The following is a 72,089-nucleotide window of genomic DNA, read 5'->3' on the forward strand; positions in this document are numbered from 1 at the left end:
CCTGTGACATACAGTAGGTCCGTGTTGTTTATTTTATATGTAGTAGAGTCTATATGTTAATCCCAAACTCAACTTATCCCTCTCCAACCCCCCTAACTCCCTCCCACTTCCCGATTTCCCCTTCGATAACCGCAAGTTTTCTTTCTTATGTCTGTGAGTCTATTTCTGTTTTGTAAATAAGTTCTTTTGCATTATTTTTTTTAGATTCCCTGTGTAAGTACATCATATGATATTTGTCTTTCTCTAACTTATCTCACTTAATATGATAATGTCTGGGTCCACCCCTGTTGCTGCAAATGGCATTATTTTGTTCTTTTTTATGACCGAGTAGTAGTCCATGTATAAATATACCACATCTTCTTTGTCCAATCATCTATCCATGGACATTTAGGCTGTTTCCATGTCTCGGCTATTGTAAATAGTGCTGCTATGAACACTGGGATGCGTGTATCTTTTCAAATTAGCTTTCATCTTTTCTGGATATAAGCTCGGGAGTGGGATTGCAGGATCATATGGTAGGTCTACTTCTAGTTTTTTAAGGAACCTCCATACTGTTTTCCAAAATGACTGCACCAATTTACACTCCCACCAACAGTGTAGGAGGGCTCCCTTTTCTCCACACCCTCCACAGCATTTATCGTTTGTGGGCTTTCTGATGATGGCTATTCTGACATGTGTGAGGTGATACCTCATTATAGTTTTGATTTGCATTTCTCTAATAACTAGCGACATTAAACATCTTTTTATTTGCCTGTTGGCCATCTATATGTCTTTGGAGAATTGTCTATTTAGGTCTTCTGCCCATTTTTTTGATAAAATTTTTGTTTTTTTTGTTATTAAGCTGTATGAGCTGTTTGTATATTCTTGAAATTAATCCTTTGCCAGTTTCATCATTTGGAAATACTTTCTCTCATTCCATAGGTTGTCTTTTTGTTTTGTTTATGGTGTCTTTTGCTCTGCAAAAGCTTTTAAGTTTGATTAGGTCCCATTTGTTTATTTTTGTTTTTATTTCCTTTTCTCTAGGAGACAGATCCAAAAAAGTATTGCTGCCCAATTTATGTCAAGGAGTGTTCTGCCTAGGGGTTTTATTGTATCTGGCCTTACATTTAGGTCTTCAATTCATGTACTCAAATTCAAATGCCAGCACCAGTGTTAGCTATGTGATCTCAGGCAAATCATTCTCTAAGCTTCAATCTCCATATCTGTAAAATGAGGGGTAGTAAGGCCTATCTTAAGTCTGTTTTATGAATAGCAACAGAATGTCAAGAGCCCAATAAATATTGGGTAGATATTAATGTTAATTTAAACTACCACATCAAGCATTACACTAAGTGCTTTATAAGCAGTATTTTCATCCTCATAGCAAACCTATAAGGTAGATAGTTTTACACCCAGTAATAGAGGAGCAAATGGAGACTCAGATTAATTCCCCAGTGCCCTAGAGTGTGAGAGAGACAGTGGATTCAAACGCAGGCTGGCTGACTCGTCTGGCTGGGCTCTCACCCACGTGGTGACGCTTCTCTCTGACAGCCTTCAGAGCCTCCTCTTCACAGCCTTGTTCCTCTCTACTGCTCCCACGACTCCCTGTGTCTCTCTGTTGACCTCACCAGGACAGGACAGTCACCGTCACTGTGCCCACCAGGTTCACGGGACAGTCTGCCTTCTGGGTATACGTGCAACAAAGCACCTCCTTAGGGACCTCTATTGAGGTGACTCAGTTTGAAACAGAATTTTATGTTCGACCCACGCAACACAATACTCCTCAATCATCAGCAACTAAGCCATGAACTAAAGTGTATTGGAGAAAAGCGCTGGCTTTGGAGGGTCTGGAAACTTGTATTTAAGTCTCAGACCAGGGATTATGACTTGTGTAAATTTAATCAGGCATTAATCTCTCTGAGCCTCTTCTATTCTGAGTTAATGTATGTGGCTGGTTATTCTCTGGATGTCCCCCCAGACACGTTGGCCCCCCTTCTCTGCCTTCTTTGTGCCCTAAGGATTTGCCGTCTCCTACTAACTGCACTGCCAGGACTCCGTTGCCATCTGGCTTCTGGTTCAGTAGATCAGAAGGTGGAAAGAAAGAAGCAGCAAGATGATTCTGCCTTCCCACCTTTGGCAGTGGCTGGGCGACCCTCTTCTTCAGCTCTGACTTGTCACGGGGCTCCTTAGTTTTAAGGAAGGTAATGGCTCTCTGCTCTTGCCAGTTAGCCTCTGGTTGCCTCAGCATGACTCGTGTGCTCTTTAACCTGTCCACAACCTCTGCAAGTGTTCCTGTCATTAAACTTTCCATTGAATCTTCTGAGTAAATCCTATTTTTTTTTCGCTCAGAACCTAATGGGTACATTATTCAAAAAGGTTTGAGAACTATAAAGCATCATCTATAAAAAGATGTCATCAAGTTCGTGTTGTTTATTATTATTTGGCCACATTTTCACCATCAGCACTATATTCTGAAGTTTGCAAAACTCTCCTGATTTAGCAAAACATTGTGCCGGCCCAGAAATTTAAAAAAATCAGAAGCCAGTCGTCAAGGCTATGTGGATTAAGGCATCCCTGGATCTGGTTTGCTTCCTCTTTATAAATTAGGAAATAGTGGCAGAGATAAATAGTTACCAAAGGAACAATTTCTATCATAATTAAACACTCCAACCTCAAGGAATGAGTAACTAAAAATAGAATAAGTAGCTACTGTTTTTGTACAAATGTAAACATGTGTGTGTCCATCTATACACACACACACACTGTGTGTGTGTATATGTATATATACATATGGCATTTTTTAGTGAAGGGACTACAGCAGTTTCTCCCACATTCAGCTATTACAGTGATTGATTTCATTTCTGCTGTAAGTATTTCATTTTGGAAATGGGAGTTTATACACATTACAGAATTTATTTGAACATTAACAGTTTTACATAAAAAGGCCAGTCTATTTGTAATTCCTTTTTTAAAATAATGCTTTTTAACATAAGACTATAATTTTTCTCAATACATTCAGAATAGTTATACTTATTGCATATATATATTCAAACTGTGTTTTTCTGCCCTGAGGAGTAAACTATTAGATGACTCAAGGAAAAACAAAATGAATTCTCATTTTTGTCAATTTCAACAAATATATTTTTAAAGGTCTAACAATTGTTTATGACATTCTCCAATTTATTTATAAGGGTAAGTACATTAAGATTCTTTGGTCAGAAGCAAAAAGAGTCAATTCTGGCATATTTAAGTATAAGGGAATTTTACTGGAAGGATATATGGGCTAGTTCAGTTCAGCTTGGGGATCTAAATGGCAGGAAAGGATGGATGATTTCTTCAGAGCTCCACCATCAGAAAGTCTGGCTACAAATATCTTCTGACCTTGAGTCACCCTGCTCAAGATTCAGATCCCAGGAGAATCCGCTTGGCCTGGCTCGGGTCCCAGGGACACTGCTTGGCCAAGGGAGTTGGGTCAGTTGATTGGCAGTCCTGGCAAGTGGAATGAAACGGAGTGGTTTGCAAAAGAAAAAGTGGGGTGCTAGGACGAGGAGAAGGGGGAAGAAACAGTAAGCCAGCAAAAAGAACAGAATCTACCACAAAAATCTTCAAAGTATTTTATGATATATTAAGAGACTGGATATGGTACATTTTCTTCCTTAAAATAACTCCCCCAACTTGCACAGTGGGACGTTAAGGATATGACATGAACCTAAGGTTGAAAAGGAGGCCACAGAGGTGGTTCTTTAAATTCTTGTAGAAACTACAGTTTCTTCACCAGAATGTGCAGTCAGGAACAGCTCTCCCTGCCACCCTCCTCCATGACTCAGTTAACACAGCTTCCATAGGGGCAGCAAAGTCTTCCTTGTCACAGTGAAGATGAAACCATATTGGCAGCAGCAAAGACTGTTACCTTTCTCCATCCCTCCAGTTAGAAACAATGTTTTAGATTTCAGAAGCTTTTTGATTGACAGGAAAACAAACAGGAAAGAAGTCTTTAAACAAATAGTTATCAGGTGGGTGGGTATAGCTCGATGGTAGAGCACATACTTAGCATGCACGAAGTCCTGGGTTCAATCCTTGGTACCTCCATTAGAAGAAAAAAGTCATTATTAATTTTAGGGTAAATGTGCTATGCAGACACATGCTTTTTCAGATCTGTGTCTTCTCCATGGAATTCTGGGATGAGTAGAAAATGTTTGCCCATGAGGGCAGGGATTGTGTCTATAACGTCTGCTGCCATCTTCTGCGCCAGATAAGCACCTGATACATATTTTCAAAATAAATGGATCAATGACTGACTGAATATACCTATTACTAATAAACAAGATCTCATGATGACTCATTTTTTACAGAGATTTTCTTTTAAAAGTGAACAGTTTTTGCTTTCAGAGTATGCAGAAACTTTGAAACTTTTGGAAGGAAAGAAAATCTACTTCAACTATTTCTTCTGTTTTGGATTTAGATTTATTAGTTTTAACTGTTTCTAACTTATTATGTAATTTAGCTATTTATTATGTTTGCTGTCCATCTACCCTTGTTAGAAAGTGGAATGCACAGGGATAGATTTCTTTGTCTTTTTTGTTTACTGCAGGGCTTCTAAGTAGCCAATAAATATTTTGAATGGATTAATAATACATAAGTTACCTAATATTATATGAAGGGTTAATGGAATATAATCTTCACAAGGGCAGGAATCTTTCTCTGCTTTATTTATGATGTATATCCCAAGTACCTTGAGCTGGACATGGTGCATTTTGGCTTTAAGCAGATACTTGATGAATGGAAGAATGAATGAATACAATATTTAATAAAAGTCATTCCATCTCTAATCACCCCCTAATTATAGAAACATATTTAGCAGTTATTTAGAATGCTGCTAAATTAAAGCTTTAACATACTATTTCCTTACTGAAGATAGGTTTGAAAAAAAAATTAAGATATAGTTGACATAGAACATTTATAAGTTTCAGGTGTACAGTGTATTGGTTTGGTACCTTTGTATATTGCAACCTGATTACCACAGTAGTTTTAGCTAGCACCTCTGTCACATCACATAATTATCATTTCTTTTTTGTGGTGAGAACATTTAAGATTAGTCTCTTAGCAACTCTGAAGTTTATAATACGTGTTGTTAACTATAATCACTAGGCTGTGTGTTAGATCTCCAGGACTTACTCACTTTCAGATTGCAAGTCTGCATCCTTTAACAACATCTCCCCAGCTCCCCAGCCCCCTAGGTCCTGGTAACCACCATTCTCCTCTCCATGTCGCCGAGTTCAGCTAAACATAGCCTTTAAAAGGAATATACACTATTGGACCCTAATCTCTGCTATTTGCAGAGTTCACACAAGATTTGAGCCCTGTTGGAACCTATCTCCACCCCCTACTCCAAGAACAATTCCAAGAGGCTGGCTGAGCCTCTGCCTTCTCAAGCTCATGAATCAAAAAGTTATTTTATAATAGTTAATAAAACTTTAAAGGTTTTCTCTAAAACTACATTTTAATATAACACCTCCTCAAGTTTAATCCTTATTTTTAATCTTATTTTTAATAAGAGTCAGTGGTGCCCACATTCCAAAGATCAGTTAACTTGTTGAGGATTATACATTCATATGTCTGAGGAAAACACAGAAGGTATTATAAATTAAATCTAGAACAAAGAAAATCATTCTCCACCAACTAGTTTCTTTTTCTGTTTCCACAGGCAAAAGTATCACCTAAGTAGCAGCTGGGGTCCTGCTTCTTATATAAGTAACAGAAGGCTGGTGGGGGCTCTACATGAATTATTTCCTAGGAGGCCAGAGAGGTCTAATGACAGCACTATAACTGGGAATAATTTTCTACTTTGCAAAATATCTATTTCAGAGAAAAAAGAAAGGAATGTTATCTGACTTTTATTATAGTTGTAGTCATTTTAAAAGCAAGAAAGCGAGAAAAAAGTGTTTTTTATGTTACCTAATTACTAGCCAAATGTACAAAAATGACTCAATATGAATTCTATTCTTGTGAATGAATTCTAGTGTTGAAAAGATTGACAGGTCTCATTTGAAACATACTTGTATTGTTCCAATAGATATGCGATTATGTAGCCATGGGCTGGAGGTTTCAGTAACTCACTTGCTCAGCTATCACTTATTGGCCCCTTGCCAGGTGCCAGGCATTGTGCCAAGGGGACCGCAATAAACAGCCCCTGGCCTCAGAGAGATTACAGTCTAGTAGGAATATCCATTGTGCAAAGTAACTACACAAAGATTCAATCAAGTATAATTTAATATGTGCTAAAAAAAAGAACCCAAGTGAAATGTTAAGTGTATAACATGGGGCTGGACCCAGTCAGGAGGGTCAGGGAAGACTTGCCTGAGCACTGATGTTTAAGCTGGGGCCAAAAGGATTAAAAGGAGTTAGCCTGGTGCAGGGCGGGTGGTGGGGGTTGTGGAAGAGTTGGAAAGAATATTTCTTGCAACAAAAACAGCAAGTGTGACAGCCTTGATGTGTACGGAAGTAAGGCACGTTCAGAGAAGCAAACAAAGTCCCCTCTGACTGGAGAATAAAAAGTAAGGAGGGAGAGGAGAAGACGGAAATGGAGAGGTTGGCAGACGGTTTTGGAGGCCTCGTTAAATATCTGGACTTCATTCTAAGGACAAGAAGAAGTGTTTGAAGGATTTGTTTTTAAAACACAAATTATGCTTTAAAAAGAACTCCTTCTGTTGGAGGATGACACTGTCCAACTTTAAGACTTACTGTAAAGCTATAGTAATCAAGACAGTGTGATATTGGCAAAGAAACAGACAAATAGATCAATGGAACAGACTAGGGAACCCAGAAACAGGACCACATAAATACAATCAACTGGTATTTCACGGAGGAGTAAAAGCAGCATAATGGAGCGACAACCGTCCTTTTAACAAATGGTGTTGGAACAACTAGACATTAACATGCAAAATAATGAATCTAGACACAGACCTTACTCCCTTCACAATTAACTCAGAATGAATCATAGACCTACATGTTAAATGTGAAACTATAAATAAAACCCTAGAAAATAACATAAGGAAAATCTATGTGACCTTGGATATAACAATGACTTTTTAGATGCAACACCGAAGTCACGATCTATGAGAGAAGACACTGATAAGCTGGAGTTCATTAAAATTAAAACCTTCTTTACACTGTCAAGGGAGTGAGAAGACAAGCCACAGACTGGGAGGAAATATTTTCAAAAGACACATCTAATAAAGGACTATTATCCAAAACATACAAAGAACTCTTAAAACTCAATAATAAGAAAATGAACAACTCAATTTTAAAAAATGGGCCAAAGATTGAACAGACACTTCACCAAAAAACAAATACAAATGGCAAGTAAGCATGTGAAAAGAGATTTAATATTGTGTATCATTAGGGAATTACAAATTAAAACAGCATTAGATACCACTGGGCATCTATTAGAATGACCAAAATCCAAAACATTGTTAACGTGAAATACTGATGACGATGAGAAACAGTAGGAGCCCGTATTCATTGCTGGTGGGAATGCAAAAACAACAGCTTGGAAAACAATTTGTTAGTTTCTTATATAATTAAACATACTTTTGCCATGTGATCCAGAAATTGTGCTCCTTGGCATTTACCCAAATGAATTGTTATGTCCACATAAAAACCTGTGCACAGATGTCTATAGCAGCTTTATTTATAACAGCCCAAACTTGGAAGCCACTAGGATGTCCTTGAGTTGGTGAATGGATAAACAACTGTGGTATATCTAGACAATGGAATATTATTCATTGCTAAAAATAAATGCACTGTCAAGCTATTAAAAGACATGGAAGAACCTAAAGTTGATATTGCTAAGTGAAAGAAGCCAATCTGAAAAGGCTACATACTGTATGATCCCAACCATATGACATTCTGGAAAAGGGAACGCTATGGAGATAAGTCAAAAGACTAGCAGTTGTCAGGGGTTAATAGAGAGGGAGTGATGAATAGGTGGAGCACAGAGGACTTTCAGGACAGTGAAACTATCTGTAAGATACTATAATAGTGGATCTATCTTTATACATTTGTCAACATCATAGAATGTACAACACCAGGAGTGAGTCAATGGAAACTGTGGACTTTGAGTGATTGTAATGTGTCAATGTTGGGTTCTTGACTGTAACACATGTACCACTCTTGTGGGAGACGCTGATGATACAGGAGATTGTGCGGGTGCAGGGATAAGGGGCGTATGGTAACTCCTTGTACCACCCATTCAATTTTGCTGTGAACTTAAAACTGCTCTAAAAAATAAACTTTATTAATTAAAAAAAATGGAAATACCAAGTTAAAGACAAAAAGAAGAAGCTTCTGGTTCCCGAGAGGAGAACAGACTGGAGATAACAGAAGTGGAAGCTGAAGAAGCCACTGCAGTCCTGATGGGGTGGGAGCATAGCTCAGTGGTAGAGCCTGTGCTTAGCATGCACGGGGTCATGGATTCCATCCCCACTACCTCCATTAAATAAAAAATAATAAATAAATAAAAAAACCTAATTACTACCACCCCCCCCAAAAAAAAACCCCAAAACAAACAAAAAAGAAGCCATTGCAGTCCCCCAGTGAGAGGTGATACCAGCTCGGACACAGGGGTGACAGTGGGAAAGGAGAGAAGAGGAAGGATTCAAGCAAGATGTGTTTTCGGTGACAGAATGCTGGAACTTGCTGAGGGATTGGATCTGCTGGTCAAGCAAAGGAACAATCAGGGATGACCCTGGGTGACAAATGAGAACTGGAAGGTGGGAGGGAGCTGGGAACAGCCATGCATGGAGCACTGGGTTTTTTTGGAAGGAGAAACCAAGAGTTCCACTATAGTCATGCTGAGTCTGAGATGTCTGAGATATTCAACTGGAGGTACCAAGTAGGTTATTTTTGCTTGCTTTTACTTTGTGGCAATAGAAGTTTTGTTTCACTCTCTAATGGCACAGTTTCTCAAAAGTGACCTTTTCTGATTTGGGTTTTTAACTTTTCATTTGCATAACTGAAGGGCCCATTTTGATGGTTTTTCAAGAAAAAAAGAAAAATCTGACTCAAATAACTATCGTGTCAAATTCTCCAGAAAATTGCTTGCAGTTTTGAAATGAGTTATTCCAGCTCTATTTCCATCCTTACAGAAGTGACTCGAGGCCAGGTTTCAGACAGCTCAGGCTCAGGCACAAGGTTTTTTCTAATAGTCTCTGCAAAAAGGAACACTCTCAGCAGCTGGGTGCCTAAGAACGCAAGCTCGGCTGGGGACACAGAACCGCACATGGATGACAAGACTTACTATGCTGGACGGCCATACTTGTTTCCTTCTCGGTCATCCCTGCTGGACGGTCAGCATGCTCAGGCCAGGGAGTTTATATTCTAAGCATTAGCATTGATGCAATATTGGATATTTGTGTATTGGATTAACATATAAACCAATTTTGAGCCACTGGGTTTTTCACTTAGAGATTCAATACTGTCTTACCTGAAGTCACGTCAATGGTAAGAACCATAACCAAGCCACTGGTTGTTCGCTCTGTGTTGTGACAATCAACCAACTTAGACTGATTTCTTTCACTGGGTTGACTAAATTTAGTGGTTTAGTAGTGATTTAGCGGACACTCTCTCTTGTAAGGGTGGTACAGTGTCAGTGTTGGCTGCAGGTTGAGGAGAGTCATAAACCCTGTTCTGAAAGCGCTAGATTTTATTTTAGATGTGTCGAGGTTTTGGTGTTTTCCTTTTGGCCTTTCATGAGAATTTTTTTTTTTCCAGTCAGAGACTATTCACTTTCTAAAAAGCCATTCGGTGTTTAAGAAGAAAGAAATATCACAATTTTTGGTGTGTCTGATTTTTCACTCATTCACTCAACAAATATTTGAGTGACCCTTGTCCCAGGGACTCTTTTGGGCCACCAACAAAACAGCTCAATTCTAAAGTTTACACTCTGGTGGGAGAAGTCAAATAAATTACAGACAAATCATGGGTTGGGTGTTAATTTAAGTGCTATAAAGAAAAGTGAAGTAGGTCTAAGGAGATGGAGTGTGGAGAAAAGTGTGCATTTTTAGATAGGAGTCAGAGCCGACTTCTCTGAGAAGACAGGTGATCTAAGATCTGAGTGAAGTGAGGATGGGGGCTATTTGAGGAGAACAAGAACATTCCAGAAAGAACAGCAAGTGCAAAGGCCTGGAGCTGAGGGACTGGCACACAATTTCTACTGTATTTAAATGACAAGCTTCAACTATTTTCCTTTTCATTACTTAAGGTAGTATATATTTATATCTAATGTAAGTATGTATACACACATACTTACGTATTTATAACATGTACATATATATAGTAACATATAATATAAATACTTATATTACTTAAAGTAATACACTTTCATTTCAAATAAACAGAACACCGGGAGAGTGATTACCATATAACCTTCCAAAATTCCTCAGTTTTCAGCAATTCAAATTTAATGATAGAGAGAAAATTCCAGTGGTTGTAAACCCTTGACCAAATTGTGGGGGCATTTACAAGTCATTTTATCTGTTTATCCTTTTGTCTCTCTGTTCAATGATCAACTTCTCTCCTGCCATAGAAAAAGATATTTTAAAAATTACAAACAATGAAACATATGAGAATTAGGATGGACTGAGGGCAAAATAACCTGTGAAGACAAAGTTTGCTAAGCTGTTTGAGTCTAAATAATACTTAAGGGCTCTGAGTAACACATAAAGATCCCTTAAGCATCTGAGGGGCACTAGTTTACCTCACATATGTGAGAGCTGGTTTTGACCCATTTCTTTCATTCAGTCAAGGCCGTCTCCTGAATAATGCTTGGTGACTCTCATTCTTATAATGCAGGGAATTTTAAAGGAATTAGGCTGAATTTACTTTAAAAAAATACTTTCTAATTTAGACGTCTCACAGCAAATTTGACCTTTTCCCAGGTAACAAGGATGAATGGGATTTTGCAATGCTGATAGTTACAAATTTGCAGGAACTATATTATTTGTAATTTATGTAGATTAAATTTACATCAAACTTGCTGGACAGATTTTTCTCAAAATGGGAGGGTATCATTAAGATAGTCTGACTTAAAATATATAGACAAAAACTTGGAGTGGCCCAGGATACCCCCAGAAAGACTGGATTGGCATCCTTCAGTGAAGTTGAAGCAATGGAACAAGGAGAGACGAAGTCACTGTCTATAGGACCGTGAACCGTGGAAGAGGCAACAAATGGTGCCTCTATAATCCTTCAATTAAAAAAAATTTTTAATAGATTATATTTTAGAGCAAAATTGAGTGGAAGGTTTCCATATACCCTTTACTTTACATGCATAGACGTGCTCATTATCAGCATCCCCCTCTAGAGTTGTGCGTTTGTTACAACTGTTGAACGTACGTTGACACATCGTTATCACCCACAGAGTTTACATTAGGGTTCACTTTTGATGTTGTACATTCCATGGGTTTGGAAAAATGCATGATGAATGACATGTATTCAAAATTGTAGTATCATACAGAGTAACTACACTGCCTTATAAATTCTCTGAGCTCTGCCTATCCATCCCTCCCAACCCCTTAGCCTTTGGCAGCCACTGATCTTTTGATTCTCTATAATTTTCCAGAATGCCATGTAGTTGGAATTATATAGTGTGTAGCCTTTTTAGATTAGCTTCTATCACTTGGTAATGTGCATTTTAGTTTCCTCCATGTCTTTTCATGCATCAATAGCCCCATGTCTCTGTAATTTGAAACTGAAATAAAAAAATCAAAATAACATTTCTGATTTATGATTCAGCTACTTTCAAATGGCCCACTCCATTTGACATAATTCAGAATGAATTTGAGAGACTTTTAATCAATTCATTCACTCATCATCAATATTTACTGAGCATCTCTATACGGAGCACACACAATGAACACAATTTGGAGCTGTCAAAGCTGCTCAGCTGGCTCGGACAGCCAGTGCCCTCTCGGCTTCGGGAAGGACTGCAGCATTCCAGTCTGGCCTGGGGTGCCTGCAAAGGGAAAGGCATGCCTTTCCCACAGCTCTGAGTTCTGATAAAGGGGCTTTCCTAGGCACCCCACAACATGGTACTAGGCACCTTTCGCCCACGGTCTTGGAAGATGGGGAGAATGCGAGGACCCGGGTAGGGTGGAGGGGAGTGTGTTCATCAGTGATTTCCCTCTTTACCCCCAGCTGTGTGTCTATCTATACTGGCTATGGGAGGGACCCCTTGCTGTGGGAGCAGTGGGATCTACCTGCGGCCCTGCCTCCCTCATGTCATTACATTGAAGGGGGACGAGGCCCTTCCGTGGCTCACAGAGCTAAATACGAGTCCTAGCCATGGGCTAGAAATGACCTTAATAAACATCTGTATTTAAAAAAAAAAAAAAAAAAAGGAGGGGGGAGCACTATCTAGGTGTTAATCTATAATATACAGCAACAAAAGAGCCAAAATGTTGGTCTTTATGGAACTTACGTTCCAGTAAGAGGGTGAGACAATGAGCAAGGAAGCAACATAGATTAGTGAGTACTTGGTGAGTATGTCTCTTCCTCCTTCCTTTCATTTCTTTCTTCCTTCCTTCATCCCTTCAAGGTTTTCATTTGAACGATTTTTCGAGCACTGTGAGGAGCCAGGCGTCTACTGTTTCTCATCTGGCTCTGCTGTAGCCTCTCTGTAAGACCTTAGGCAGCTCCCTTCCTTCTTACGAGTTTTCCCCGGCCTATAAAATGAGGATGACAATAGCTGCTGCCTACGTAATTGGGAGGAGCAAATAAATTAAAAGTTGTGAACCTGCTTTAAAAGCACAGTAATACCTTCTATTTGCCAGCCGGAGTTGTGAGAATAAAATGCCTTTGTATTTCTTATCAATTTAAAATTTGTATTTATGCACACACAATTCAGCGCAACCTCCTCGTTTTCCCTCCTCCTGGCCTGGGCTGCTGGGCAAGGCAGAGCAAGATGCCCACTTTGTGATTTTTACCTCAGCGATGCACAGCTGGGAGAGAAAACCACAGCCTAGCGTGCCCCTGATTACCCCTGCGATTCATGTGAATGATTGGATCTTTTTGAGGCTTGTGAAAAGGCCATAATAAAAGAAAATACAAATGTAAAAGACAGCTCATTTCAAACCTATGAGGTGAATTTGGAAACTTTAAAAACAGAGTTACATAGCATAAAATTTGTTGAAGAATCTGTCTTCATTTTGTTTTGAAAATAGCTGGAGGAATGGTTCAAGCGAAAGATCATCTACGGAGTGGACTTCCCAAGCCGACGACTTCTTTGATTTAGTTTATATGAAACAGAATTCCTTCTGAAGTTTTTAATCATTGTGGTTTTATATATATATTTATGTTAAATTCATATTCATGTATATAAATAAGCAAAAAGAGAGTCATTTTAATAGTTTTTCTCCATGCTCTATTTTTTAAAAATTCATCTTGAACACTTACTAACAAGTTACTTTACAGACGTGTAATCCTTCAGTTGGGCAAACTACTTACAAGATTTCCCGGAGAAGGTCTTGTTGAATGTTAGCGCAGCTTCTTTGGGGTTCCAATGCCACTCAAGATGCTCCAGCCTGGAAGAGTTAAAGACCCAGCAGCCAGGTGTTTGGCAAGAGCTGCACCCGGCGTTTCCCACTGTCCCCCGGCTGCCTGGTGCTGTCCCCGCCACTGGCCATGCAAGGCTCTGTGGTGGAAGGGGCAGGGGCCTGGTCAGGCCTTGCGGTTGAAGCCCTAAACTGGAGGAGAAGAGGCTGCTGTGGTAGAAAATTGTTTTGGGGGGACCCAGGACCCAAGAAGGCACGGAATGGAGTCCTGCGGGTGGAAAGGACCTTAGTGGCCCAGACTGGGGTGAAGACTTGTCTTGGGTCACTGACTGAGTCCCTTGGATGGGTCCCGTGGTGCCTAGTTCAGAGCTCCCGCACTAGGCCTGTTGCTCTCGGGGCAGAGTTATTCTCAGGCCTTCCCAGTGCTGTGCCAGGGAGCCCCGAGCCAGCCCCAGCTGTGCTGCACCCACTTTCCAGTGCCAGCTTCTCAGAGTGGCCAACCCTGGCCACCCAGAGCAACAGCTCAAGGTCGCTGCCTTAACGCTCAGCCGTGTACTCATTGCCTTCTGACATCTTCTCATTTATTTCCTTGTTTATTTCTTTACAATTAGTCTTCTGTACAGGAATACAAGCTCCATTGTGTCAGGGACCTTATCTGTCTTTTTTAAGGCTGCAACTCCAGTTCCTAGAAGAATGCCTGTTGGTTCATAGTAGGTGCTCAATTATTAATTGTTGAATAAATAAATAAGTGAATTTTATGGCTACAATTTCAGAGTTGCTTTAGCTTAGTTTCTGGTTGATATTTAATCATTAATGTTTTAGAACATCACAGCTTTTGGTTTCTGCGGGTATGTGTTCATTTTTTTTTTAAGTTTTAAAATTTTTATTTTATGTTCAAGGAGTTAGCATTGTTTCTGCATAAAGTAGATGTGCTGCATGATCCATTCAAGGACGTTCACTTAGTCCAACTTAAAGAAGCCGACATCCTTCACGTATTGGTGGAAACGCTGGCAGCTCATATTGAGGCTGTATTTCTGGATTAGAAGGTGCAGATTTGAGCAGACACAGCAGAGCGAGAACTCTGACCGAATTTTCTGAGGTGGCTTCAGTACAGCTGCTGGTGACCCATCTTGCTTTCTTGGATGCAATGAGGCAAAAGGAAAGAGTGATATGTGTTCACTGATCTGTAAACATGTACAGGAGATGTTTCTTTACAGGATCCTGTTATCCTTTTGTCATGTAAGGAACACTTCCGTCCCACGGAGGCTACCTGTCCAGCCTCAATCAGCAGAGCCAACAGAGCTTAGGCATTTAGAAAAGCAGCTCTGAAGGTGGTGAAGCCAGTGAGGAGGAAGCTGTCCTAAACAGGGGGTGAAGCCCTAACGACGACAATGGAAGGATGATGAGGAGATGAATTAGGAAGCCCCTCAGGGGCTACAGTCTTGGCAGCAAATTCCACATAGAGGGTGAGAGAGAGGGAGCAGTCAGAATGGGACTCTGAATGCCTGATGAAGTGTATGCTTGCCATGAATTGATACGCACAGCACAGAGCAGGCTGAGTTGTTCTGCAAAGTGAATGATGAAAATCACATGATTGGGGCTTAGATATTTTGAAGGTGGGTTGCGTGTGAGACCTGCAAAAGGTTTCCAATGAATATTTGGGAACTGGGTTTGGTGCTTAGGAGAAAGAGGGGACTGGAGGCGTACAGTTCAGAGCTGCCCGCATACACGTGGTAGACAAAGCCCCAGAGGCAGGTGAGACCAGCCTAGAGCGTGCACAGGGGTAAGAGGGAGGACCCAGCAGGTCTCATCTGAAGAGGCACCACGCATGGTGGGAAACAGCTGGGGCTTAAACTTAAACTTTCTGTGCCTCAGTTTAATAATAGTACCTCGCTCGTAGAGTTGTTCAGGGGACAAACTTATTATATACAAAATGCTTATTTAGTACAGGGCCTGGAACACAATACAGGCTATTTAATTGTTTCTTATTTGGAGGGTAAGGAGATTGAAGATAAGAGAGAAACAGAAGACCCAGTTAAGAGTGCTGGGAATGGGCAATGTGAGTGAGACAACGCGGGGGCAGGAGAGCGGGGTGCAGAGTTTCAACAGAGGGTGCTCGATGGTGCCAAATTTTGCAGAAAGTTCCCCTAAAGGAAGATGCCTGAGAGGCCTTCGTCTCTGTTGGTTAAAGAGTCATCTGTGTCCTTAGAAAGGGCAAACTTAAAAGAACGGTTACAGCAGAAGCCAGACTGCATGGGTTTAAGAGAAAATAGAAATGACCTCCCTCCAGAGATAGTAAATTAAACACTTTCACTTCCTTCCACTCCTACACTTCACTGACATAAAGGTAAAGGGATTTTTTTTCTTTTGCATAAACAAAGAGAAAGGAAAAACAGCTGACAGCCACAAAATTTTGGAAACTGAAAAGCAAAGAATGAATGCTCCTTTACTGAGTACCACTAAAAAAACTGAAAACTAAGGCTGCGCTAGGGGAAGCCCTAAATCAAGCTGAGTTACTCTAGAGAACCTCAGGAAAGCCCAGAATGGGGGATTTTAGGTACGTCTGAAAGTGGGGCTGAGAGTTAAGATGAAAGCAGAAAGCCTGCTTTAGCAGCAGTTAGCCTCATCCTCAGCCCCTCACCCTGCCCCTCCATGACCTTTCCTAGCTCTGAACAGCTGGGGACTGTCTCTTCCCACTGAGGCAGAAGATATGGGGTAGAGGGGGTGAACAGAGTGCCTCTGGCTGTGGAACATGACAGTAAAAATGGGAGGGTTGAGTGGAAGTCTATATGCTGAATGGTAAGAAACACCAGCTCTATTCTCTCACTGATCTCCCAGGATGCTGCAGCCAAGTTTATATATTCTGGGGAAAAGAATGAAAGCCTTTCTCTCTGGATAAATGTATATCCCAGAAGAAAACACCTAAAGCTACTGTCAGGGGTCCCCAGTAAAACGGCTCAACCAGATCATCTTCCAGCATCGTCCACCAGTTAGCAAGTCCGGCTTATGGACGTAGTGCTCCCATGGTCTCGTGTGTGTGTGTGTGTGTGTGTGTCTAAAATCTTAACAAAGACAAATGACAACTTGGGCATTTCTCTCTCTCTTCTCTTTCCATATAGTGTCTACATTATGGTGTCAGGGCTAATGGCAAGAAAGAGCAAGCAATGGGAGGAAACCATATCCCTTTTTATGACCTAGCGTTGGAAGTCACTCAGCATCCTCTGTACCTCATTCTGGTTACAAAAGTCCACCAAGTTCAACTGGAGGTAACAGAGATCCCACACTTGATGGGAGAGTATACATTGTTGTATTGTAAGAAGACTGTGGGGGGGGGGGACAGAAAAAAGCAATAAAAACAGCTTACACAGAAAAGATAGGGAGTGAAGGCAGTATCACCCTTCTTAACAGCAACGCTGGATGCTGGAAGACAGTGAAACAATGCCTTAAATGTTGTCAAGGAAAATGACTGTAAACCTAGAATTTTATATTCGGCCAAGCTCTGACAGAAGAGTTAAGATAGGATACAGACATTTGTACCTATTCAACTTCTCAAGAATTTTATCTTCTATATACACTTAACCCAGGAAGCTCCTGGATGTTGTGCTCTACCAATATGAAGGCGTAAAGAATGAAGGAGAGTCTGGTGTGGAGGCGCCAACTGGGGAGACTTGAAAGAGACCCCAGGACAACAACCACGCTGCAGCTGGGACTAGAGAAGAGGACAGAGGACCCAGGAGTGAGGTCCCCATGAACGTGACGTGTTTTCTTATGTTTGAATGCCCCGAGGGTGTGGGGATGAATACGTAGTAAGCATGTAAGAAAACTGAGCAAACAAAGAAAATGACAATATTTAAGTCTAGGTCTAGGGAAACCCGAAAGGTATACATGAAAGTAAGTATATCATCATACATGCATGACTAAGCTGTGAGTAAAATTTGCATACTCACAATAATATAAAAATCAATATTTGATCTATATTTGGAGGACAGGAAACTGCATGCGGGGTGGGAGTGGGGGTGGGGGTGGTGGAAGCAATGTGTTTAAGAGGGCTAAATCAGTACTCAAAGGACAAAATCAACACATAATTATGAAAATCAGAAAAAAAAAATCCAAAAATGAGCACAGCACATTATTGGAAAACACGGAAGCAAGTACACAAAGGACAAGTGAAAGAAGTCAAAGCAGTTAACACTGGGAAGCAGGAGTGGGGGGTATAAAATTATTTCTTAAATCAACAACTTTTATGGAAATGCTTCATTTAAAATTTATGTATGTATACATCTTGATTAAAATAAAAATTTCTATTTAAAAATCATAAATGCAAACTTCTGTAAAAACACGAAGGTTTGCACATGTTTTCTCCCCATCCCGATCCCACTAAATGCCATAAAGAAACTTAGAAGGGCAAAGAGAATGGAAGAAGAAACAGAGCCAGGTAGACACTTGGACAACTGGAGATAGAAGGCCCTCACTTACAAAAACACAAAGTCAGATATGAAAAGGAATTTAGACTAAGAAAAGATGTCACAGCAAATTTCTAATTTTAAAAAGCTAACAAACCATGAAATAATAAAAATAGCAGTATCTTTATTAACTGCCCTAAATGTTTTGTAATACGTTTTTCCTTACCTCTTTGGTTACATTGCCTTCGATCTCACCTTCGCGGGATAAAATAAGTATCACTTTCTTTAGAGAGAATAGAGGGGTAATGTAGTCTTCTCTCTGGATTGGTGAAAAAAATTTTTTTACTTTAACTCCTTTCAGCTTCAAAATTCACCATTGGTCATGTCATGTAAGCTTTCAGGACTGTTGCCAAATTTAAGAAAGTAGCTAACTTTTTTTCCATATTCCATTAATTTTCAATACGAATTTTTCTCCCACTCCTGTAATAAATAAATGTATAGATTACAAAATATTTTTTGTATATGTCCAAATGAGAAGTCTTTAATTTTTCACATCTTTTACTGAAATAACCCCAAATTTATTTCCAAATTGCAATAGTTATACCCTATAAATACCAGACATATGCACAAATTCTGATTAATCTTTTTTGTGTGAAATCCATCAAAATGGAAAACAGTATATGATGTGTTTAATGATTGTATATACTAAGTTATCAAATGTAGTCCGTAAAGAAGAGAACTTCTGTTTTACTTGGGTATCAGTGAGATTCTAATGCTCCAATTATAATTTACACACGACAACTTTGGAATAATTTCCCCAGACCAGCTTCTGGCTCAGAGTCATGTGACACTGGCCCTGCATTTTGTATCATGACGGCATGAGTAGCCATGGGGGCAATAGAAGAAGTCCTGACAATCAGTTCCACACTTGGATGGCTGGTAATAACATGGATGGAACTGTGACTCTCACTCACACATCCTTCTAAACCCCATTACTCACTCTAGATGGAGCGCAACTTCCCCTCAGCCAGATCCCCAAAATGCCTACAGCAACTCCAAAGCCACCACTACACACAGGGAGATGACACAGGGGAGACTTCTTAATGGAAAGAGATGGCAAACTTAGCCAGTCACGGCTAAAATGTCTTACTTTTAGTATTTATATAATCATGTGGACATATTGCCAGGACTCCTTCCAGGACCTTGGAGCAAGACTCTATAAAGTTTGAGCTACATTAGCTTCAAGGTTAATTTGACTCTGACAATAGCAATAAAATTTCAGAAGACAAATTAACTTGTGTAAATAGCTTGTCAGACCAGAGAAAGTCAGCACCTGAGCTAGAAGCAGGAGTCCTAGGAGCAAGTTACATTCCCACTACAGATCCTGAAACAAGACCAGGAAATTGAAGCTCTAGGTATTTCTGAAAGTGGTAGTAAATGATGATCTGAAAATGAGGACTAAATGAAAAAGAGTATGTGTGAGTGTGTGTGTGTGTATGTGTACACAATATGTTTTACACCAAAAACTAATACAACATTGTAATTCAACTATACTGCAATTTAAAAAGTGGGGAAAAAAATGAAAATAGGAGGACTGAGTGTGAAATATCTACCAGAGAGAAAGTGCTCCCCTCTCTCTAACCCTGCTAAACTCACTGCTTTCAATACCTTACTTCCCATTCATTTTCCTTTCTGATTTTTAAATAATTTTTTATCAAATTAAAATTAACAAGCAAATCTCCGGCCCTCCATCTCCAACTTGTGTAACAGGACAGGACCCAATACCCCCATCTCAGCAGAAGACTGGAGGCTTCCTCTCTGAATGGGCTAAATCAGAGGGTCTTGGACCCAGGGACATCTGGCAGAGCTGAGAGTATGTGTGTGGGGAACCCCATCACTGCGATTCAGTTCAAATCTAAATACTGAATATGGTAAGATTCTCCCTACTTGTCTCCCCTGCTCTTCCTTGATTCACTTGGGAAAATACTAGAAGGCTGACAAGAGATTTTAGAATTCCTCACTGGTGAAACTGACCAGCCTAGGAACAGAGATCTCCAGATACTGACTTTTGGGGTCCTCCAACAAAAGGACACAGCCTGATCACCTAGCACCCTTCCATTGAAAAGCTCCCCACAGAGTTTTAATTAGCTTTCAGTGTCTCTGTCTGAAATGTGGATAGACAACCAGAGATCACCTGACAGTAGGAAAACCTCTGACACAAAGGACTGAGACCAAAACAAACAGGAAAGTGATAAATAAAGAAAATAGGAGAAGATGGCAGCAACAGCACAGGGTTTGGTAAAAATGAAATAGTCGTAAAAGAAAAAGACAGCATTTAGAATTTAAAATATGATAACAGAAAGAGAATATTATCTGAAGAGCTAAAAGATATAGTTGAGAAATCTCCCAGAAATTAAAAAAAAAAGATGTAGAAAATGGAAAATAAATATAAGGAAATTAAAAGATCAGTCCTGATAGTCCATAATCTGAATAGTGGAAATAGATAAAATAGAGTTATCCCCCCCCCCAAAAAATGATTTCAGATAATTTCCCAGACTGAGAATGGCCCATTGTGTGTCCAGGAGAAAGCTTGGAAAATCAGGTTATATTATTATATAATTCCAGAACACTGTGGAGAAAGAGAAGATTTTAAAAACGTCCAGAGAAGAAAAGATGTAGTCTTGTGAGGTTTTGATCAGAATAGCTTTTTAGACTTTTTATCAGTAGTACTAGAAATTAAAAGACAAGGGGGTAATGACTTCAAAATTCTCAGGGAAAGTTATTTACATCCTCTAACTCTCTATTCAGCCAAAATATTAGTCAAGTGTAAAAACAGAACTTTTTAAATTTCAGACATGCATGGATTTAGAAAGTTATAGCACAAGCATATTTCTTAAGGGTAAGTGAATTAATGCTCCTTCAACATAGCAGAAAACCTGCAGTTATTGTCTAAAATTGATAGTCAAGAAATGCAGGTATATAAAGTAGCGGATTTAGAGATTTCAAGTAGCCACCAGAAGAAACATCAATAAGACTTCAAAGTGGTTGGGAGGATTAGAGGATCAGGGAGTCTTAGAAGATTCACGCACTTCCCTGCAAGTTTTCTATTTGGTTTTTTTAACCTTGTGCATGTATTAATTTTATTAAAAATAATTTTAGTTGATAACCAAAAAGGAAGGTAGATGGAAAATGAGATAATAAAAGCCATGACTATAAAGAGTTAGAGACAGGAATAGTGTGAGGGTGAAGTATTTAATATATAGTCTTTACACACATGAAGCTGTTTAATCCTCCCAATGACTGAAAGAAATACCATCATACCATTTTGGAGATAAGGAAACTGAGGCTCAAGGAAGTTAAAGGAATGCCACACAGCTAGGAAGTAGCAGAATTAAGGCTGAACCCAAGTATGTCCAGTTCAAAAGCTCAATCATGTTCCACTACATTGTTCTGAATGTTGGCAAACAAGAGAAGATGCTGAGATCTCATATGAGGGAAAGACGGTGAGTTTTCATCAGAGGAAACACACAAATATTAAGGTAAGTTGAAGGTGAAGAGTCATTCGAGCCAGTAATTGAAAGTATAAGCAATAAATTAGGAAACTACAAGAGGGATAAATCAGGAGTTTGGGGTTAACAGTTACACATTACTATATATAAAGTAAGTAAATAACAAAGACCTACTGTATAGCACAGGGAACTATATTAAATTTCTTGTAATAACATATAATAGAAAAGAATCTGAAAAAAATATGAATGTATATGTATAACTGAATCACTTTGCTATACACCTGAAACTAACATTGTAAATCAACTACACTTCAACAAAAAAATTAATAAATAAACAATAATTAAAAAAGAGAAAGTACAAGAGAGAGAAGGAATAACTGAGCCAAGTCTTAGAAAGTTTGATGGGGGAGCAACATGGTGATACAGGCAAGAGACTGCCTCGGGAAGGAGCACAGCTGTTGGAAGGAGGTGTGGGCGGTGACGTTGTTACTAAACTGGAACTTGTAAGCGGTGACACTCTTTTCTCCAATGAAGTAGGAGGCTAGTTATTTTCCTATGAATGAATGAGTGAAGAGAGGGTTTAGGTCTTTACAGGGGACTGGCGGGAGGAGAGTGAGTTGAAAAGTGACTGGAACGTTTAGGAAAGAGAGGAAGGTTGCCAGATTTAGCAAATAAAAATACAGCTCAACTCAGATAAATTTCAGCTGCAAATTAACAACAAAATTGATTCAGTGTATGTCCCAAATATATTGCGTGGTATTTTATCTGGCAACACTTAAAGAGAGACACTTAAGCATGCATTTAAAAAGCAGCAAAGCTGCTCTGAAACAAGAAATTTGACTGACTCAATCTCAGTATGGTGGGCATCAGACGGTAACCTCAGTGTGCTGAGAAGTGAGGAAGGGACACTGGGCTTGCCTTTCAGGCAGCAGAGGAAAAGGAGCTGGGCTAAGAGCCAGGAGGCAGTTTGAGGATGCAATTCGTAGGGCCTCTCCTGAGAGTAATGGGAAGAGATGTGTGTGGGAACCAGAGACTTGGAACTGGCAGGGAAGCCATTGCTGCAAACAACTTTGCCTACTTTCTAATTTTGCCTGAGTGTCACCTACATTTGAAATCTCATAGCTGTGTACTCAGGATGAATCTTCATCTAAGCAATCATCTGCAAAGTATTTGAGCTGTCCTAAATGCAGAATCAATATTGAATGCTGTCCTCACCAATAGCACACATTAAGAAAAGGGCTGACTTCCCCTACATAATTCTCCGACATGGTTGAGGTCTATTGTGGTGGTTTGGAGTAGTGGTTTAGAATCTGCAGCCCATCTACGGTCAGAGCCCAAGAAAACCAAGTTGCTAAATATGTCTGGGACTCAGTTTCCTTGTTTGTAAAGTTAGCATAATAATAGTACCCAGCTTGCAGGATCATGGTAAGGATTAAATGGGTTATTATGTGTAACACTTGCGTAGTCAGGAAATAAGTAAGTGATTTTTTAAAAGGACTTCATTGTCAAACCATTGTATACATATGGAACCCCTTAACTGCTTACTGAAGGCATTAGACATAGCATCTGAAGCACTGGAATTTTGGAATCCAGCTCAACTACTCACTAGCTGGGGCATCTAGTGATTTAAACTGATATTTCCCTCATCAACAAAATGACCAATAATGCTTGCTACGCAGAGCAGTAGGGTTCAATTAGACAGTCTACCGCCTGCCTGATAAGAGTCTGGGTGTGCAATTTAATTCCTTTCCCTTTAAAGAACTCATAAATCAGTAGATGGGGTGAAGTTTGCCAAGTCCACATGATATGCTGTGCTGGGTAGACTCAACATACCCTTCCTTTTAAGCAAAATAAGTCCTCAGACCCAATCAGAGTCTATTCTAGAGTCTAGAGGACCGTTATCTTACTTTCTACCTCGTCTGCACTTACTGTTGTTGAATTTGTGGGTGTGTGCTGTGTGCAGTGCCGTTGAAGAGGGCTTTCGGTTGACTGTGTATTAACTTGTCATTTGATTTTTTTCCTTTGCAAAGTCGTAAGATCCCAGAAGCCAGGAGTCTGTTGTTTATTCTTTCAGACTCCTTCTGAGTCATTCAGGTACAGGGTGTGTCTGTTAATTGAAACTGCACAACGGAGTTTTTCGTTCACATCTGCCAGGATGGGAAGCCAGTGCGACCAAAGACTGGGTGGGAACCGCCTGTGCAGCAGGAGGGCAGGGCAGAAGCGCCTTCAGCTCAGCACTTACGCGGAGCTGACCAAGGCTGCCTCTCAGTCTTCCGTTCTTGAAGCAGCATCCAAGCGAAAGGAAAGAGTGGGCGAGTTGTGAGCATTAAGGTCTGGGGGCCTCCCAAGTACCCAAGTAGAAAGGGCGAGAAGGGTGCCGGCCCCGGGCTGGGCAGCGGCAGGCCCTCGGCTGGTCTGGGCCCGGCAGCTCTTTCCCTTTGGAAGTTCCCGAGCTGCTCAAGCTGTGGAAATCTCTCAGGCCCCGGCAGCTGCCCACCTCGTCAGAGGGGCCTCCCCACTGGCCAGAATCTGGGACACAAGGCCTGATTTTGCGCCCAGTTGAGTGAGGGGAACCCCCGCCCAACACCTCGCTAGGCGCCAATCCATTTCACTGTGCGCCCCGCGAAAACCACTTTCTGCCCCTCAGACCACAAGTTTCGAGGCAGCAGCGGGATGGGGTTTGGGGGTGGAGGTGTGCAGAAGTGGAGGAACCTCCCAGGCCGTTCTCCCTCCCAGGCTGCTCGCCTCCTCCGTACCTCTCGCAGCCCCTTCCCAGCCTCTCCTCCCCAGAACGCGGCCCGGACTCGCGGGTCGCGGCGCGCGTGCCCCCTGCCTGCGCAGAAGCGGCCGGGGCGGGTGGGGTGGGGTGGGGGGTGCGCCGGGTCACAATCTCGGGACTCAGATCCCCCAAGGGCTGCGGGGGTGGGGTCCAGAGAGATGCGCTACAGACGCCAGGCTGCCTTCTGGCCCCTAAGACTTTTCTTGAGAAAAGTTTCCAAAGGCTCTCCACCTCCTCTGGTTTCTAAGGCCCGAGAGAATGGCCTCCACCGCCCTGGAGCGGCCGATAACAGGGCGAGAGCCGTGATTTATACATTAGAGTCCGGGGGCACCAGGCTCCGCCCCTTTTCTTTTTTTCTCTTTTTTTGGGGAGGGTGTCTGGGGGGAGGAGGGGTTCTTTTTGTGTGTGTGTGTGTGTGTGTGTGTGTGTATGTGTGTTTCTGCCCCAGATCTTTCCTGGACAGTGAGTCTCGGCAGCCGAGATCCGGGGGCCCCCAGCCGCGCGAGGGCTGAGGGCGTGGAGTGTTGAGGCCTTCACCCCTCCCCGTCTCCTCCTAAAGAAGCCACTCAGCCTCAGCGGGGCGCTCGGCGACTTCAGCTAGCCGGGCCGCGGCGAGCGCGCTGGCCATTGGAGTGTGCGACTGCGGAGGGAGGGGACCCCGATTCGAGTGAGTTGCGAGCGTGGCGCAGTCAGTCCGGGCAGCAGCAAGATGCCGAGCGCGCAGGGCAGACCTGGAGCCCCCCGAACGCAGCTTCGTCCTGCCTGAGCCAGGTGAGGAGGGCGCGCGGGGCCGCTGCGGGCCCGGGGGCGGGCCGGGGCGCCGGGGAGCCCCGAGGCGGGAGGTCTTCAGGTGCAGGCACAAATTTTTAAACCAGAAAGGAGCAAAACTAACACTTTTAAAACATCCATTTCTGGGTGCTGAAAACATGCTTCTCTGGACTACTGAAGAAGCCCGAGACGGATCAGGCTGTTTTTGGCACACTTGTGACTTAGAAAGTTTGGAAAAGGGTTAAGTCCCCAATGAAGAACGTCTGGGACTGGGGGACAGCGGAAGCTGCGGTGGGTGGGAGATGGGGGAGGGAAAGCGCTTATTTTGAGAAATCCTATAGACAAAGAATATGGTAGGTGGGGGTAAGGGCTTAAACTTGCACTGCGAGCGAGCAGGGTGTGGAATTAGATGAGGGAAATGGGGGGCTTCTGGGCGCGAGCAGGCTCTGCTGTCCCGGGTATGGCTGGGATTGCTCTCGCCTCGATCACCCCACTTTTATCACATTTGCAACGTTACCTTGAAAACATTTAAACAACTTACGGGTAGAGTTCTGCTAACCAGTGCCTTGTTTCTTTCCCTCCACACTTTCTAGTCCTATGAGAGGAGGCAACGTATTGAGGGAGGGCTGTAAATAAAACTGCCCCCTCTAGTTTAGCAATGCACCGCCAGACGTCGGCTTGTGTGAGTTTCTGGAGAGCAATTTTGCACTGGGAATTTGGAATGCAGTGGCATTTAACTTCTCTTTGTGTGTGTGTGTGTGTTTGTGTGTTTTGGCAATACGGTAACCAAAAATACTCCTTTTGCAATCAATAAATGTACGAAACTTCTGGGATTTATCGCAATATCTTATGAATGGTTTTCACTGAGTACTTTTCTATTTCTTTGCACGGGCTTGCAAGAAAGAAAAAAAAAGGAGAAGAAAAGGCAGTTGCTTCACGGAGACGCTAAGCTTTCCTGTTTATCGCAAGGCCAGGGCGGGCCACACCATGCTGCGCCTTCGGACCCCAAGCACACCTGCACCTAGAGAGTTATTAATAGAGACCAAAAAATGACTTACGCTGTCAAATGATTTTTGTGCAAATCTAATTCCTTGCATGGCAATTAGGAGGTGGTTTTAGCTGGGCGGTGGTAGAGGGCAGAGGCGTGCGACTCCGCCCTCACATTGGCGGTTGGGTCTCTTCGAAAGAGCCACCAGGAGCTGGCGATGAGCCTGCCGCTGAGCGGGCGAACGCTTCGGAGAATTTTCGGCTGCAAATCTGGTGGGGGTAGGGAAAATAGGGGGCGAGGGGATTGAGGAGGCAGGAATGGAGTCAATGTGCGGCTTACTTCTCCAGTTTTCCCATTTCCATATGAGTGGATGTGAACTTAGGGGTCTTTTTCGTCTTGTCGAGTCGGAGTTTTCAGTCTGGGCAAATTTTTGTTTTTTCTCCGTGTCTTTCTTCTTCTTCTTTTTTTTTTTCTTTTGGCAAGAAGTGAGAATTTGACTTTTTAAAAATCTCTTCCCCAGTGCTCACCCCAAGTTTCCTTAAAACAAATCAACAAGAAGAGAATTGGAGCAATGCCTTCGCTAGAATGAATTACGCCAGTGTGCTGTGGCTTTTTCCCTGACTCTCTCCTCTTTGTGATTTGTTTAAGGCTGCGGTTTCCGAGGCCCTCTCCAGCCAAGGAAAAGCTACACAAAAAGCCTGGATCTTTCTCCCTTCACCACCGGCGCTGCAAGCGAAGGTTCTCTCCGGCCCGCCCTCTAGCGTTCGTCTGGAGAAGGGCCACCCCCGGGGTCCTGGGGACTGTGCGCATCATGGGGTCCACTAGCATCCCGCAGGTCAAGGCCTTCCGCAGATCGGTATCCGACTATGTCAACTACGACATCATCGTGCGGCATTATAACTACACGGGAAAGCTGAGCATCAGCGCGGACAAGGAAAACGGCATTAAACTGATCTCAGTGGTGTTCATTCTCATCTGCTGCTTTATCATCCTGGAGAACATCTTTGTCTTGCTGACCATTTGGAAAACCAAGAAGTTCCACCGGCCCATGTACTATTTTATTGGCAACCTGGCCCTCTCAGACCTGTTGGCAGGAGTGGCCTACACAGCCAATCTGCTTTTGTCTGGGGCCAACACCTACAAGCTAACCCCCGCCCAGTGGTTTCTGCGGGAAGGGAGTATGTTTGTGGCCCTGTCTGCCTCCGTGTTCAGCCTCCTCGCCATCGCCATTGAGCGCTATATCACCATGCTGAAGATGAAACTCCACAACGGGAGCAACAGGTTCCGCTCCTTCCTGCTCATCAGCGCCTGCTGGGTCATCTCCCTCATCCTGGGGGGCCTGCCCATCATGGGCTGGAACTGCATCAGCATGCTGCCCAGCTGCTCCACGGTGCTGCCGCTCTACCACAAGCATTACATCCTCTTCTGCACCACGGTCTTCACTCTGCTCCTGCTCTCCATCGTCATCCTGTACTGCAGGATTTACTCCCTGGTCAGGACTCGGAGCCGCCGGCTGACCTTCCGCAAGAACATTTCCAAGGCCAGCCGCAGCTCTGAGAAGTCGCTAGCGCTGCTCAAGACCGTGATTATCGTCCTGGGCGTCTTCATCGCCTGCTGGGCGCCGCTCTTCATCCTGCTCCTGCTGGACGTGGGCTGCAAGGTGAAGACCTGTGACATCCTCTTCAGAACGGAGTACTTCCTGGTGTTGGCTGTGCTCAACTCTGGCTCCAACCCCATCATTTACACTTTGTCCAACAAGGAGATGCGCCGGGCTTTCGTCCGGATCATGTCCTGCTGCAAGTGCCCCCGCGGAGAGTCCGCTGGCAAATTCACGCGACCCATCATCGCCGGCATGGAATTCAGCCGCAGTAAGTCAGACAACTCCTCCCACCCTCAGAAGGATGATGGGGACAACCCAGAGACTATCATGTCTTCTGGAAATGTCAACTCTTCTTCCTAAAAGTGACAACTGCCAACCCGCGGGAAGTGTTCTTGCATGGTCACCCACCACCCCAGTGTTTGGAAAAACAAAAACAAAAACAAAAAATCTCTCTCTGTGCCTCCACTGCTGCCTGGAAGGAGCTGCTGCGAGCCAGAGGGAGGGAGAAGGCGCATCAGAACAGCCTGGTGGTGCCTGGTGTTGGTGGATGGAGTTAGTTCCTGTGAACAATGCACTGGGAAGGGTGGAGATCAGGTCCTCGCCAGGAGTCTATTTCCTGCCCCCTGGAGCTTTGATTTTGCACTGAGCCAAAGGTTAGCATTGTCAAGCTCCTGAAGTGTTCATTTGGCCCCTCCTCAAAGACTAATGTCCCCGTGTGAAAGCGTCTCTGTCGGAACCTTTGAGATGTTTCTTTCACTTTAGTTTCCAACCCAAGTGAGTCTGTTCTCACTTCTGCTTCTCTAGGTATGCTCTACATATCCCACCCTTCCTTCCCCTGCACAACCCTCCTCAGAATTCCTTTACTTTATATTTTAACTACCTAGCATTCAGAGCTAGGGGTGCGGCATGGTTTATTTCTTGGTCATCTTGTAGCATGTTGGCTGCGTCCAGCAGGTAGGCTGTGATGGAGATGGTTTGGAGATGTAAAGCCATTTCACTTGCTGAGGCCAAAGTTTCCAGGTAAGCTGGACGAGTTTTTTGGAATTTGGTTGCAGTCACTTTGCAAAAATCTTTGCAATGAAATGTGTTACAGTATCATATCCATCATGGCTGAAATCTGCATAAGAAGGTCCAACTTATTTAAATGACATCAGTCAGGATCCTTAGCGTCACAGGAGCAGCCAACAAGCAAAACAAGGTGAAAACTGACTGAGGGGTGACTTTGTAAACTGAGAGGTTTTCTTGATGAATTTTTCTAACAAATACATCTGTCTTTGGCACTTTTGTTGATGTTTATTTCAGAGTGTTGTGTGAATCATTTCAACCCAACAGGATCGCTGTATTTTGTTGTGTTAAAAGTACTTTTTATAATTTTTGAATGTATTTGTTTCCACATCTTATTGGATTTTCCTAACCTGTGTTAACACCATTGAATGTGTATTTCTTCAGAAAATACCACCCTCTTGTGCCCTTAAAGCATTACTTTAACTGATAGGGAACATGAGAAGTTTTTCAGTACAGCTGTTCATTAAATAGTTCATTGAAGATGTGTATAAATGTTACAAAGAATAAAAATATATTGATGTCTCTTTAGTATGGTTTCCAGTGCAATTAAACTGAGAAGTGTCTTTAAAAAAAATAGTATTTAATAGGTTTCTGACAATGTGGATCATTTTGCACATAGCTTCATCAACATTTAAACATTAATAAACTGATTTTTTTTAAAGATTCCTTTGTGCAGAGCATTTTTAAAAAATAGTTATTAAGACAGTCTATTTGACTATGTGGCTCTTTAGAATCAAAGTTAAAGGCAAATTTCTGTTATTCTTTAAAGGATTTTGCCCTGATAAACTAGGGTGTGAAAAAAAATGTGGTTTAGAAACCACTCTATCTTTTTCAGGAAGAGAAACTTCAATAAGTTAACACTGAAGAGTAGTAAAGAATGAGATGAAAACCACCAACCTCCAAATACCACACTGACAAGTAAATGTAATTGTTTGAACTTTAAATTACAACCAAGCCAAACTAAATTAAGTCCAATAATTCTGTCTTAAAACTTGAGTTCTACAAGAAATACTATACAACAATGTGGTTGTAAATCTAATTTAAATTGTGACACTCAATGGTCGGTTCACACCCATCCACAGAAGCTTATGTTCTTATCTTTGCACCAATGTGCTGGAGAAGTGGGGATATGAATATGGGAGATAATATTAAATTACTTAATTTTTCCAAGACATTGTCTTGGCTTCTCCCAGTCCACCCACTGAACAATATAAAACTATACAATATCAATAAAGGAGCAAACTGCAGAATGTAGGCTGAATAGCCTACAACTTTTATATGAAAATTTTTGATTCACAGTATCCAATAGCTTGAACATCCCTAGTCATTCATTTCTCCAACTATCAAACGAGAATGAGGACACTTTGCAAGCATCACAGAATTATTGTAACAGTTAATTCTTGTTCTGATATTATTGGCATCTTCACTGGGGATTATGTTAAAGTATTTTGGTGTGTTTGGCTCTCCAGTGCTATTGTTAACTTTCAGAATCTGTGCTTTCAAGTGTCATTGAATATGCACAGGACACAGTTGGGACATGAAGATAAACCTCACCTAATGGGGTAGATGTCATTTCTGGGTAAGGTTAACTGTGGGAAACAGAAGCGTGCTCACTAAGGAAACCTTAGGTCACAACCTCCAGTTTCCTGAAGGAAATGCCAAAAATGTTCCAAAGACAAAGGACTGGAAACCAACTGGAATGTTTCTATCCATCTGTCTGCTGAGGCGGAAGGAATGAGTTCATGTTATAGTCACTTCCTAGGGCTTTCATTACAGAACCCAGCATAATGGAAAAGCGCGTCCATTTAGTGTTTCTATGGAAGATAAAGTGGTTGTACTCTTGGGCTTATCTTTGTAAGCACAGCAGTGACTCACAGGACGAGGGGAAGATGAGGCAGGGCAGCTGACCTTCGTGGGGACTGGGGAGCTCATTAGTGACCAGGAGGATGGTCTCGCCAGCCCACCTGTGAGCACATTATTCACTGGTTAAATGTACTTTCTTCCTGGAAATTCCAGACAGTGCACTTCATTCCAAGAAAACTGGACAACCCTGGACTGTAGTTTTCCTGGGTAGATGTGGGGCAGAGCCTTAGTTCTGGCCAAGAGCAATGGCTAAGATGAAGGAATCCTTGGCTGTAATCCAACATGAATATCTGGTTTCAATTCAGTATATTTTGAGAACTGAGGTTGGGGAAAAAAAAAAAACCTTCACTACCTATATGTTCATACTAAAATAAACTCCATAAAGTTTTGATTAAAAAACATATGTAGAGGTTTTTAAACAGGCGTAAAACAGACAACCATAGCCATATTTTATATGTTCTTGTAAAAAGTACCATTGGCTCATAAATATTCAGGAAAATTACAAGATAGCATCAAATAATACTTTCTTCCTAACAACATTAAACGTGATTACACTTTTATAGAACGTTCAAATAAAAATCTCATATAAGACAGTGTTTGTTCTTCCTTTTCAGTCTCTTAATAAGCAGAAAAATCTAGTTCTTTAATAAAAGTTAATTTAGTGATATTATAAATTCAAAAATGTATAGGGGTAAGAATTTCGCATTCATGCTAATTAGATACTGTAATCTATTTGAGTCATATCAGCAGTAGGGTTGTGATTTCTGGCATCTCCAGTTTTTTTCCCAATGTAAAGTGTCTTATTCTAAAGATGATAATGTTCCTTATTTTCAGATTGGATTAACTTCTCCTCTGGACATGGCTGATGTTCGAGAGATGCCCAATGCAATACTCTTGTGCTACTTTTCACCTAGGCTGTAGGTTTTGCACAGTTTGGGCTCTACACACCTCTGTTCAGTACATCACTGAGACCTGCCAAGTCTTCTAGGCAACTATAAATGTAGCTTTTTCTGGGAGCTGCTACTCTGAAATAGCACCTCCACAAAGATGATGGACCCTGCTGAGGAAATCCTAGGAAGTGAGGACTTGTAATTCAAGTAATTCTAAACATTAGCAACTCCATTTTCAGTTGAGAAGCAAGGGATAACACTTGAATGACACATTTAAAAAAATTCTACAAAACTGTTAAAGATTTGATCTTATAAATAGTCATTGGCTTAAAAATTAATCTCTAGTTGGAAACCACTATTTACCCACAGTATTTGCAATAATTAGTTTCTTTAATCTCCTTATAATGTTCAGTTCTCCTTTATTTTTTTTAATACTGCTTTCTCCATACTTAGCTGGAATGATGTTTCCTGTGGACACCTAATTAGATCAAATTAGATTGATTTGTCTATGTTTTCCCCAAATAGGTTTTAAACATCTTAAGGGAGGAATCCCAAATAACCAAAAGAAATCTTTATAGGACCTATTATTCTTTCCCTGTGGACACAGTAAGTTCTTGATGATGAGAAATCACAATAAATTGCATAATTTCCTCCCACCTCCCTTCCTGCTTTTTTGATGTGTGCTTGGTCACAAGGAAAGGGACTCAAAATACTTTTTTATATGTACCATTACCCTCACTGCCACACTAAGGGAAATTACAGAATACCCAAGCAAGCAAGGTTTTCTTGACTAGCTGACAGTATTTAGATTACCTACAAAGGAAAAGAATTTTTAACCAGTGGTCAAAAGAGCTAGGAAAGATAAGAGGAAGATAACATTGAGGGAGGGTTAGACCCACATATGATTCACTCTTTTCACAATCCTTGACGAGAGCCAGGACCTGGAGGAAATTCGGTTCGTGTTGAAGACGTCTCCTCTGATACCTCCTGTCTCTTACTCCTTGTGCTTTCTACTCAGGTGCAGACTCTCAGGGAACTCCCAGTTTTCCTATGCTCTCTCTTTTTTTTAATCCCTTTGAGGATTGAAGGATTAAAAATCAGAGTTAGTTATGGGTATAGTCATTAGCAAAAGCCAAGTATAAATTGCAGATTGAATGAACAGGAATCACCACGTTTGTTTTACTGAAGTACCATCATGTGCCCAACCAGCTTCTGTGTTAATTAATAACGGATAAGCACAGTGTGATAATTTCATAGAATGAAATATCATCAGCAAGCAAAAAAGGAACTCCTACATTTTGTGTAAATCTTAAAACCGTCACGTTGAGCAAAAGAAGCCAGCCACAAAAGAGAACATACTGCATGATTCCATTCACGCAAAATTCAAAAACAGATAAAACCAATCTATGCAGATAGAAACCATCAGAACAATGGTTGCCTCGGGGAGGAGGATAAACTGAAAAGAAAGATGAGGGAACGTTCTAGGTTGTTAGCAATGCTCCCTATCTTAATTTTTCAGTTACTAAAAAACTGGTTACTCAATGAATGCATTTGTCTAAACTTACCCAACCATATTTTTAAGACCTGTGATTTTTTTTTTAAAAGATCAATATGGTAAATTCTACTTTTGAGTATGACGGCTATAAGGGACTTTCTCCGTGAAATTAGGGAACAAGTTTCCAAAGAGTTCAGTAGAATGTGGCAAAGGTTCCAAAGTGTTCCATAGAAGGAACATATGCTCTTTTAGTATTCTCCTGGGACCCAGAACCAAAATATTAAAATTCCAAGTAATTGTGATCCAGTGATACTCTCTGTGCTTCTGTAGGATGAGAATTTGGCTTAGTGTTGGTATTTTCAATCCCTGAAGAACTTCCGTGTCCTGGGGGAGTCTAGGGTTATACTTGAAACTGTCAACAATAAAAGTTTATTAACTATCAGATTTCAGTCTTAGGAATATATGGTACAAATATATATACATATGTATATGTATGTGTGTGTGTGTATATATACATAGAGAGAGAGAGAGAGAGAGATTGCATTGTCAATCACCTAGTGAAAAATGGACTTTTTACGCACTGGCAAGGATACTGAAACATAGTATTATTGGCGACATACAAACTGGGATGTACCAAACCATTACTTACCACCTGACCAAACCTATGAAAGATGTTCAGTCACATAATAACTCTTGTCCTGGGTGCAAGATCTGCATTGTTAGAAGTAATAGGCAGAGACACGAAAGAAATGGAAGATAAGCTCACGCTTTTGAGGGCTGTGCAAGCTTGCTAAGGTTGGATACCGTGTTTGCCTGTGCTCAGCGCTGTTTCAGGAGCCCTTCCTTCAGCCGGCTGCGGGAGGAGCCTGCGTGGGGGGGGGGGGGGGCGCGGGGGCGACGCGCTGCAGGTGCCGCAGCGGTGCCGGTCCTGGGGCGGGCTGATCAGATACAAGGAGAGCTGGGAACAGGAAGGAGGGACAGTGCTACCAAGGGCAGACTGGAGCAGGGAAGGGAGTTAGTGGCTTATCTACTTCCCTAGAGCCCTAATCCTATTATTGTTCCACTTTTCTGCTGCTTTGTTGAAACCAGGGCAGAAAGAACAACCCTAGAGGAAGCACTGGGGTGGCTCATGCTTCCTGCTTCCAGCCTTCTTGATAGGTGCACCCACCCGTGCCCCCACCGGTGCACCCACCCGTGCACCCACCCATGCACCCACCCGTGCACCCATCCATCCAACAAGAAGGCCTGCTTTGGGCTGTGCGCCAGGGGTACTGGACAAATGATAAGCAAGGTCCCAGCCTTCCCAGAGCCGACAGGATCCGTTCCTCCAGCTCTAGTGCTCCAACGGCTCATTCTCCTTGGGGTCCAGGAAGCCTGACACAGCAAGAAATAGTTCTTCTTTCCAAGGGTTTGTCCAGTGTTGTACACTTCCCCGAATGTATTGAGTTCTCAAGCAGTGTCAGATAATTTCATTTAACAAGTATGACCAATATTGGCAGTTTTTAATCCTTGGCTTTTATTTAACCGATGTCTCTAAATAAGTTAAAGTTAAATAATGGGGAATTAACTTTGAGAATTGGAAAGGAGAGAAATCCTTTATGTTATTGGACTCTGATAAATATCAGTATTTGTATTCAATTGTTTTCTTTCAGTTTTATTGAGATATAATTGACTTGCAGCACCGTACACATTGAAGATGTGTATCATAAATGACTTCCATACCTCATGAAGTGATTGTCATAATAATTTAGTGAACACCCATCATCTCTCATAACACAAAATTAAAGAAATAGAAAAAAATGTTTCCTTGTGATGAGAACTCTTAGGACTTACTCTCTCAACACTTTCCTGTTTAACATACCGCAGTGTTAATTGTATTTATCATATTGAACAGTAGATCCCCTGTATTCGATTTTTCAAATTGTTCTAGGCCCCATCTGAAATCAAAGCATTCAACTTTATTTTTAGTTTCCATCTCACTTTGGTTTGTGCTTTTCTGTCTAGAGCACTGCTGTGCACTCTGCTGGGTGGAGCCACCTGGGTGACAACGGGCAAATGAATTTGAATAAGTCTTAGGTGGTGTCCTTATTTAACCTCTTTGCGAAAGAAAGGAAACAAAAATGCACAACTCAAGAGGAAACGGGACACATGTCCTTAATTATCAATATCATGGGCAAACTCATCTCATGGTGAGCAATCGCAAATCATCTAGAGGGCTGGAGAAAGAAACCGGGGTCTTTGGTGTGCTGTTTCGGGGACCACATGCCTGGGAGCTGGGGCTCGCTCCCAAGCAGCCCAGGCCTCTGCATCCCAGTCTCGTATACTACTACTCGTATACTCGTATCCCACTGAGCCAGAGCCGACCTCCCACTCGTGGGTCGTTTTTATGAGGAGGACCTTTGAGAATGCCAGGAGCTCAGACGACCACTCACCATTACCGGATCTACCCCTCAAAGGTCTACTGGTGGAGGCACTAGTGGTTTCATTCTTTTGTACAAAGGAAAACATGTTTATTTCTAATTTCAGGGTTTCTCTTGTGCCTGTCTAGACACTGCAGAGAAAAACAAATTTAAGTCATCAGAACAGTTACATTCTAAAATAAGAGAAGACTTGTGCTAAATCACTTGTAAAGACATTAACTCTCATGTGCCTGGAGATTCTTCACTCACTGAACTTCTGCAGATCTTTCGCGGCACCAGAAATAGCGGTTAGGACTCACATGCTGTTCTGCTTCATTTAGCATCAGTGGCCACCTGCAGAAATAGCTCTTGGTTTCTCTTCCTTGTCTAGGTGCCAGTCACGGCAGCATTTAGAAAAACACGGATTGTCATATTCCCACTCACATGTGCAAAATGAATTAGGAGATTAAAGCATTACTGAGATTATTCGATATATAAAACCTTTTGCCTCAACTATCTGAATATTTTATGTCGACGCTTTCCCCAGCTGAATTAGAATACTATAATAAGCACTATATAGTAGGAGTTGCAAAATTACGAGGAATTTAGAAGACACACCCACAAGGACCTCATAATTTAAAGGAGGCAAAAGAACTCCTATAACAGCATAGTTTGAAAAGCAGTTTTATATACATTCTCTCATTTTATATATATATTTATTTTATTAGTGTTTCCTTTAAAAATTATGCATATACAGGGTTTTGTTTTTCATAATTGGTTATTTTAAACTGTGGGCCTAAGCAGCAAAAATCGAAATGAGTTGAAGCAATTTAAACATCTGTAGGTGATTTGTGTCAAATAGATTCCCATTCTCTGCTCACTTTCTAGAAAATTCAATACAAGCAGTTTAGTTACTGAATTGCTGTCAGAGTAAAGGTAAAAGAAATATCTAGAGACCGTCCTTTCCTTATGTGGCCTGTGAATTAAGGAGATTTGGATTTCTGGGGTTGTTCGTTTGGTATCTTTCTATACTCATCTGTGTTTTCTATTAAATTTGTAAAAAAAAAAAAAAAAAAAAAGACCAGTGTTGGAAATTCTTACGAAGTCTAGGCTAAATACTAATTGAGGCACTACAGTATAAATCTGAAGTGTGTGTTAACATCTAACACATATAGCAGCTAATTGCTAGCAGTGTGGCATCTTGGATACTTAGGTGCACATCAGATTTCCACTAGAGGGGAAAAAAAATTGTTCAATCTTGTGTTTGTCTTCTCAAAAAAGGAATACATTAACCAATTCCTCCCTAAAGTAAAAATTTAGAGTGAGCATATTAATTCAATGCAATGTTCAACATTAAAAACCTAAAGTACTTTTAAATTAAGAAATGGACAATCATTTTCTTTTCTTTGTGTTTTAAAATAGACTGTCTTGATTTATAGAAAGGTGGCTTTTTGGAAGTGCGATATGATTTTATCAGTCTCAAAAGAAATAATTATTTATACATAATTTTTGTCTAATGGACAGAAAAAAACCTATGGAGAATTTGGTGGAATTAAATAAACACTGAAGGAAAAAGAAAAGCACACGAGAGATGAGTTTCACCGAAAACCACGAAGTGATCGAATGTTGATTCCTTCCCCGGTGAGGACAGTTTTCAGGCCACCACAGCTGCCTTTCATCATGTCAGGGTTGAATCTGGCACCGCGGGTGATATTATTAGGTGGTTTGCAGAATTTTGACTCATACGGAATTGTGTGCCTGTGTGACCACAGTGAGTTCACTTTAAACTTTGCATTTCATTATCAATAAAGAATGCACTGGTAACTGGCCTGAAACTTCCATTTGGAGCAAAGGAACGGGAACATTTCTTACTGTTGAAAGCACTTTAACTTCCTCCCAACTTCCATTTAAATCTATCTGAAGGAAAAAGAGCAACGTGTATTCCATGCAAAAGGAGCCTTAGCCATCAGAGATCACCACGGTGTCTCTGCATTCTAAACCCTGTACATTCTCTGTCTGTCACTCCATGACCTTTTCTGTAATTTAGGGGAAATCCACAGCATTCACTGTTCAGGGGCTGTAACAGGCTGCCGAGAACACACAAAGTTAGCAGCGTCATTCTCCTTGCTGGATTCCTTTTTTAGGAGAAATTTAAGGAGGGGTATAAATTGAGGGTGTAACTTTGTTTCCCATGTTTTTGGACAAGCAGGGTACCCCTGGGATTGCTGGCTGCCTCCTTGAACAATCTCTTGGGAGGAACACTATTCACATTGCGTGGCTCCAACTAGGAAGCACTAACAGCCCAGTGAAGAATCCTGCTTTTCACTTGTCAGAGAATGAAGAGGCCTTGCCAGAGTTCAGAAAAGGATGAGAAAGCATGAGCTCTTGAATGGGATGCACTAACATGAAAGTCTAAGTGTGTTGAGCCGTTTCCCACAAGCAGGACCTGATTCTGGGACTGGCATCCAGGCTGGCACCCATCACACACCGGGAAACTTCAGAGAAACAAAAGTAATTCCACTGAGATGAGCCAAGTGCGGGCTTTGGGGAAGTAAGGATCTGTCTGCTAAGCTTTGATAAATAAAAGCACAGGGTCTCTGGGCTTTATCATATTTCCACAGAACGGGGTTTATTTTTGTGGAAGAGACCTGTAGAAGCGAGAATGCTTTTACTTTAAGGAAAACACTGACTTCCTTAAGTAGGCTGAAATCTTCCTCTAGATAGCGGAAATGTCTCCACAATGTATTTGTTGGCTAATTAACATGGTATCTTATAAAATGGCATTTTATGTAGCAGGCTTGGCAGAGCAGAACAGTTGAAGAGCAACTGCAATATTAAAACTGCTTCTGGGAGGGGAAGGAATAGCTCAGTGGTAGAGTGCTTGCCTAGCATGCCCAAGGTCCTGGGTTCAATCCCCAGTACTTCTATTAAGACATAAATAAATCCTAATTTATTTTTACCTCCCCACAAAAAAATAAAGGCTTTAAAATTATCGAGAAAACAAACAAAAAAGCCAGTGCAACTGTGCTTCTGGCCTGGCCCTCATTCCTTGTTGGTGCTGTAAGAATTCTCCAGCCTGTTGGCCACAGCACTGAACTTCCTTCCATCATTTGGTTTTCAGGGGTCCCTAGAACAGGTGTCTTGTTAGATCAGCTTCATGATTAGATGCCAGAGGTGCCCCTTACATCCTGAGGGGGCTGCACCCTGGCAGTTGGGGGCTTTCAGAAGGTTTCCTTGTCTACGTACGTATTCGAGTCAGTGGTTGCACTCAAATGCCTCTAGGGACCAGGCAGAGAATTTACTGGAGTGAAGTGAGCCAGGTAGGACTGAGATAAACTTGAGAAGAAATGTCCATCTCAGTGGAGAAGGCCTATCTCCTCCAGCCCTTTGCTGCCTGCTGACAATGTGAGCCCAGTGCTCTTAGGTGCTCTGATGGGACCTGAAAATACTGGTTTTGATGTGTAATCTCCTGATTTTTAAATGCTGGTAACTGATTCTATTTAAAAAAAAACCTTATACAGGTCAGATGTCACATGATAGTAACCATTCGTGAGCACATGGTTCCTCTGCCACCAGATTTAAATCTGAATAACTAAGCTCTCAGAGCTGAGCAGCTCACTCGAGGCCCACCATCGGTGCTACGTCAGTCCCACGCTGAGGGAGTCTCCTTCTGGCGTCCTGGGGTGTGACAGCCTTGGGTGGAGGTGGGGAACAGGCTAGATCGTGTTCTGGGACTTCAGGTTAGGGAGGGTTCTTTGTTGGCGTGTCTGAAATCGTTGGAGGCTGTCAAATACCTGAATGGGATTTTTCCAGTTCTTGGGTTCCCACTGTGTGGTGCTGATGGATATCAAAACAGCAGTGTCTCAACTTTTCCAAAAGATGTCATCTTGTACGATACAGTAGCATAAAGAGAAAATCAGCTTTGCACGTTGAATGCTGTGGCACTTTCCAAATGTTAGTTCCCTCCTTCGTCCATGCTTTCTAAAATTCCTTTAAACATGAAAAGCTTTAAAAAGTATATGAGCAAGCCTGACTTTCCCATTTTTCCATCCGCTATATACAGCAATCCTATGAACTGTGTATCACTACCTGTCCCCTGAGGATGAAGAATCTTAAGTTAATGAGGTTAATTAACTTCCCCCAAGAAGCTGGGATATGCTTTTCCATTACACAGAGAAGCCTGGAAAACTTCCTCAGGTTTCCCAGACTCATAATCGTAGATCTACTGAGTTGGAAGGGATCTTAGAGGTTCACATGTCCAATTGTCTTATTTTAGAGATAAGTGACTTGCTCCTAATCATTTCTCTTTTCCTTGTACTATTTGGAAATCAGAGTCTTATCGGCAAGACCCACAATTGGAAGGGAAATATCTGTGTTGCTGGTTGTATTTCCATTTTTACGCATCCAGCTTTATTTCTTTTAGATTGAGCCAGATTTTCTTTAGACCCTTAGGCTATGGGCCCTTGCTAATTTTTATAACTGGGATAAATGGAATGCAAGACTCCGACAGTACAATGATTTTGCCCCTGCAGCAGTGTGGATGTCTGTTGAATTTAGAGGGACTCTCAGATCAAAGCAGAAGGGTGGGGCAAATGTTAATGTAGATGATGGTGTGTGACCAAACAGCCTGGCAGAGAGTGAAACCCCAGGCTGTAATTTAAAAGATGGTGGATACTTTTGTGGTTTGTAACGTCACTGGAAACGCAAGAAAGGACTTACTTTGGGCAATTTGGCCTATTTTGTTGTTTATTTTGGTTACACAAGGCTCAAGGGTTCTTTTGACATTTAAAAATGCGTTATTTCAGTTAAAGTTATGAGTTATGTTATGATTTCCATTTTTTCTTTCCTTTTTTCTTTTTCTGGGATGGCATTTTATTTTCCCACATGGCCTTTTCTGCTTTCCTGTGATTCCTTTCTATGCAGATAACTAACAGCATTTCTGTTCAGACCCAGCAATGGCCGCACTATCAGTGTTACTTTTGCAGTGTGATCACGGCAGCAGAAGCATTGTTTTTGCAGCGGGCATCTGGTCGTGGCAGAGAACACCGAGATCCTCCTTGTAAGATAAAATGGAGGGCGGATATACCATTGGAATTTCTTCTGTATAAGGAGGTTTCCTTCCATGGGAGGAAAAACACTGAGAAGTCCATGTAATCAGTCTGGCCGGTGTTTGAATTCTGTCCCCATCACACACTTCTCAGGTGTGTGACCCTGAAGGTGTTATTCGATTTGTGTGAACTCCTTTATCTATCAAACAGTGATGATAATATCAACTTCAAAAGGCTGTTGTGAAAATTAAATAAGATCATGTTTTACAATGTCTGGCACAAGGTAGGTACTCAACACGTGTTTGTTTCTTCATTCAAGTGACACAGCTTTGTGGAGCACTTACTATGCTCCAGGCACCGCTGCCAACACATCAGAGAACAAAACAGACAAACTCTTCGCCGGTTCCCTTTCCTCTCTCTCCCTCCTTCTCAGTCATTCAATCCTTCCCCTGAAAGTCAGACCACAGAGGATGAATGTCCCTGCTCATTCAAAGAATTCATTCCTTTGGAAGTCCTACCAGTACGTTTGTGCTTACGCTGCCTTTTTGCACAAACCCAAAGAGAACATGTGATGGAGTTACACAATTCAACCTACAGTGCAGCTTGGACGTGCAGAATCATGAACTTTACTTCATCTATACTATTTTTGGCTTCCTTCCCAAGCTTCCCTCAAGGTCAGAGAGAGGAATAACATTAACTGAACACCTGGTGTAAAATGTAGTCCCACTCCGTGGGGGCTACTATTCTGCTCCCCTTGGCTCAGCTTCTCAGATAACCTCTTCCTCCCAGTGCATCTGGATCTGGGGAAGAGCTGAGGCTTGTACAGCCTCGGCGGTGGGAGGAGGCGGTGTCCTCGGGCACAGCTGTCTGCTGCCCTGGCCTCCAGGCTGCTGTCCCGCCCTCTCGGTGCTGCCGGCCCTGTGGGTGTTTGTGGCTGACTTGGGTGGGTGTGACCTGGGGTCAATCACTTGCCCGGTCAAAGTCTGGAGCGGGCCCTGGCTGACCTGTCCTCATTTCAGTTTCCCCCCAGTGCTACTGGGACCTTTGGAGTCTGGCAGGGTTTTGCCTGCCTCTGACAAGCAGAGCGGCTTGAGGTTTCTGGGTCCTCTCTACATCTCTGCCCTGCCGCACCGCACAGCCTGGCGCTGGCTGGGTCCCTGGGCTTGTCTGGGGACATGCCACCTGCAGGGCCACCTCATTCCAGAGTCCATGGGAGTCTCTTCAAAAGTCACCCCTGCTCTGCCTCTGGAGGAACTATCCTTGCTTCCCTAGTGTGCCTGTCCCTGTCTGGACCAAACGCAGAAGAGCTAAGGAAGGGGAGATTAGAACCGCCTTCACTATTTCACATTTGTCTGTCTGTCTGTCTGTCTGTCTGTCTGTCTGTCTGTCTGTCTGTCTCTGTCTGTCTCTGTCTGTCTCTGTCTCCCTCTGTCCTTGTTTTTTTCCTCTCTCTCCCCTTCTTTTCCTAAGTCCCACAATTCCCCACACTAGCAAAGTCCAGATCTTTCTTTCCATCATAACTGCTTCCTGATTTCATTCACCTGGCTGATTCTTAGTGACAAACAGGCTACCTTTTCTTTTTTTAATTAAAAAATATATTTTTCCTTTATTGTGTCAGGCCTCTATGATCTGAAGCCTCCATGCATGGTTGTTAAGCAACCAAGGCCTCACAAAGGAGTTCAGTGAATCCCTTTTTCAGGGGCTGGCATAACCCTGTTTTTTGAATGACGGAAGCAGAACATCATGCTTTGTCTTGTTCTCCTGTAATAAATTCTCACCTTCTTCTGGGCACATCACAGCCTAAGGCAGACTGGTGCAAAGATTTCTGCTCAGGAAAAAAGAGAAAAGCCCTTTGAAATTTTACAAACTTACCCCTGTTACAGAATCATGGCTGTTGCCTTCAAGGAGCTCACTGCGTGTTACTTTTAAAGTTCCAGGGACTGTACTGCACCCAGATGTTGGTGGCCCTGGGAAGGTGGCTTTCATTGAAGTCGGGGACAGATTACATGCTGTAAGTCACACTTCTGTTCTACCTGATGGAGTTTCCCTTCCTTTCCTCTTCATAATCCTCTTCTTGCTGTTTGGGTTTTTCACTGTGGTTGTCCTAGCTCCCACACTCGCACTTTGCTCCCACATGGCACACATCCAGGAATGTGTATTCACACACACACACACACACACACACACCCTTTCTCTAGTCCTTATGTACACACTTACAGCTCCTTCACCCTAGCTCTTCTTCTAGATCTTTCTCTTTTGTTCTTCTGTACATGTGAACATTGATTCCGTAATGTCACGAGAATTGAGCACCTTTTACACAGTAGAGATGAGAAAGGTTTTTTATTTGGCTCTCTCATTTAATCCTAAGAACCCCCACTGTGTGTGGGAAGAAACTAAGGCTGAGAGAAGTTAAAATATTTCTGTTTAAGACTACAGGACCACCCTTTCCTGGTTCTCATTTTTAACCAAAACTACATTCAAGGCAGATTTCAAATAATCTCTGCCTTTTTAAAGCCTTGTCCATATCTTGGCAGATTTACTTTCTCTATGTTCTCATGGAGATGTATTTATATGTCTTTTATAGCATGTATTGCAATCTGGCTTGTATGATATTTAATTGTATGAGTTTCTCTTCTACCATATTATAAATCTTTGAAGGCAAGGATTAGCTTTTACTCATCCATCCCTTGCACCCAAAACCTAATAATCCAGTAGCATCAGACATAATGGACTAAATTTAGTACTTTTAAAATGTCAAGTATCATGCAGTTTCTCAAAAAAAATTAAATAGATTATTCATTCATTTAAAAATTATTTGGTGTCTACTCTGTGTCAGTTACTATTAAACAAATGATAAGCAAAATTATAAATTATCTTGGCCCTTGAAGAGAATTCATTTATTGAGTGGGGCAGATAAATAATCAACCAAATAAATTTAAATTATAATAAAGAGAAAAAAAAAATGCTACAGAACCAGTAATTGGCAGGACTTGAATCCAGGTTTCAATGGCCTCAAAGCCCACTCTACTAAGTCACACTACTCTGAAGGAAGATTTAGATTTTTGAATGATGATTTTATATAAATTGAATTCTCCTACAGTAACTCTGAACATGGCACTCAAAAAGTTATCTTATGATGACTAGTCTATAAACCATTATAGTTGGTTCTTCATATCCATGGGTTCTGCATCCAGCCCACAATGACCCAACCACAGATGGGAAATATCTGAAAAAAATATTCCAGGAAGTTCCAAAAAACAAAACTTGAATTTGCTGCATACAAGTGACAATATAACATTTACCTTGTATGTACAATGACATAGCATTTACTTGTGTTCAGTACAATAATTAATCCAGAGATGATGTAACGTATAGTGGAGGATGTGCATTGGTTATATGCAAATTACTACACCATTGTCTATAAAGCACTTGAGCATCTGTGGATTTTGGTATCTGTGAGGAATTGGTCCTGGAATGAATGCCCCGTGGATACTGAGAGATGGCTGCACTTTGAAAGGAGGAATGGGGAACTCCTTTACAGAGATGATTAATCGTTGATGCAATTCTGGTAGAAGTGCTGACTAACGGTCTGATGACTGCTTATTTTGATCTTGGTGTTGGTAAAGAGGGCAGTACAAGTCAGGAAATGAAAAGAAGCCAACAGATTTCAGCCACTCAAAATTGCTAACCATGGAGGTCTCCATATTATTTTTGCTCCAGCTTTTTTTTTTCCCCCTAGGCTAACCACTTCCTCTTCCATTCTTCTGTTTTGTTCCTGCGGGCCAAATTATTTTTCCCTTTTCTGTTTAAGTTATTATTAATTTTTAAAATCATATTTAATTTCCCATTTTTTGGTAGCATCTTTTACCATCTGCCCTTATTTTCTCTCCTTTCTTTATATTTCCCCGCTCTGTCTCTTGCTTCGTTTCTTGTATCCTTGCTCACATGCTCTGTCCCCATTAAATTACTGAAAATAAATTATGCTGGAATCCTAATCGCCAAAATCCTGAGCATCACAAGTAGGGCCCTTTGAAGTTTGCTTTCAACCTCTGTTCAAGGGTGGCCAACTCACTCACCAATTACAACTGTGCTTTTGTAGCTTTTGGAGGTGGTTGTGGAGCTCCGCCAGTATACTTTTTATTCTGTGAGATTTTGCTAAGAATAATGGGCGGCTCAATTAAAAAAAAAAAACCTGATTAAGCGTTCACTCAAGGAAAAAAGTATGTGTATCTATGTGTCTTCGGGAATGAGAGGGAGGATGAATTCTACCTAAAAATGTGCAGTTATTGCTATGAGCTACTTGTCAGCATCCTCTTGAATTGAGGTGGAATTTCATCAGAGCAAAATGATGATTCAGAGTGGTTAAGTGACTGACATTCTGAGGATTAGGGAAGTGAGGGGAATAAAAGGAGAGCTTTCAAAAAGACTCTGTAAACTAAAACTAAATCACGTTTACTCTCTTTTCTCTCCCGCTGCCATTCCCTTTTCCCTTTTCCCTTCTGGTTTCCTTGATTGGCTTATCCGCAAGGGAAATGGGGAGGATTCCTATGGGCTCCCCTTCCCAGAACAAAGAACCATCTCTACCCGTTCCTGTTTCAGAGGAAGGGGTGGGGGTGCAGATCCTTTATGACTTGCAAGAGGCCAAGGCTAGTTCCTCAAGTTTCTCTGGTGTTTTGAGATACATGATTCTTTGTGCTCAAGCTGCTGTGACCTTTCAGGAAACTTCACTACTAGCGATATCAGAGGCACTTGGAAGAAATCACTGTATTTCTTGATGGGCATAAGGTGTTAGCAAAGGTCAACTTCAATGTGTAATATTTATTAATTGTTAAATTTCAAGAAATGATTTGTATAAACAGGGATACTGTTGAATCACATAACATCTGTATGCATGAGTTTGTTTCGTCTGTGTACATGTCATTTAGTCTGAGGTGCCCTGCAGAACACCATGCACAGGTGATCCTTAAGCATTTAGGCCACCCACGATGTGCAACCTGAGGTGACAGAGGCTGGTGTCTGTATCTGGCCGAGACTGTTTACTCTTTTTTTTTTTTAATTGAAGTATAGTTGATGCACGATTAAGTTACAAGTGTATAGCATAGAAATTCCCAATTTTTAAAGGTTATGCTCTTAAGAACCTGCTAAGAATTGCACAGAGAAGTGGGATGTCCAGGGGGACCTGCTTCTTCTGGTACCTTCCCCAAATCCTCTGCTTTACATTCCTTGGGAGCCATGCCATATTGTCCTGCCAGATTTGACTGGGGGCAGCGGGAAATGAAGTAAATATGCTGATCTTCACAAAGAAGCGGTCACCAATCCACTTGGAATGAGGCATGCATTCTAAGTCAGGTTTCTAGTTGTGACCGAGGCCCAGCTTTACCATCACGCTTCCTTCACCAGGCCCAGCTCTGCTCTTAACCAGAAACCAGGCTTTGGGATTGAAGTGAAAGAATGCTAATTGACTGCTGTGGGTAGTCAGATCCACATAACCACCCGGGAATCAGTAGTCAGATATAAACAAGGATGCGTAAAAGGGAGGAAATAAAAGATAACAATTTAGCCTCTCAGTGTGTTTTCTTGTACTTTTACTATTTTTCTCCCTTTTTAATTCAAATTAGGGTCTACTCAAAGGGCTTAAGGGGCCAGGAGTAGCTTCTAAAAAGAAAAGTTTAGACTTACGAAAAAAGTGTCCTTTTCCTATAAGACAAATAAGCATAATCAGTTCAGGAACATACTCCCTGGAAACTGTGACAAAACAGCACAGTATTAGGAAGATCAACCCATCGAGTGGTCAGAACCCATCGCGTGGTCATCCGTCGCGTGGATGAATCAGGACACGTGATTCCAGTGGTTCTCTGGCTCTTTCTTTTCTGCTGGGGTTATGAACGTCCCCTCCTTTAAAATGTCACCTTCAGGGACGTGTTGCCAGCCCCGTTCAGTTGCAATCTCCAAAGAACACAGGGAGACTGAATAGGAACTGTGGGATGCCAATATTCAGATCAGTTTCAACTTCGAGAGAGGGAACTATAACGAAGACTTCCAGCAATTTTAACAAACTGTCAGCAGGCTTAACTGAGTCATGTTATTCTCAAAATTTAGGAGGCAGACGAACTCTATAAGAGGAAACTAAATTTATGGAAAACAGAGACTAGGGTTTAAAAAAAAAAACAAAACCAAGAAACCAAAAACTTCTGTTATTTAGTTGCCAAGGTAACTTTTCCTGATTGGAATAAGACAGATACATGATGTAAAAACATAGCTGATTCCTCTGAGCACATTTTTATTATCTCTCTTCTTGTGGCTAAGCTTTATGAGAGGGAAGGGGCAAAGTTTTCTTTTCTCGTGGTGCAGAAAGAGATGCAAAGGAGGTAGAGTGGAAAAATGAGACAACCAAGACTGTGGAGAAGACACTGGTTGCCCTCTTCCTGATAAACTGCAAGCCGCAGTCACAGGATGGAACTGCTTCTGGCACTCAAGTGGTTAAGAGATTCTGAGGTCAAAGCCACAAACACTGAAGTAATGGGAAGCCATGCATAGACTTTTCAAAAGTCAGAGAGCTTCTCTGAGAGGAGAACAGGAATTAGATTAAGCTAATGTTGCTTAACACGTGAAATTTGGTTGTTAGCAGTTTACCCAGCCCAGGAAATACTCAGCTTCTTCAGGGCGTTCCAAACTCTGCCCCAAAGCAATGGAACGTGTTACAAAGAGCAGAGAAAATAAAACTAGAGCAGAAGAAAGGAAAAGAACTCCCAAACTTATGTCTGATACAATTAGCGGTTGCAAACAGAGAGAGGAGGAACCGCAAAATCTGTATGTAAATGACAGGGCTTACCAGGAACCTGATACTGGCTCTAAAACTAACTTTGATTATTTTTTTATTTATAAAAGTAATGTATTTAGGAAAATTAATAACTACTGGCAACGTTTAATAATAAAAACATCATGTTTATTTTCAATACCCAGAGCTAACATTATAGCTGGAACATAATAATTATTTAGCACATGTTAGCCATTAAAAGAAATAGTGGGAGGGTATAGCTCAGTGGTAGACTGCACGCTCAGCATGCACGAGGTCCTGGATTCAATTCCCAGTACCTTCATCAATCAATCAATCAACCTAGTTATCTTCCCCCGCAAAAATAAAAATTTAAAAATGTATATATAATTTCCATACATATCTACCTATTGATCTACATTAAAAAAAAAACTACCTTTATTGCTAAACAATGTATTAGGACTTTTTTTCCATGTCAACAAACATATTTTGTAGTTATATTTTATATTCTTTGTCTTACTACTAATATCTGTATGCTTTACAACATAACAAGATGGAATGTGGACCATCTTGGCTGTATCTAGAAATCAACAGAGCTTATCTATAAATGCAATGAAATCCCCTCTACTCAGAAAAGAGATGATAAAAACAGAGCCTTCAAGGGAAAAAATATGGCAGAGACTGAATGTGCACACATTTATATGAATATTTGCAAAGATACAGACTGAAGAAGCGAAGATCTATTCTGAGCCCAGACAAGAGAGATGAGCCCCTCCCTTCCTCACAACGTGACCCCTCCCTCTTCTCCTTCCCCTCTGTCTCCCCAGATGTGCTCTTGCTGGCTGGGTCACTCCAGGATTTCCTGATTATAATGAGGAAACCCAACTGATCAAGCCAATGAGTTCAGATTGAGATCTATCACCTTTTGACCTTTCGCCCCACCCTCTGTTTACCAGTCTGAAAGCTGGCACAGATGACTCTAAATGGAAGAAAAAAGACAGAAGGCAAAGAAGCAAAGTGACATGTGCCAGCGGCTGCCAGTTTTGCAAGCCACACCTTGTTTTTCTCTTCCTGTGTAATGATGAGAAGCAGAGTCTTGGGCCATTGTCGTGTAGGGTGGGAACAGAGCTGCAATGTACAAGCAGATTATTTACCTACTAAAGGCAATTATATTTCTTTGAGAAAGTAAAACGCATCAATGGGAATTTCTTTATTCGCACCACCAAATCACTAATTCTGCCCATATCTTTCACCATCTTCCTTTCCCCTAGTCCTGCTCTTACCAAAGACCAGTCTCTCCTGTTCTGCCCTGGGAGCCACTGCCTCTGCCCACTAGACATTGACTCCTTTTCTTCTCTTACCACTTCTCCAGCATCATCCATCTCTTCCCCCAACATGCAAACATACTCTAGTGGCTATCAAATTTAAGAGATGCAAAATCCTCTTTTGAGCTCTTATCTTCTTCCAGTTGCCACCTCTGTTCCGTTTTATGTTCCCTTTTACAGTAAAACTCAAAAAAGTTTCATTAGTGTGCTGTCTCTACTGCCTGAATTCCATTTCATCCTTCAACACGCTCTAATCTTGCTTCTATCTCCACTAGCCACTAGAAGAGCTTTGGTCACAGTGAACAATGACCTCCACATTGGCAAGGCAATGGGCATGTGTGTCTTATACTTGTCAGCCTCTCAGCATCATTCCACATGGTGAACAATTCCATCCTTCTTCCCTGATTTTAGTGATACTTTCTTCCCGTGTTTTCTTCTCTTTCCTTCTTTCCTTCTTTCCTCCTTCCTTCCTTCCTTCCTTCCTTCCTTCCTTCTTTTCTATTTATTTAAGTTGAAGGATAGTTGATGTTCAATATTATGTATAGTGATTTGACATTTGTATGTATTATGGAATGATTACTATGATAAGTCTAATATCCATTTGTTCCCCTACAAAGTTATTATGATCCTATTGACCATGTTCCTTATGCTGTATATCACATCCTGTGGTTTATTTATTTTAAAACTGGAGGTTTGCACCTCGCAAACCCCTTCACCTGGCTTGCACCCCCCCCCACCCCCATCCCCTGGGTTTCCTCCTACCACACTGACTGCTCTTTCTCTGTCTCTTTTACCAGCTCTCTAACTGACTTCTAATAGTTTGACTTAGGGCTAGGTCCTGAGTCCTTTTTCTTTTACTCTCTGCATTTTCCCCTCTATGAGCCCATCCATGGCCTAAATTGCCATCTCTATGCTGATGATTCCTATTGTGGAGACTGGTGGTTCACCACCCTGATATTCCCTTCAGGACTAAGGCACTCATTTCCCCACCTGAGCTGTTGGCAGCTCACAGTTGATTCCCTCCTTGAGCGTTGTCCTCAGCCCAAGATTGCACCCTTTCCCCCAGGACAGCTGGCATCTATTGCTGGCTGAAGCAAGGGCATAAAGGTCATCAATAAAGGACAACGCTGAAGGGCCACGTCAGTGCCAGAGTTCCCTGTAGAGCTGGCGAGGCTTTCTGTCACAGCTCCAACACAGTTCAACTTCTGCCCAGTCATACTTCCCCTTCTCCCTTACAGACATGGTTTCCAAGAGCATTTCTGTGGTAGACACGGTGATATAACAAATGTCTCTTCAGGAGTGGAGGACTAATTTCCATGGCTGCTGGGAATGCTCTGGCTGACATAAGCCCTCTTCAGGGCAGCTCATATCCAATGACTAATCATCATGGGGACAAAAAGGCTTGACCTTCTCACCCCAACTTGAGATGGCACTGAAGGGTCATCTTAATTCAGAAGCCTCCCTAGGGAAAAGGAATACCTCATCAGTTCAAGGAACATAGAGTCTGAGTTGATACCCAGAGACCCAGTGTCATCCTGGTCCCCCTCCCCTCCATTAGAGTAGAGATTTATAACAAATTCCTGGCTAAATTCTAGCAACAGGGGGTCCACTAGGTCCCAAGATCTACCTGGTGATCATTTCTCAAATACCCAAATGCATGACCAGGATCAACATACTTGCAGTTAGAGGAACCCCCATATTGGATCACTGGCCTATGGAGAAAGAGATATCATGGTGGAGAAGGCCAAGTGGGAACCTCTGAAACTGCTCTGCACTCCCCAGCCAAGGTAGCAAACAAAGGGAAATTATATCCTGGGAGTAGAGGGATAGCAGAGATTCATGCTACCATTAAAGACCTGAAGGATGCAGGGGTGATCGGCACTACTCTATGTGTACCTTCATTTAAGTCACCAGGCTGGCTCCTGCAAAAACTGGATGGTCCTGGGGAATGACTGCAGAAAACCACAGGCTCAAACAAGGGATACCTCTGATTGCAGCTACTGTGCTGGAGGAGGTTTTATTTCTAGATAAATAAGATAAAATAGGTTAATAACACCACAGATACATGGTATGTGGTAACTGACTTGGACAATGTGCTTTTTAAAATTCCAGTTGGAAAGAAGATCAGAAACAGTTTTCACTCATGTGACACAAATAATAGTCACATGCAGCTTTGACCCAGGACTATGTTGACTCTCTTCCCTCTCTAGCCATATAGTCTGAAGATACTTGGGTCATCTTGAAATCCCACTGAAAATGATATTGATTCATTCTATCGATGACACCATGCTGATTGAATAGTACTCTAGAAGATTTCATAAGGCACATGCAAGGTAAGTACATTCTATGAAGATTCAGGGACCTGAATATTTTTGTGGTTCCAGTGGTCAGGAGTGTGCTGGGCTATCCCCTCCAAAGCATAAGATACATCCTGCATCTGCCACCACAAAGAAGGAAGCTCAGTGCCTTCTTCAGGTTCTGGGGGTACAGTAGGCATCTTTGGGTTCCGTGGGGTAGTACGTTATACACCTAGGAATACCACTAGCTTTGAGTGGGGCCCAGAGCAGGACAGAGTTCTGCAGTAGATCAAGCCTGTGGTGCAATCAGCCCCATCATTTGGGCCAAATGGCTGACACCTAACTGTACTGGAAATGCAGCTGTGGGGCTCACCAGATCACAAACTGGAGTGACCCACCAGCAGTCTGTCAAAATGGCTCATCTGTGACTAAGCCAGAGTATGACCAGAAGGCACAAGTACACTGCATATAACTCTCTAGAGTTGCTCAAGTGCCCTCCCCACCAGCTCACACCGATGGCCACATTAGGAGTCTCTGGTTATCTGAGGGAGGATGAAAAACGCTGAGCTTGGTTTGTCAACAACTGGTCTTGGTATGTGAGTGCAAGCTAGAAATAAACAGCAGTTGCATTATAGCTACAATCAGGGTTGGCCTTGAAGGCTAGTGGAGAGGACAATTTTCCCAATGGAAAGAGCTGAGAGGGATACACCAAGTAATCTGCGATGTTTGAAAGAAGTGGCCCAGGTAGTTTCAGTGATGAGCTCCTTCACATATTCAAAGCAGAAATAACACAAATCTAATACAAACTTCTTCAAAATATAGTTTGATTAATCAATAGAAGGCAATTCCAGTCAAAATCTAAATAGACTTTTTGTAGAAATCAACAGGTCAGTTTTAAAGTTTATATGGAAATGCATATTGAATAACCAAAACAATCTTGACAGGAAAGGAACAAATATACTACCCGATTTCAAGACTTATTATGCAACTACAGTAATAAACACACTATGGTATCAGCATAAGTATAGATAAACAGATCAGTGGAATAAAAGAGTCAAAAATATTCCTATATGTATAATAGAATTTAAAAAAAAATCGAAACAATTTTAATGGGAAACGGAAGGCCTTTTCAACAACCATGAGGGAAAAACTAAACACCTAAACGTGTGGGGCTAGGAGGGGATGAACTTGATCTCTACCTCACACCATATACAAACATTAATTCGGGCTGAATCAAAGACCTAAAATGTAAGGCTAATCAAATCGAAGAGTTAATTGTAAAACTAAAGGTATATTGCTTCCAGAAGTACATAATAAGCATAGTAAGCTTTGTGACTTTAGGGCAGGCAGACATTAGGGCAAAAAGCATTAAACATCAAAGGAAAAGTCTCTGTTCATTAAAAGACTTAAGGAACTCAGCATTGCAGTCGTCAGGTAGATGCAAATTAAAACCACACACACAAAAATATCATTTTACAGTCAATAGAATAGCTAAAAAAAAAAAAAAAAAAAAAGTGACAGTACCAAATGTTGAAGATGATGTGGAGCAACTAGAACTCTTGTATGTCTGTGGTAGGAGTGCAAAATGTTACAATCGTTTTGGAAAACTGTTTGCCGGTTTCTTATAAAGGTAAACATACATCTACCCTATAACCTGGCAATTATATTTCTAGGCATTTGAGCAAAAGAAATTAAAACTTATATCTACAAAAAGATCGTATAAGAAGGTTTATAGCAGTCATACGTAACATCTGAAAAGGGAGAGTCAACACAAATGTCCACCAGTGGGGGAAACGGATAGACAAGTTATGACACATGAAACGGATGCTGGTATATGAAGGAAGAAACCACTCTTACCTGAAACAACAAGAAGGGATTAAAACAGGATTATGTTGAGTGACAGAAACCAGATATAAAGAGTACATATTCTATGATTCCATTTGCATGAAGCTCTAAAACGGTCTAAAATGATAAATGGTAATAGAAATTGGATAAATGGTTGCCCCTGGAGGAAGTGAGGAGGGGGTGGAATTGACTTAAAGGACTAGGAGGGAAACTTCTGCAATTGTGGAAACATTTTGCATGGTGGTAACACGGGTGTATACAATTGTTAAAACTCATCTGACTATATGAGACCCATGTATTTTATTATATTTAAATCCTATTTTGAAAAAGTATTACCTACCCGTACTTGCAAAAACATGAAAGAATCTCAAAAACGTGTTCAGCAAAAGAGGCCAGACACCAAAAAGTACATCTTGTGTGAATTTATTCATATGAAGTTTAATCACATGCAAACCTAATAAATGATGATTGAAATCAAAACAGTGGTTGCTTGAGGCGGGTGAGGTTTGGCTGCAACAGAGATTTTCTGGGGTGATGGAAATTTTCTATATCTTGATTGTGATGTTGATGACATGGTATAAACATTTATCAGAATCATCAGTTGTATATTTATGATACATGTATTTCTATATACGTAAGCATTCACTAAATATAAAATTTTATTTGCACCCATCCAAACTGACCTGTTTTTGGCAAGGATTTAGGTAAATGATCAACCCCATACCTTCCTACAGGAAATGGAAGCAGTTATGAGCCTGTTTAACAAGCAATCTGTCACCTGTATCTATTAAAACATAACACTGTGTCCTCTAGTCTAGCAATCCCACTCCTAGGACTCCATCCCGTGGAGGTGAGAGCGTCAGAATGTAAGGGCATTTGAACAATAATGCTTCCTGAGGTAGTGTTGATAAAAATAAAAGGACAGTGAGCCAATGAATGTCCATCAATTAGGAGACCGCTGAATAAATTATGGTGCACCTGCCTCCATGGACCATGATGTAGCCATTGACATGATGAATTAGAGCTGTACCAGTTATCCTGAAGGGATTGCTCACAGGTTAGTGTTGATGGAGAACAACATGATGCAGCATGATCTAACTTTGGCAGGACAAAGACAAAAACATGCCATATTTTTGCATACATCCATATATCTAACCTGGGCCTATTTAAGACTGTCTGGTAGGAAACACTGAGTTGCTCACATGAGTTACCTTAGGGAGGAGCAGTTGCTAATGTGAGTGGAGGAGAAGAAAGAAGATGAAGTCAAGAAGAAAGCAAAAGGACTTCGCTAAGAGAAAAGCATGTTTTTGCTACAGCATTTCTGTCTTTGCTTGAAGACAGATTTATATTGAGATATGAGTAAAGACATCTATTAATTTTTGTTTGTTTACTCATTTTTTTTAACAAGTGTGTATGTGACTACATGCCAGGCACTATTGTAAGTGCTTTCAAATAATGACTAATTTAATCCTTGTAACAATACTCTGAGGAAGGGACTGTTAGTTTCTGCATTTTAAAAATGAAGAAACTGAGGCACAGGGGGGTTGCCCACAGTCGTGTCGCTAGCAATTTGAACACGGCCGTCCTGACTCCAGACTCTATGCTACTAACTATCACTCTGTGCCTTCTCTCTTTTTAGCAAAAAGTAAACCAACCATCGCTCCACTGCTTAACAACCCCCAATAGCTTGCCATTGCATTTAGAAGACAATTCTCTTTTGATGGCCTGTAAGAGCCTTCACGATCTGGCCCCGTCACACTCTCCATAGATACCCAGTGATACTGACCCCCATCTCTTCCTTGATAGACCTGTTCTGGGTCCTGCTGTTTCCTCGCCTCTACCTCAAGCCACCTCATGGCTGGCTCTGTCACACCCTTCAGATCTCAGTGTGATGTCCCTTCCTCAAGGGGCATCGTTCTGAACACTCATCTCTGAGGGCTTCTCTGTACTTCTCTCCCATGACGTTTTGTATTGCATTTAGTGCAACCTGTGCTTATTTTTGCTGATTATTTGTTGACGGTTTATCACCCTCCTCTGTGGAGCATAAGCCCCTCGGGGGCCTCCGCTGTAGCCCCACTCGGCACCGAGCTCGCTTATCAGTGGCTACACAGAGACATTTGTTAAATAAGTAAATAAATGCGTGAAAAAGCAAGAGGTGAGCAAGAGCCTGGTTCTAGAATCAGACAGACCGGGGTTTGGCCTAATCCTCTGATTTTAGAGGCTTGTGAATCCTCTTGAAACACGTTTTTCATCTGTAAAGGGGAGATATTAATAGTGTCTACCGCATAGGGTTGTTGCGAGGATTCAAGGAGACAGCCTGTCTCCCAGGTGTGCTGTAAACCCTCAGGGCGTCGAGCTGTGATTGTTACGCCGTTGTTGTCGTCATTCTCAGGCAGCATTGCAGGTCACTGTCCAGACTGTGGGTTGACAGCACTTGGGTCAGATCCTATCCCTGTCTTTACCAGCTCGGGTTGGCAGTTAGGGCAAGGCTGGGGGACCACCTTCTAGCTGAGCCTGAGGGTGGGACGCATACATGTCCTGCTCACAGTAGTGAGTAAAGCCAGCGACGCTTCCCATAAAGCCCCTCTCCCCTTCTCTCTGCCTCTTCCCAGCCTTTCTCCCAGCCCCTTCCCTTTCTCTGTGTTGCTCTCCATACAGCCTGAGTGGAATCAGTCCTTTGCTTAGCTACCTTTCTGCCAATGGAAAGCATCTTTGGGAGTTTGAAGGATCCTGTCCCCTCAGTTAAGAGGCTATACAGAGACAAGTGCTTGATCTTGTGTTAAGATAGGTTAACCAGACTTCTAAGGAAACACACAGTGGCTTAATCATAGCACAGAGCTGATAACCTCTTGTTTTCTCCTCTTCCTGGGTCACAGGAAACCCATACTACTCCACCCTTCCCAGTGGCTGCCGGCAGAAAACACTGATGTGGGTTAACATGTAGGGTATGTACAGATGCACATAGGAGTTAAACTATCTTCATCAGTGGAAAAGCATTGGGAATTGGAAAATAAGAGAGGAAGTTGTAGGAAGCCTTGGTTGCTTTATGATTACTTAAGGCGAGAGGTCAGAAGCTGCTTCTCTAGGGATCGGCTGGAGACGACTTCCTGGAAAAGTACCGAATTATCCAGGCGCATGTCTGCCAACTCCAGAACGACTGCCCGCCTCCAGCCCCCCTGAACTGACCTGCAGTTATCCGAGCAGTTCTTCTTGACCGTGTGATGCTGTTCTCTCTTACAGGGGTGGCTTTTTTATTCCCTGTTCCCTTAATGGCTTTAGGAACTCCTGCCCCTTATAACGGTCCTGTCACTAACTTCTGTCCCCAGTACAGTGCCCAACACACTATGGACATCTTGTAAATGCTTGTTGAATGAATGATGGATATTCAGAAGCTTCTTGATGCAAATAGAAATTGTAAATAGGTGAAAAAGGTAAATGTTGGGTGCATACAAAGGATGTCCTACAATGAGGTTGAGTCTTGGGAGTTAATTATCCCAAAAGGAGATATAAACTAATAAAGCAAATATGTCAAATAAAAGGCTAGACATAGTCTTAGAGGATAGTTGCATCCCGGGTGACAGTGGGGAGCCTGAGCTGACAGAGGCTTGTGGGCAGGTGGTGACGGGAGGTTGTGCCCCGCCCAAGAGTCTGGCAGAGGGTAAGAAGGTGGGGTTGACATTTAGCTCCCTCTCAACTAACCAAGAGGTCAAGCTGTATACTGTGGAAAGGGGCTGTGACAGCTCTGAGGATGTGACACCTTGTTCTAACTGGTCCTGTGAAGTACCTGAGTTTTTGTGATTTGCACAAAGTCCCAAGCTAGCGTTGGCCCTGGAGGGGCCACACTTTGATATTTTAATGCTGATGTTGTAAAGAAACACTTGCCCTTTTCTACATAAATGTCACCACTAGAAACAGTGTGGGACCACAGACTCCCCTGGGGTAACAACACCTCTCTCTCTTTCTCTGTCTCTCTCTCTGTTATTGAGGGACGGAAGCCTACTTGGTGGGTGAAAGAAAAGGGGAAGATTTTCTGTATTGAGCTAAGTAGCTACCCTCCGCAATCCCCTTCTCTCTCATCCTTCCATGATGTTTCAGTGTTGAAAGCATCACCTGAAGAAGCTCTTGGGCTCTCATTGAAGATCTTTAAAAGGAGCACAGATTCTCCTCTTTTCTGAGATGCTTTCAGTGAGGCTAAGATTGACTTTAAAGGAATAAGCTGACCACTTCATACCTCTTACAATGCTTTATAATTATCTGATTCTAGGACTTCAAATTTGCATGTGCTGAATAGTCAAATATGCAAACAGCATTGACTATTCTGGGCAGAGTTTGTATACTGACTGGGTTAGTGGTCCATTCACAATCACTTTTGATTTCAAGTTCTTCTTAAGATAATCACAGACTCTGATTAATTAATTCCTTTGTTGAAATGATTGTTATTGGTTTTTATTCCTACATGGGAGTTAATTGCAAGGATGCTTTTCTCACGCAAAGCAGTGTTCCCCTGTACCCCTTCCTCTGACCACTGTTTCAGGAAAAAAGAAAGCAAATAATACCTATATGTATTAGTCTGAAGGAGGTGCTGTTTATGAGAGGCACGTGATGCAATGGGAAGAAGGCAGACTAGGTAGGTGTCATTCATTTAACAAATATTTATTGAATGCAACTAGTGTAGACTGGGTTAGGTGTCCTGGGTTTGAATCCTAGCTCAGTCTCTGACTAGCTGTGTGACCTAGGGTGACTAATCACCCAGTTTGCCCAGGACTGTCCTGGTTTAAGCGCCGAAAGTCCTGCGCACAGGAACCCTCTTAATCCTGGGCACTCTGGGGCGGTTGATGATGTTAGGTCACTTCCCTTCTCTGTAAAATAGGGAAGTTGATTCTTTTTTAGATCATGAGTCTGATGTGAGGGTCAAATGACATAAGAGAGAGAACTTGTGAGTCAACTGCCGTAACACAGAAAGTATCGTGTGCTTGTTCTCAGCCCAGGTCAGTGCAGCAAAGGGCCTGAATCTAGAACCAGATTGTCCCAGTGGGGGTGCAGGCAGGTACCGAAGGGGGCAGGGCAGCCCGGGCTCACCCAGGCCTGGGAGAAGTTTCCTCTGACTGCAAAGTTTGGTGGCCACTTTGTGGGGGATGGAAATACCACATCAGAGTTCTGCAGGCAAACTGTAAAAGGTCCAGACAAAGTGGCAGTCGCCTCCGGTGGTTCTCAGGTGCATCTGTCTGCAAGTAGGTATTGGGGCAGCGGCCATGGGGCAGGGAGTTTGGGAATCTCTGTGGGAGGGGATTGGCAAGAGTGGCCCAGGCGGCCTCATGGAGGGACCTGGGGTGTCGGGTAGGCACCTACAACATGAACAGGACCAAACAGGCACTAAGGCAGAGCCCTGTTATCCGACCAAGACCGACGCTGGGGATGGACTCTTAGCCAAGCTGACTCATGGGCTGGGCCCCAGAATGAGACGCTGGAGTCGGAAGAAGAATGTGGGAAGGGAACATGGGGCAGAAAGCGGACTTCACAGCTCTGCTGGGGACACAGCTCTTCGTGGTTTCACGACCCTTTTACAGAGTTTGCTATTCCAGAGTAGTGAATCCACATACTCCCAACTCTGCCTTTATTCAGCCTGTGTTCTTCCTCTGTCTTCTCATCACCTTTCTCCTTATTTTCGACGATATTCAACACCTTTTCAGCAAGTGCCTGTCTGTGCCAGGCCTTGGGAATGTCTGAAAGTGTGCTGGGTCATGGGATCGCGTCGCTGGGAGGCAGGTATCATTTCCTCCATTTTATTGACAGAGAAATGAAGTTCAGAGAGTTTAGCTAGCTAACATAACTTTACAAGCGTATGTCAGGAAGTTGCCATTTGAACTCAGTTCTGCTCTACTCCAAGCCACGGTCAGTTCTACTCCAGGATCCGGCGTCCAGTCTGAGTCCTGAGGGTTTTAGTTCCTGTGTCATCCTTTCAGCGTGTCACCCCTTCTGCACCCTGGGTGACCAGTAACCTTGGCTTACTGGCTCTTCTTATAAGCATGTCTTGTCTCCCTCCCGTTCCTAACCCACCAGGACAGTCACCTCTCACCCTGCTCCAAACCATCACCAGTTCAGAGAGAACTTTGAGTCAGGGCCACTCACGGTGCCGCTCTGCAAACTGTTTGTTACGGGTCCACAAAGATAAGGCACTTGGGCCAGAATGTAAATCGACCACCTCACCAGGCGCACTGTTTAGCTCAAAGGACACTTTGAATTTTTCCTAAAGCGAGACTTTCTGGATGAAGTGAGAACTGCCTGGGATTTACTTTCTGGCACAAGTTCCTTTTCTCAGAGCAGATCAGCAAAAACACTGGGAAGACTGACATTGATCCAGAAATTGGCCCTGGTCCAAGGACAACACTGTCACGCCGCTTCAGTTGACATCCCGTCTCCTTCTCCCTCGCCACTGTCAACTTTGGATTATTGCAACAGCCTCAGAGGGTCTCTGCTTCCCGGCATTTCCAAATCTGTTTGTGACACTCCCGTACTTAAAGCCGCTCAGTGGCTCCCACCATCTCCTGACAAAGTCCAAACTCCACTCCAGGCTCTGTGACCTGGCTCCGGGTGCCCTCTCCAGCGTCTCTCTCTCTCCCCCTTGTGCCTTGGGCCCCAGCCTTACTGAGTGGTTTGCAGTCCCCTAGATGGGTCATGTGCTCACCTCATAATTTTTTTAAATTTAATTTAATTAAAAAAATTATTTAATTTTCTTTAAAAAATGTGTTTATTGAAGTGTAGTTGGCTTACAATGTTATCACCTCACAATTTTGTATATGTGGCCCTGTCTGCCCCTGGTGACCTCCCCTCCCCTTTCCCATCACACAGGGGCACGCCCTCCCCTTTACAATAGTCACAGAGAACTTCAAAGGTGATAGGGGAATAGGGTGGGATTGGAGAGATTTTGTTTCAACTTCAGGATTTGAATAGGTGGAGGAGGGCAGGGGAAGTAGGGGATGCTGGGGATTTGCAGGATGGGTTAGGGAGCTATTCTAGAAGGCTGTTGCCAAACATGAGGTGATAATTACCTGAGAGTCAGGCAGGGAAAATAAGGAAATTGAATGGACACAGGGCTTCCCACAAAACTGTAGACATGGGGATAACTCATAGGTAGAGTGATTTGTTTTTGCAAAGAGACAGTGTGGTAAACAGACAGTTCCTACAGAGAAGCCCCCTGGGGTGCCCTGAAAGTGTCCGGACAGGTCAGAAGGAGGACTCCTCTCCTTCAGTGTTTGTCAAAATACTGAGAGGGGAGGGAGGGGAAAGATAATTAGGTTTATGTTTAATGGCAGTACTGGGGATTGAACCCAGGACCTTGTGTATGCTGAGCTGTACCCTCCCCCTTTGAAGCACTATTTTAAAGCAGGGAGTGGCTACTGTCAGCGCCCCCTCCCCCTGCCCGGGGTGGGAGCTGGAGTGGCGACGGCGGCTCGTGGTGGAAGTAGTTCAGCTGTCTCCGTCCCCTCCTCCCACGCCTCCCTGGGAGTGCGGACACTGGGGACCCCAGGATGTCAGAGGCTGAGGAGATATCCAGCCGCCCTGTGGGCAGAGTCTCTGGCTCTGCTCCCTTATCCAGGGCAGGCCAGGCCCACTGAGGACCACGGTTTCTCCCTGGACCATGTTAGCCTCTGATAAGCAAAACCTTCAGAGGGAAGAGATCAGTCTCCTTTTTGAACTTGCACAGATAGAATGAGATGGGTGTCCTTTTCCCACTTTTGGGAGGCTAAGATTTACGAAAACCTGCAAATTGCCTCCTTCAAGAAAACATAGTATGACAGGATTAGCCTCCAGGCAGGTGTCTTAGTCTGATGCTGGTTCCAGCAAGACATGAATAGGAGCTTGCCCATTTAATGTTACCCAAATGCCCTGTGGAGATGAACTCCGACGTCCTCACTGCCTGCCCGCGAGGCCTGTTACCCTGCCTGGACCTGAGACCACGCGCTGCGCTGATCCGCCCGCCGCTGGGCAGCTGGCGGGGCAGGAGGCCGGGATCTGCTGGCCGCCTCGGGGCAGCTTCCTCTCGGGGGAAGGAGATGCCCCTTGGGCCTCTGTCGAGGTAGCTGGCACAGCCTGAAGAGAGCAGCTAGGAGCCCCAAGCCTCAGGAAGACAGAAAATCCAGCCAAACACACCAATCAACGTGAGCGCCCATCAGTGTGAATGCGTGATAAGGCAGCAGCAGCAGCAGGTTGAAGTTTGCCTTCCGGAGCCCAGTGACAGCCCCGGAGTGACAGTCAAATTAGCAGGGCTGACACCATCGTAAGGGAATGCCGAAGCAGTTTGCACGTGAAGTGTGTAAATGGTTACAAAGAGTTGCAGTGATTTTTTACCCTATTGCTTTATGTTGCACAGTGCCTCCCAATTCCGAGAGCTCTCTCAAATGTGCAATGACGTCTTCATGGCAGTTCTTGGAAGTAAGTCGGTGGATACTATGGGCTGAATTGTGCCCCCCCCACCCCGCAAAGTTAATTTGTCAAAGCCCTAACTCTAGGACCTCAGGATGTGACTGTATTTCGAGAGAGGGCCTTTCAAGAAGAGATTAAATTAAAATGAGGCCCTTAGGGTGGGTCCTAATCCAGTCTGACTAGCGTTCTTGTAAGAAGAGTGAATCTGGACACAGGAAGAGACGCCAGGGGCCTGCACGCAGGGGGAAGGCCACGTGAGGACACAGGGGGAGGGTGGCCATCTGCAAGCCAAGGAGAGACGCTTCAGAAGAAACCAGATCTGCTGTCGCCTTAATCGCAGGCCTCCAGCCTCCAGAAATGTGAGAAAATGAAGCTCTGCTGTTTAAGCTGCCAGGTTGTGGTGCTTTGTTACCACATCCCAGCAAAAGAATACGGTACACTATTTTGGAACACCCTTAAACATTTTCGAAGCTCTTATTCGGAACCAGAAGATGTCTATATGAATCAGAGAACTTTCATATTGTCTCATCAATAACATTAGAAATGGCTCACATTGTAAATCAACTCTACTTCAATTAAAAAAAAAAAAGAAATGGTTCATACTAACTGAGGCTTCTCCCTGTGCCAAGCACTGTTGTAAATGTGTTACTTCATTTCATCCTCATAAAACCCCTCCAAATAAACATGTGGGGGGGGGGTTCTTCCTTACAACGTAATTCTAGTTAACGCATGTAGAGGGGACGAGAGAAACAGAAGATCGCCGTGGGGCAGACACCGTAGGAATAACTTTGCAGGTAAGGACTTTGATGGATGCAATTAGTGGTGAAAGCATGAGAAATGGGATATCTGCATGGTCTTAAAGTATCTCCCTATAAATATTTCTTAATTACAGGGGAGAAGTCCCCTATACACCACGTTAGCCAAGCGATCAAGGTTAACCCCCTCGATAGTAAGACAGAGCCGCATCCTGCACTTTCACAGATGATGCGCTGACAAGGGCACAGCATCCCATCCGTGGTACCCTTACCAGAAGTGCATCACCTCCACCTACTCATGAGAAAACATGAGAGACAATTTGTGAATAACTGGCCTGGACTTTCCAGAAGTATCACAGATTGGAGGAGATGAAGACATGGGACCCAAATGTAATATAGGATCCTAAACTGGCTTGTGGGTCAGAAAAGAGAAATCGGTGGGTAAGCTGGTGAAATTCAACCAAAGTCTACAGTTTTAGTTAATGGTATTGTACCAGCGTCAGTTCCCTGGTTTTGATAATTGGACTGCACTTTTTGTAAGGTGTTCATAGTAGTCAGGTGAAGAGTATATAGAATCTCTCTATAATTTTTTACAACTTTTCTAAAGTTATTTCAAAGTGAAATGTTAATAAAGACAAATCCTCTGAAGTGGGTGCTATCATTATCTTGTTATGAGCAGGTGACGTCGCCTGCTCAGGGTTACCCAGCTTGTCAAGGGCGAGGCTGTGAGACGTCCCCAGGCTGCTTGTCTCCAGAACTTACACTGAACCTCGCGATGTCGCCCCTTAGCACCTGGAGGAAACAATGATGTTTTAGCTTAGTTTTAGTTTTTCATATAGGTGCATCCAGAAATTATATTTCTTTAATGATATTCTATAAAAGACTTTTTTTTCTAAATCATCCTGTCTCCTATTAGTCCCCACTAAGGAGGTGCTGGCATAGGTTTTGAGTTGGAAGAAATCAAAAGCTGGGTTTGGTACTGCAAGCTACCGTTACACACACAGGAAGAAGTGGCAGACCTCTGTGCTTCCCTCAGAGAATTTACCAAGAGCTGAGACGTATGGGAGACAGTTAACAGAGTGAAGCAGAAAATATGGCCAAACTAAATGGTATAAGCTCTGTGTGCCATGGTCAGCCAGGCAAGAGGGAAAGTGCACTTCAGCTTGTATGGTTGAGGAAGGAGGAGGAGCCATTTGACCTGGGCCTTTAAGAATGAGGAGGATTGCAAAAAAAAAAAAAAAAAAAAAAAAAGACATGCCATGGAGGAGATAGAAGAATGACTTGAGAGCAGTTAGATGGAGGTGGGAAGGCCCAAGACAGTTGGGCAAGTCAGTTAGATCGTGGTCATAAAGTCACTGTGGAGGGCATTTTAGCAAGAATCCCAGCCTGCTGCCTTCTGAGGCAAATGTACCGAGGAGCCTAGAATAAGTCATTAGAGAGTGGTGGGTGTTCTGGCAAACCGGAGGGGGGCTGCTCCACCTAAAGGCATTTTGGATTAAAATAAAACAACAAAACCGAACACTGCCCTAGGCAAACACGTTGCTGCTGACTGGATTCTGCCCAAGGGCTGCTGGTTTGAGCCTGCTTTTTAACACCAGCTAAAGTGTTCTCGGCTGTTACAATGGAGGACAGAACTTATCAAGAGATAGAGGTATTATCTGGAATTTGCACTAATAATTCTCTCTGGGCCTCAAGACTGTGCGTGTAGCCAGGCGGGTCAGTTGTGGGATGTTAATTCAGTTTCCCCGTTCTAAGAGCGCTAGGCCTGCTGCTTTCCTGTTGTTAGGACGCTACTGCCACCTAGCGGTCATCCGGGCTGTGCCAGCACCAATGGAAAAGCAACGGGGCCGCCTTCTATATATGGTGCTTCCATCTTCCAAGTGTTTGTCTTGTGACTCATGCTGAAAAACATCCAAATAAACGACATAATCCTTTATGTCATGTAGTCGTTAATAGTGTAAACTTTCACTAACGGTGAGGGCTGTTACTGCCGTGTAATCAATGCTGTGGTAGCAAGGCTCGGGCTTGTTTGGTGTCTGGTCGTTAGTTTCCTCTGCCACGACGTGTGCTTGTGTTAGTGGTGTCTCCTAGGCATAGCTGTGAAAGTTCAACAAATGTCTGATCTGCTGGGTCGAAGGGATTCTGTTTGAAGAAGCACAGAAAAACCATTGAAGAAAGAGTGAGGAGAATTAGGTTTATTTGTTAGTGGTGTGACTTTGAGCAAGTCACTTGTGCTCTCTAGGAACTAATTCTGGCTAAAAAATGTAGGATTGCCCAATGTTCATAGCAGCACTATTTACAATAGCCAAGACATGGAAACAGCCTAAATGTCCATCCACAGATGATTCGATAAAGATGTGTTATATTTATACAATGGAATACTACTCAGCCATAAAACCTGACAACATAACACCATTTGCAGCAACATGGTTGTTACTAGAGAATGTCATTCTAAGTGAAGTAAGCCAGAAAGAGAAAGAAAAATACCACATAAGATTGCTCATATGTGGAATCTAAAACACACACACACACACACACACACACAAACATAAATACAAAACAGAAACAGACTCATAGACATAGAATACAAACTTGTGGTTGCCAAAGGGGAGGAGGGTGGGAAGGGACAGACTGGGAGTTTGAAATTTGTAGATACTGACAGGCACATGTAGAAGAGATAAACAAGATTATACTGCATAGCACAGGGAAATATATACAAGATCTTGTAGTAGCTCACAGTGAAAAAAAATGTGATAATGAATATATGCATGTTCATGTATAACTGAAAAATTGTGCTCTGCACTGGAATTTGACACAGCATCGTAAACTGACTACAACTCAGTAAAAAAAAGTTTAAAAAAATGTAGGATTGAAAAGATTCAACAGTTCTCTAACTGGATCCCATTTTGGGGGCCTCCTCTGAGGAACTTCGCGCGATTAGAAGTCCTAATGAGTCTTCGTCTGGGAGTGAGGGTTTAGAGCGAGGAGAAGTGGGAGCAGGGTGTGGTCCAGACTGCTCTGACCAGAACAGCTCCACTATGAAAAATTTTTAATTGTTAAAAAATTGATTTTGAATTGGTGATCCACGTACATCTTTCAAAATCCCAAGAGGTACAAAAGAGTCTGCAGTGAAAACTCTCCTTTCTACTGATCCTTGGAGGAAACTAACGTCACCGTCTCCTGTCTGTCTTCTGCAGACCACCCCCACCTGCCACATGGTCTCACCTCCTTTCTCTTACCGACACACAGCGTCACAGCATTCACGCTGTTCTGTAGTGCCTCCTGCCTATTTTATATATTGGAGTTTCATGTAAAATTTCACTTATACTTCACTAAACTGAGAATGTCTGTCTATAAAATAGTTGACGAGCTTATCCATAAATCTTCTGCACGAGGCCATTTCGGGACTCTTAAACCTACATTTTTGATTTGCTATAAAATGAATGATTCATAGACTTGTGGCTATGAGGAGACCAAAAAAAAAAAACAAAAACATTTGAACTTGATCTTGCTGTCAGGCCTCTGAAAGACAAGAAGAAAGAAAGTTCCAGGAAAGTGCCTGGTTCAATGTGTTTGGTTCTGAGGATGCCTGGCTGCTGTAATCATGATGGCGATCCCCCCCTTAGCCACGGGCGGGGAGAGCAGAGCAGACGCGGCTCAGACACCGGGAGTGTTAATAAGGGAGAGGAATCGCGGGACTGACGAGGACCCAGCAGGCGAGCAAGGACCAGTCGGTTTAGAACTCTTGCTAAGGTTAAGTTAGCTGGCGATGAACTCCTCATTCCACAGAGCCTCTATTCAGTGGTTTTTTTTCCTTCCTTTAAACAGGATCAGATTCTCAGACCAGTGGCTCTCAGCCCTTGTTGCACGTGAGAATCACCTGGGAGCTTTCTTTGGCTCCCACCGGCAGGGCCCCACCTGCAGGGATTCTGATTTACTTTTCCAGGCATGGGGCCCAGGGCCTGGTGTTTTTGAAATGCTCCCTAGATGATTCCAGAGGCAGCCAGGTGACAGCAGGGCTGTGGACTGTCAGTGACTTGCCCGTGATTCAGTTCCTTCCTCCTGCAACAGGTGGTTGTTCTGGGCACGTGGCCAGATTCCTCCTTGAACGCCTTCCTTTAAACTGCTCTTCCCTTTCTCCCCTCTTTCTGTTGCACTGCCACAGTCCTGGTGGTGGTCCTCTGATGCTTATCAATCTCCTGAGCATACATAAGCCCTTCAGGTAGTTCGGGCTGGAAACTATCAACCCCTGTCCTTCCCAGTCCTCTTAGATTCAGCTACTGAAGACTCTCCTTGAGCGCTCCAGCCGGCCAAGTTCTAGGTCAGTGGTTTCCATCAGTGCAGAAGCATTAGCAGTACCTGGGAAGTCCTCAGGGAGTCAGATTCTTCAGCCCATCCCAGATCTCCTGAATCAGAAACTCTGGGGTGTTTTGGACAACATCAGCAATCTGCGTTTTGGCAAGTCCTCCGGATCGCCGCCTTCCCTTGCATCCTGTCTTGGTGCTGGAGACTCAGCCCGGCTGCTTTCTCCATTTCAGGACCTCAGCCCTTCACTAGGCTGGGCTCTTGCCAGGTGTGGTCCACCGTCTGCATCTCTGCCACCACCCCCCCCCCCACCCTGCCGCCGTGACTCCTGACTCTGCGAGAGGCCTCTCAAATTCCCCTGAGGCAGAAACAGTTTCCTCAAGAGGGCTTCCTGGAAGAGTTTATCTTCATACCCTGTAACCTCGTAGGACAGACTGCCCAGCAGGGCTGACTCCCGCCTCCGTTGTGGGCCTGCCGATGACTCACTTTGTGCTCTGAAGCCTGGTTTCTTACCTAATTGGGGCTGGAGTTTCCTCTACTGAGATATGACATATCAGATGGGATTATCAAATAATGTGTTTCTGCGGTCCTGGCACGTAAGCATTCCAGAGAGTGTTGTCCTTCAAAATACTCATCTTGGAAAGCTACCCATTTATTCTAACACAGCTGACTTGTTCACAGTGTAACGGGAAGCGCCCTTCTGGACCTGCTGCAGTCTCGAGTCTGACAGTTATGTTCCTCCATCATCTGGTTTCATCTTCCACCGCCACCTCCCAAGTGCCTGTTGCTCCAACCACAGAACAACTGTTTGCTCTTTCTTGAACTCACCCTGCCCTTCTGCATCTCTGTGATTTTGTTATTCTTACTCAGTCTGGAATTTTCTTTCCATTCCATTCTTGGCTTTGCTTTGTTGATTCTATTTGTCCCCCAGATGCCAGCTAACATGCTGCTTTTCCTCCGAAGACCTTCCCTGTTCTGCAAACCGAACTAAAAGCCCGCTGTCTTCTCACACATCGTGGCGTTTCACGTTTGCAGGTGTTAAATGTGCTCACTTGAGTAAGCGCTGCTTAAAATGCAAGTTTCCTGACGGCAGGGACCAGGGAAACTAACCTTTCCCCTGTGGTGCCAAGAGAGGGAGAAGCAGCGGCTGTCTATAAAGAGCCTCAACAAGGAACCACACGAGAAAATCAATCTACCTGCTTTACTGTTACACAAATGGCATCGTACCCAGGGTGACCACACACCTGAGTCACCAGAGCTAGAACCAAAGGACTCTCGGCTATTTCGCATAATCATCCACCTCAAAGGATAAAGAGTCAACAAATTTTAGAAATAATTAGAAGATGTGTGGCCGAGGACCAGCAGCTGGAACTAAGCATATGCTACTACTTCGGAGCAATGGTGAAACTAGGTTGAAACTGCCTCAAAGTGGACGGGATTCCTTTCCGGTTGTTGAAAGCCCTTCCTTATTCTAGACGTGTGCCCTCCGTGACAGTAACACTCTCTGTCATTTTCAGGGCTTGAGTTCCTGAGGTAGAGAAGTGCTTCAGAGATAAGGACAGATGACTGAAAGGGTCTTTACATCAGTGTGTCTCTGTGGCTTCAGTGACCACCGAAAGGAGGAATTGGATTCGATGAGCCCAGTGACTGAAGTAGCTCTGGGAAATGCAACATGGTTGAAATGCTGCGCTTCGCGAGAATGGAGTCCCCCGTGGCACACTTGGGATTTTTTTATTGTGGTATTTGGTCTTTTCTATTTTTGTGGGCCATCTCTCATGGGCATGTTTTCATTCCCCTGTTTCTTTTCCCAGCATCTAAATTGGTCTTGAGTCATGCTGGGTGTGCTCGGGTTTCCAGCCGTGTCTGCCACACCGTAGACTTGTTCTGCCGCGGTGAAGAGTGCCCCCGAGGGCTGTGGTGTCCCACATCGGGACCCTCTATCTCTTCTCCCCAGTAGTGACTCACTCTTTCCTGACTTGGCGCCCCCCTGCCTCCCCCACTTGTACACCAAAAAAAATTTTGTCCTTCTCTTATTGGATAATTTCAGTCTCTCTCCATCTGTTTCTGCATTGATTCAAAGTCCACATCTTCCTGGAACACTGATACATTCTAGCCTATTTGGATCAATTCTTAATTTCACATCGTCTGAGAATTTATACATTCAATTTAGAAGCTTTATTTTACAATTCCTTTTGTTGTAGTCATTCTGAAGCTATTTTGCCTTATCAGATTGATTACATCAGGCAGAGAGATGAATTAAGATCTGATTCCTTGTGTCCCACGGAGCTCCCCACCCCCACCCCGCCTGTCATGCTGACATAACGAAGCTTTACAGCTCAGGATTATTGAGAGGAAGGGACTAGAGGTTGACACTGTTTAAAAAGGAGGTGACCCCCTGGAAGATGAGCATCCCCCAAATTTAGGCAGGGTAGTTGGTGGTGGAAAATTCTGAGTGTCACGGACTGGTGTCACAGTCCATCACAGTACCCCAGGAGTTAGTAGGACCACTGATGGGGACATGTGGAAGCCAGTGTGGTCAAACACTGAGTGGTGGCCTTGGGGTCCACAGAAGATCCCAGCCTCAGTTTGGTTCAGAGGGAGTGGCACAGATTTAGTTTGATTTAGAGACAGAAAAAAAAAAAAAAAAAACCCCAGCAGCGTGACATTTCTTGCACCTGAGTATAGTGGCATAATTCATGCACGCTACGTGTAAATTCCTTGAGGATGAGAACCATACCTTCTCACCTTCCCCAGACTATAGTGATCTATTTATAAGCTTGTGGATGAACTTACTGGCTTGAGAACTTATTTACAGGAACTAACACATCAGTATCTGTGTATAAATCACCATCAGCACAGACTGGTGACCAGAATATAGACAGTAGGGAAAAAAAGAGTATGTACTTTGCAAATCACACTGTTTTTCAACCCATCACCCCAAACCCCAAACTGGAGTTGAATTTTCACAATACTTGGTCTCTTCTAAATCGTAAGCTCAGGATACTGCTCCAGTTGTCCTGTGAGTCAGGTGTTGGTCAACAGATACTTACTGGGCACCTGTACGTTGCAGAGACTGGTTTGGGGTTTCTTCACGGAGATTTCATTGCACCGGTGGGAGAAAGACCAAAAAGAAAAATCAAACAAGCAAAAGCCCCCACACCCAAAACATAACAATTAAGTGCGTTGTACGGTAGGTTATATAACACCACATAGGGCGGGTGTGGGGACTGGGAATGCCAGGGGGAGTTAAGTGGGGTGATTTGCTAGCATGAGAAGATGACATCGGAGCACAGACTTGGAGGAGCTGATGGAGTTAGCCTTGTGCACTTCTGGGGAAAGGCTGTTCCAGAATGAGGGAAAGGCCCGTGCAAAGGCTGGAAGGGGGGCATGTGTGGTGTATTCCAGAAACACCAAAGAGGCCAGGGTGACGGCACAGAGTTCACAAGAGTGAGGGGTGGGCAGGAGGTCTGCGGGTGGAATCACGTCAGGCTTGCAGATCGTTGTAGGGACTTCAGTTTGGAGACGTGAGAACTTATCGGAGAGTTTCGAACAGGCAGGTCATGTGATCTCACCAAAGTGTAGAAGGAATACTCTGGCTGCGACATGGAGAACAGACTGGCGGTGACAAGGTGGGTACGTGAGGACCAGTGAGGAGTAACTGCCCTCAGTCCAAGTGGGAGGTGATGGCGATTTGGACCATGGTGATAATGATGGAGGTCGGGAGACACTCTAAGTTTTGGGAGGTAATTTGAAAAGGGAGTCAAGAGATTTCCAGTTAGGTCAGAAGAGGGATGTGAGAGAGAGAGAGAAAAATCAAGGATGAGTTCAATTTTATAGACTGAGCAACTGGAAGGATGGAGTTGTCTTCAACTGAGATGAAGAAGTCTGTGGGGAGAGCAGGTTTCCTGGGCGTAGGTGGTGGGTTGGAACTTCAGAAGTTCATGTCACCGAGCCAAACTCGGGTCCACCACGCATGCACAGTAAAACCAATCTACCGACACCGGGTTGTGGCAAAGGAAAGTGCAGTGTTTATTGTCAAGGCGTCCATACAGGGAGGACAGGTGTCTCATGGTCCAAAACTCAAACTCCCCAAATGGTTTCAGCAGAGCAACTTCAAAACCCAGGTGAGGGATGCGGGTCGCTGGGTGTGTGATCAGCATCCTCACGATTCTCCGATTGGCTGGTGGTCATCAGTCCTCAGGCACCAGAATGTCTAGGGGTTATGTGCTCATGATCATCAAGTAGTTAATTTCTTCCATTTGATTTTGGTGGTTCTAGCATCCAAAACTCAGGAAAAACTCAGGAAATGTGCATCAGATACTATTATCTGGGTACTTCAGAGAGGAGCCACAGCAGAGGATATGGAAGAGGGGTCTGTCCCGGGAAGGCCCCGTAGGGTCCTGCTCAGTTACCTTCAGATTTGGATAAATGATGCTTTCAATGTTTTGGTACCTATAGATATAGCTCTGTGGTACTTGTTTGCCTACATTCATGTAAACTCATCAAAGTCCATGGACTCCTAAGTGCTTGCCACACTCTGAGCCCTTAAGGCAGTTTCAGAGAGTTCCCCTCACCTACACAGCCCTCAGGGACAGAGTCGGGGGCAGTGGGCACCGCAGCCACTGGGATCCTGCAGAGTAGCCCATGAGGTTCCCGGGTGCAGGAACTCTGTCCAGTGGGCGCAGCCCTCATTGGGTAACTACCAGTTCATTCGTGTTCTCTCTGTGCGGGAATCCGATGCGAGGTAGAAGGAAGGGAGAGATAGACCAGTAGCAGCAGAGGGAAAGAAGCAGAGGGGGAGAGAGAAGCTTGTTCCTGAAGAGTCAACCAGAGAAGCAGAGCTGCCTGCTTAGGGCGGGGAGATGCATGCACAGGGGACCGGGATGGTGTTCGGAATTGCAAACCAGCAAGGATCTTTAATTGACATTTACTTTTGGGTTCCTCATGGGGTCTTGCCGTGTAGTGCTACAACACTTTCTTACCTTCCTTTGCATATTTACAATATTAAAATGGAACATTGTAGGTTATTTGCAACGGGAAAGTGCCTCAATGATACTTGATGATATGGTAACCTAGTGTATGTTAAGATGATGTGGGAAAATACACAGAGATGGTAGAGAGAGTTTAAAGAGGACAAGAATGATTCACAAGTATAAGGATTATAAAGAAATATACTTGACTGTTTCTTAGTACCTCCATCCGCAAACATTTCACTCAATACCACACGTGAGGCACTGACCTAGGTCCTGGGGAGAAGCCAGACATGGCCGGGTCACTAGCGTCTTGCTGTGCCCCAGTGTTCTCACGTCTCTGAGTTAGATTCTCCTGCCTCTCTTTCTCCTGGACACCACATGTCTCCCACCTTCCTTCCTCACTACCGTCTTCCTCTTTCCTTCCTGGTTTCCTCAGCCAGGTGACTTTTTTTTTTCCCCTTGAACTCGACTGCGTTCCCCGCTTTCAGCTCCACCTCCAACTGCTTCTGACCACGAGCCGTCCTCTAGGGTTTAACTGGAAGTCAGTGCCTTGTAGAATTCCTCAGAATTGACTCAACAGTGAATCTCTGCAAAATGAGCAAATCATTTATCTTCTCTCCCACACCTCCTTGGAAGGGATGAAGTTAGTCACGGCAGAGACAGGGTAGAACACACCCAGAAAAAGGCTTCGCCTGGATATCACGAAACCTACTGCCCAGAAACCTTCAGGGAATCCGTGCCAGCCCTTGTCACGGCTTGTTCTAGGAGAGCTGCCTTGTGTGTCTTTCTCTACACAGGAGTTGTGGTTTTCTTCAGGACAGAGACCAAGTCTTACCCATCTCTGTTCTCGTATTCCCGCTGCGCTGCACGCACGTGCCGTAGGCACATGATAAGGACCCCAGAGAACAACGTGAAAAGAAGCGGATAAGGTGCTTGTGTCAAGCACCACATCGTTTAAAGTTGCAGGTTTGGAAACCAGCTTGAGCCCCTCCGAGTAGCAGCTCCCAGAAAAGAAAACATTCTTTTATCTTGTGAAGTGTTAGGCAGCTGACAC

General features: G+C 43.1%; 1 protein-coding gene and 1 pseudogene across 3 annotated transcripts; one reads left to right on the top strand and one right to left on the bottom strand.

The window, feature by feature from the left end:
- Window positions 1-14,488: 14,488 nt before the first annotated feature.
- On the bottom strand, window positions 14,489-14,658 carry LOC116154698 (small ribosomal subunit protein uS14-like; annotated as a pseudogene).
- Window positions 14,659-24,620: 9,962 nt separating this feature from the next.
- Window positions 24,621-29,304, top strand: S1PR1 (sphingosine-1-phosphate receptor 1). Of its 3 annotated transcripts, none has more exons than XM_010975088.3 (2): window positions 24,621-24,991; window positions 26,625-29,304. In XM_010975088.3, the coding sequence occupies exon 2, from the start codon at window positions 26,788-26,790 to the stop codon at window positions 27,934-27,936; it is 1,149 nt and encodes a 382-aa protein (XP_010973390.1). In that variant the 5' UTR covers window positions 24,621-24,991; window positions 26,625-26,787; the 3' UTR covers window positions 27,937-29,304. The 3 variants fall into 3 exon arrangements, with proteins under 3 accessions (XP_010973390.1, XP_064344837.1, XP_064344838.1); XM_064488767.1 differs by lacking the exon at window positions 24,621-24,991 and adding an exon at window positions 25,332-26,254; XM_064488768.1 differs by lacking the exon at window positions 24,621-24,991 and adding an exon at window positions 25,332-26,248.
- Window positions 29,305-72,089: the final 42,785 nt, after the last annotated feature.

The sequence above is a fragment of the Camelus dromedarius genome, chromosome 9, assembly GCF_036321535.1.
Source record: "Camelus dromedarius isolate mCamDro1 chromosome 9, mCamDro1.pat, whole genome shotgun sequence".
Classification (NCBI taxonomy): Eukaryota; Metazoa; Chordata; class Mammalia; order Artiodactyla; family Camelidae; genus Camelus; species Camelus dromedarius.

Bases quoted from the DNA above. Each gene is read 5' to 3' on its own strand.
- S1PR1 (XM_010975088.3), top strand. From the start codon at position 26,788: ATGGGGTCCACTAGCATCCCGCAGGTCAAGGCCTTCCGCAGATCGGTA.